This window comes from Euphorbia lathyris, chromosome 7, assembly GCF_963576675.1.
Source record: "Euphorbia lathyris chromosome 7, ddEupLath1.1, whole genome shotgun sequence".
NCBI lineage: Eukaryota > Viridiplantae > Streptophyta > Magnoliopsida > Malpighiales > Euphorbiaceae > Euphorbia > Euphorbia lathyris.
Window position 1 is genome coordinate 35,403,707 of NC_088916.1, and position 72,089 is coordinate 35,475,795.

At 36.7% G+C, this 72,089-nt stretch overlaps 2 protein-coding genes and 1 non-coding gene across 3 annotated transcripts; 1 reads left to right on the forward strand and 2 right to left on the reverse strand.

Annotated features, from left to right (window-relative positions):
• Positions 1 to 22,354: 22,354 nt before the first annotated feature.
• Positions 22,355 to 24,317, reverse strand: LOC136235448 (14-3-3-like protein). The gene is made up of 4 exons (XM_066025120.1): positions 23,632 to 24,317; positions 23,121 to 23,243; positions 22,750 to 22,866; positions 22,355 to 22,652 (listed from the first exon to the last, which is right to left on the reverse strand). The coding sequence occupies exons 1-4, from the start codon at positions 24,106 to 24,108 to the stop codon at positions 22,596 to 22,598; spliced, it is 774 nt and encodes a 257-aa protein (XP_065881192.1). The 5' UTR covers positions 24,109 to 24,317; the 3' UTR covers positions 22,355 to 22,595.
• A 3,333-nt stretch (positions 24,318 to 27,650) lies between these two features.
• On the forward strand, positions 27,651 to 29,354 carry LOC136235892 (serine/threonine-protein kinase SAPK1-like). Its single transcript, XM_066025975.1, has 9 exons — positions 27,651 to 27,833; positions 27,910 to 27,984; positions 28,044 to 28,145; positions 28,219 to 28,272; positions 28,350 to 28,442; positions 28,515 to 28,607; positions 28,673 to 28,777; positions 28,848 to 28,946; positions 29,023 to 29,354. The coding sequence occupies exons 1-9, from the start codon at positions 27,714 to 27,716 to the stop codon at positions 29,263 to 29,265; spliced, it is 984 nt and encodes a 327-aa protein (XP_065882047.1). The 5' UTR covers positions 27,651 to 27,713; the 3' UTR covers positions 29,266 to 29,354.
• A 20,316-nt stretch (positions 29,355 to 49,670) lies between these two features.
• On the reverse strand, positions 49,671 to 49,777 carry LOC136201743 (small nucleolar RNA R71). The gene has a single exon (XR_010674085.1). It is a non-coding gene; the product is annotated as a small nucleolar RNA R71 (small nucleolar RNA).
• Positions 49,778 to 72,089: the final 22,312 nt, after the last annotated feature.

Here is a 72,089-nt window from a genome sequence, read left to right on the forward strand (position 1 = left end):
TCAGCAAAAGCAATCCACACAGCAGAAGCTGAGTAGAATGCAACTCAGCTTTGCGAAAGAAATGTCTTCTTCAGAAAAGCTTGAAGGCGAAGTCGCTAAATCAAGCTGAGTAGTCGCCAGGTCAGCGTCAATGATCCGTCAACTTGGAAGATAAGGTCTGACCAAGATTCAGAAGACTCAGAAATCTGCCGGAAGGACCTTTTCGAGAAGCATGGACCATTTGATAAATTTACTAAAAGACAAACCTGGCACAAGAAGACAAACCTGGCGTTAGAAGACGAACCTAGCTCCTGGCGAAAACAGAAGACAGGATTGGCCTGCAGCACTGACTGCTGACCAAGTGATGACGAAGAAGACCGTTTTCCCACAATGGCTATGTCGGGATTCAAATCATTGAAGCCTCAAGATTACTATAAAAAGGCCAATTCATCACTTGGATTATAGATGCATACAAGAGATATGTACAGACAAGCAAATCTTCACTAAGTCAAAATCCAAAATAAAAGCTGTCTGAAAAGAAAAAGCAAGCTCTTACACCAAACTCCAATCATTGTGTAAAAGTCTAGAGTGATTTTAGTCATCTAAAGTGTTCTTCATTAAGTGAGAACAATTCTTGTATCATTTGTAAAAGGTTAGAGAGAAGCTGAGTACTCGGTTATAGTACTCAGTGGTAGAGAGAAGCTGAGTACTCAGTTATAGTATTTAGTGGTTGATAGGATTGAGCAGACGAATAGAGGATGGTACTCTTGCATACTCAGTTGCTATTGTAAAAGGTTTGTGCTCTACCTTTAAAGAGCTCAGTAGAGGATTGAAAAAGCTCGGAAGGATTCCGGGGACTGGACATAGGCGGAGAGGCCGAACCAGGATAAGTCTGCTGAGTAACTTCTAACCCTTTCTCTTGATATATATGTATATACTGCTTGCTTAAAATTACTCAGTAAATAATCTGTACAAGCTGAAGCTAAGCAATCTGAGTGCTCAGTTGGAAACTGACTTAAGTGTTACTTCCGAACTCACAACTGAAACAGCTCTAGTCATTATCTGATTACAGCTGTCTCACACCACACTCAGCCTTGCTGACCTAAAACTGAGTTAAATTATCAAACATTCAATTAAGTCAGCATTATTAAACGAAAAAGTTATATTAGTTCCTAACCCCCCCCCCCCTTGGAACTAATCCTATTACGTTACACGGGACCAACAAGCTACACTCAGTAGATTATACTCAAGCCCTCTGACTAGGGAGACATTTTCAATAGTTGGGTTTCCACTTATGGTTCCTGACCCCACTATTTTACCTTTCTTGTTGTCTCCAAAACTTACACTTCCTCCACGTTTGTCCATAAGTGTGATGAACTGAGTTTCATCACCCGTCATATGCCTTGAGCATGCGTTGTCAATATACCACATTTTTTACTTCTCAGCACACCTCAGGCCTACATGCAATGGAACTAGTTACTTTTAGGGACCATTTGGGTCCTCTTTTGTTAGCCTTAACAGGTAATACATTATATTTTACTTGGTGGCGACACACTTTATTTGCGTGGCATTTCTTCCCACAAAAGTCACAGTGGACATTTTGCTGAGGATACCATCTTCGCTGACTAGTACCTTGGTACTGAGCTTTCTGATGGAAATTCTTTTTATTCGAAACCTTGAGTTGGTTCTGAATTGATGTCCTTTTTCCGTTTCTTGGAATCTGCTTGGACTTCTAAGACAAACCTATGCATGATTTTAAGATTTTCATCTTGCCTGGTATTATCTTGGAGGAGATGTCAGAGGTCACTGAGTTTGACTTCGTCAATCTTATCACACCTCCTACTAAGTGCTCTTACTTTCTTGTTACATTTTTTAACAAATGAGTAAAGATCACTCAGTGCATTTATCATTTCACTTCTAAGGACAGGGAGCGATATTACCTCAGCAGCGTGCTCATCATTCTCAGATGCATAGGAGGGTTCAGGCTGGTCAGAGGCACAGGGCTCAGCAAACTCATCAGCCATGAAGCAGATATTTGCTGACTCAGTGGCACCGACTTCAGAGGACGATGACTCATCACTGTCACTCCAAGTTGCCACTAGTGCCTTCTTGCCATTCTTCTTCTCTTTCTTCAGAGTAGGGCAGCTTGACTTAATGTGGCTAGGTTGATAACATTCAAAGCAAGTAATGGGCTTTGAGTTCTCCTCTCTGACTTTGTTGTCATTGTACTCAGCTTGTACTTGTCATACTTTCGGTATGGCTTCTTTCCATATTTCTCATTCTTCCGGAACAGCCTCTTCATCTTTCTAGTAAAGATGGCCATTTCCTCATCATTTGAGAAGCTATTGCCAATGGAGTCTGCCTTCATGATAAGAGACTTATGCTTCTTGTCCTCTGACTTCTCCCTGACCTTGAAGTTTTTCATGGAGATCTCATGAGTCAGTAGAGATCTAATAAGCTCATCGTATTTGTACATGGTTAGGTCTTGAGCTTCCTCAACAGCAGTCTTTTTGGCTTGCCAACTCTTTGGAAGGCTCCTCAGTATCTTTTTGACTTGCTCCTCTTCAGAGAAGTTCTTTCCAAGTCTCTTGAGCTCGTTTATGATATTGGTGAATCTTGCATTCATCTCAGAGATGCCTTCACCGTCATTCATCTTAAACAGCTCATATAGCCTCATGTGTTGGTTCACCTTTGATTCTTTCACCTTGCTGGTTCCTTCATGTGTCACCTCAGACTTCTTCCAGATTGCCTGTGCTAACTCACATCCTGAAATCTTATTGTACTCTGTAGCATCTAGCGCACAGTGAAGCATATTGATAGCCGAGGCATGGTTTTGCAATTTCTTGAGGTCATCCTCAGTCCACTTAGCCTCAACTTTGATATCCTTTATGTTATCAACAGTTTCATAGGGAACAAACGGGCCTTGAACTATTGCTAGCCAAGACTCATGTTTGTTGCCTTAATGAAATTTTGCATCCTGTTCTTCCAAAAGGTATAGTTTGACCCGAAGAACAGTGGAGGCCTAGTAATGGACAACCCCTCATGTAAGATCTGAGTTGTTTCATTTCCTGGGAGGAAAGGAGTGCTATTTGCAGCCATAACAGGGATCAGCTCAAGATAGTGTTATCTTGTGAGTTGAGCTACTGGTGCTCTGATACCACTTGTTGGTCCCTTGTAATGTGAGAATTAGTTCCTAAGCGGGGTTAAGGAACTATTAAAAAAATTTCTCTTTAAAGGCTGACTTGTTTCTTTTAACACTTAAGATTTTTCACTTAAGTTCAGAAGCACATTGATATTGAGTGAGGTCAGAGGCAGCTTTAGTTAATCAAAGACTAAGGCTGCTTCTAACGTTGAGTGAGGAGATAGCCTAGACCGTCTATTCCTGAGCTCAACACCAAATCACATAACTCAATATATATTCGATTAAGTGTTTTACTAAGCACAATAAAAAGCAAGCAGATAAGGAGTCAAGGGTTAGAGAATGTTACTCAGCAGTTTTATCCTGGTTCGGCCTTCTGCCTACATCCAGTCCCCGAAATCCTTCCGAGCTTTAATCCACTACTGAGCTCTTTTGGGTAGAGCACAAACCCCTTACAATAGCCAGCGTGTATACAAAGTACCTTCCTCTATATCTTATACTCAACACTATTCTACCACTAAGTGCTAAAGTCGAGAAACTCAGTGTCTCCTAACAATCTTAGAATTGATAAAAGGTTTTTGTTCTAAATACACAGATCACTTTGAATGATCTAAAATCTAATCTTTTACACATAGTAAGAATGGGTGTAAGATTTCTTTTCTTTGCTTTGGCACAGAACGTCAAGTAGGAATTTGGTCAGCGTTTCGACTTGGTGAAGATCTGCATCGAATGATGCAAATGAAAGGCCTATTTATAGTGACACCTTGAGCCTTCGGTCGTTTCGAAATTCAAAATAACCGTTGGAGGGAAACAGCTCTAGTGTCCCTTTCACTCCTCAGTGCTCAGTGTCTTCAGCCAATGAGAACATAGTCTTTTCTGTCTTGATTAGTTCTTCAGAAGATTTTGGTCAGTACTCGTCAGGTTGTCTCTCCATTTATGGTAAAGATTCCTGGACAGCGAGACGACAACAGTTCTAGCTCAACTGAAGCTTTCCTCATTTGGGTAGCCTTTGTTTCCAAGTTTGCTAAGTCAATTTATGCCTTGTCTTTTGTCTGTTCAACTCAGTGGCTCCATTGTCAAGAAATTAGCAAGTCTTTTGGATCCTTCTTCTTGCTGGGCTGAGTTGGTTCACAAGCTTTGGGTCTTGTTTGCTTGGGCCTTGACTTTGCTTAATTGGCTTTGGGCCTTGGCCTTAATGTCTTTCAACACTTGTGAATTAAATACTTAAACACTTGAACAAACATATTAGTAACAATTAAATCAAGGCATTTAAATTTAATGTGTTAGAATATTTTATCTTAGGGATTTAATTCTAATTTAAATAATTTTATCAAATCAAAATCATTGTGGAAATGTGTTTCAACATCAGGGTCATCACATGGTTTGAAGATGAGCATTATACTCGATCTATGCACTTCCGTGGAGAAAACAGATTCCTCCTGGCCAACGCTGATGATCTTATGCTACTTGATGTTGTGTCTATGTATACCTTCAGATATGAGCTGTGATTACAAATTGGTGTCTATTCTTGACTAAATGTCAGGAGGATCTTGCCTAATTGCACTGGCATTGGGTGAGGCCTTGATCTGCTTGGATCTTCAGCGTGTCGAAACTCAAACCTGCTAGCTGCCCTTTGCTCCTCTTTGTAAGCCCATATTTACATTTAAGCACTACATTTTGCCTAAATCACCCTTTGTAGGTTTTCAACTTAACGAGCTATCTTGACTTTTGCTTAAACTTCCCTTTGTGCTTTTCAACTTAACAAACTTTGTGTCTCCTTTTACAGGTATAGCTTGAAGAGAAACCGGGCATTATTGATCCACCACGAATCTTGTGGAGGAAACATAGCCTGCGTAACTTTTTGTCCCAAGGCTTAGCTTTGAAGACATTTATCGAGTTAAGTCATGATGACTTCCATGCTTGGTTTAGTGCCATCACCAATTAGCAGATCCGTTGGACATGTCTTTGGTGGAAAATCACTCACGTGGCAATGAAGATGTATACTAACTATATTCAGTTATGTGGACTGAACCTGACATGCTTCTACTCTCCGACTCGGTTGTGCCGACTGTTTAGGTTACCGCAGGACAATCCGCTGTATGTAACAGGATTCAGTTGTGGGAGAATAACTGATCGATATACTGCTCATCTGACTGTGAGATGGAATGCCATAAAGTCTATTACAGCAAGGACCGAAGAGATCTACTGTGCTCCAACGACTGAGAAATATAAATCTTGGATTATAATGTTGAAAAGTGAAAAAATATTGAAATTCGCCAGAAGAAGACCCGAGATCTGCTTTGTGGGCCATGAGTTTCTGACTTAGCATGCTTTGTATTGGCAAGAAAGAATATAAAAAAACAACTATCTTGTTGATATGCATTTTTTCAAAAATACACACTCTTAAGTAAGTGACATCATATGATAGGGTATAAAGAATGCATTAATCTCTTAGACAAAGCTATTCAACAAACATAACTCTTATGCATTTGAAAATAACCTCAGTACAAAGGGTTGTTAAGATATCAAACCATAGGAAACCTCTGTTATCAGTCAGTCCATTCGGGTTTTTAAACTGAAAATTTTCACTTGATGCCTTACTGTTGCTTACCTTGTCCTTTCAGATTTTTAAACTAACAGGCGACTCAATATTTTCTTGTTTGGACGACCATTTTTTTAGACCTTTTGTAAAGCTTTCCTAGCCGGAAGAGATCAGAAGTAGTAATAATTCAAACGATCTTGATTGACCGGATCGGTAAACTCATCCCCATCCATATTCATGATTTTGACAGCCCCTTTCGGTAAAACCCATTTGACGACATATGGGCCTTCCCATCCAAGCTTGAATTTTCCACGTACATCTATGTGAGTCTGCTTTGAAGGAAAATAGGCAAATGTTTGGCAGCAGAAATATAAAATTTTTACCTATTTTCTTTTCCCAAGATCCGTTAATCGTTATTTCATATAAGGAGGGATTGAACATAAATACCTTTATGACGATCAATCTACCGTTTCAAACGAAGTGTCCACAACTTCAAAAGAGATGGAAACTGTCTACCAATCTGCCCCTACCCAAACAGACCTTTCAGACCTCCAAACAACAATCCCAACGGTGGAAACATGGAAGAATATGTCTAGAAGCTCCTGTCCAAAAATCGTGACGATCTGACGGTTCAATCTCTGGGAATCCGCGAAATCGTGAACTGCCCTGATGTAGGAGAAGCAAAACGAATTTCGCCTTTTGTATGTCTTTTCTACATTCATGAACATAACAAAACATATAAGTAAATGATTAGAACTCAACCAAGTAATAGCAATCAAGATAGATTGCCTCTAATTAATCAACACAAGATCAAGGAGAAAAGAAAGAGATGAAATCAATTGATTCGGAAGCAATCGGTGGAATTCCGTCCTCTATTGTAGGGGTCGAAATTCTCAATCTGCGGGGAGACTAGGGTTAGCCGAAATTTGCAATGGGAGGGGTATATATAACCTCTTGTATCTAAACCCTAGTTAGATAGAATTAGGTTACCTAGTAAGAGTTATATTCGGAATAATACTCTTGTCATTATTATCTATAATTATATCTGAATATATATAAAGATAATATTAACTTATTTAATAGGATAATAATAGAAGCAATTTAATCTCATTAAACCTCATAACTTATCTATCCTATAATTAATTTAATTCACAATCATAATCTGATTATAATTGTTTAAAAATAAATTAATTCCTTTATGTATTTAATACATAAATTCGCCCCCCTCATGTTACTGGGCCTTAGTGGACTCAGTTGGGCTTCCGTCAATTAATTAACATCTGTTTCTCTTTTGGGTTCCAAGTCTTATGTGTGACCCATTAGGTTCTTATTGCTTCTAGCCGTATACAACTATTAAATTAATTTTCTCAGAATTATATTTAATCTTTGTATAACGGAATGAGTACGCGAACTGTGATTGGAAGATCCGAAACATTCCCCCAATGCTATAAGAAGACAGATTGATTCTGTCGTTGACCATTCCGTATTAGTTACAGTATAATTCGATCCTTTGTCAACTACATCCTTGAACTGAATCTTATGACTATGGGCAATGTCAAGTCACATATAGCGAGACGTTCGTTTTACTTGTACAGGCCGAGTTAACTCCAATTAGATAGGTTAAGTGAAATCTGCATTTCAAGTCTTAAGCTATCACCTTGCAAGGATTTAGAGTTAAGTCTTCCACAAGCAATCCTTGGACGTATCTCCCATTTATCAGGAGTGACAAATGCTCAATCCAATGTATAACTATCCTGCAATTACTTCTTGTGATACCCAACGTATGTCGTACACACCCCAGAGTCATCCCTGTTATGGATCGTGTTACAACAGGATCAAAGTATCACATTCCATAATCCAGAATCACTAATTAACATTCCTTTGAGTCTTAGGATTACTTATACCTATTAATACCAATGAGATGAACAAGTGACAAGGATAAATCTACCCATCCTGTTATCTCAAGTCGGGTCCCCAATCCTAATGAACCCCTTTCATTGGATCTATGTAATTGTCCAGATATCTGCATATCTGAAGCTTGTGAGATCAGCTCTCTGTCTCGACAGAAGACATCGTTACATGCAAGTCTCAACAGCGATATGTCAATCCCTTATTCAAAACATATTACTTGACTTGGGGTGGTTTTAAGTTTATTAGTTTATTATAATGTTTCGTCTCACTTCATGCTTATATGAACACTTTATAATCACTTTAAATAAACTTAGGGATTTCCTTTTATTAGACTTATTTAGTTCTTTAAAAGAGGTTGCCTTTATACAGTTATGAAACCATATCTTATTAAAACAAATGTTATAAAGAACAATTCATTTACATTAGGTTTATATCTTAGAACAATTGTCTATAGGACACTAAACCCCAACATACTCCCACTTGGTCTAAAGCCAATTGTTTCTAAAAACATTCCCAAAAGCGTTCGCATGACCATTATGAACCTTTTGGGGTTAAGGCATTCTTTAAATGGATCTATAAATTTGTCCTTTTATGGGCACTCCGTTTTGATTCTCACATCTACTCTTGTTGTTATCTCTCGGTAGAGATAGTAACGACTGAGGTAGTGTTTGGACGTATTATGAGACTGCAGATCCTTGGCAAGAGCAATAGCTCTATTGTTAATCTCATTAACAATGTCAGGTACCACACCTAGTTCATTAATGAACTTCCTTTCCAAACTTCCTATCAGCTGCTTCCAAAGCTGCTACATACTCTGATTTTGACCTTTGGCTCAGCTACGGTTTCCTACTTGGAACTATTCCAGCTAACCGTACCTCTTTCAGAATAAACTTGTATTCTGTGAAATCATCTTCATCTGTTTGATGACTTATATCCGAAAGTCTCCAACTTTCAATTTATCATCTCCATATACTTGGAACATGTCCATAGTTTATCTTAAGTACTTAAGATTGTCCTTGACAACAATCCAGTGATCATCACTTGGATTGACCTATAATCGACTTTGTTATGCTAAAGCAACAATGATGTTAGGTCTAGTGCGAAAACGCTTTGAGCACTTTGTCAATGCATTTAGACTGGGAGGGGTCAAGCAGCCTTTTAATCTTAGATCTTAATCTTTAAGATGTAAGCTGCTTCTCCTAAGTCTATTATGGAGAATTTTATCCGATAACCAAAATTTTCACCAATTGTAGTGTAGCTATGTCGTTCCCATTAGTAGAATATCATCGAAATGTCATACTAAGCAAACGACCAAGCTCCCACTAGTTTACATGTAAAGGCTCATACGAGCTCCCACTAGTTTACATGTATAGGTTTGCAAGAGTCTCCTCATAAGCTATAGGTTCATCGTCTAATACTTGAACCTCTTCGTTGTCTCCTACTAGAAATCCAAATCTCTTTGGGATTTCATCGGCTCCCACTAGAAATCCATAATCTCTTAGGGATTTTTGATGAACTTGACCAGACATATGAGTTAGTAATGTCACCAGTGTCTCATCTTGTGAGACAGATTCGTGTTCCACCATCGCTTCCGCTATTTCAGCCTATCCTTCCTTTTGAACTTCATCAAGTTCAATTACGCTTTCTATTTGTGTTTCTAGAAGAAACTCTTTCTCTAGAAGTATAGCGTCTTTGGATACTATTACTTTCGATCATCTAGATGATAGAAGTAATATCCTACTTTTGTTTCGGATATCCAATGAAGAAGTATTTGTTAGATTTAGAATCTAACTTGACTGATGTTATGTGTTTAACATATGCTGACCACCCCTAAACTCTCATTAAAGAGAAACTGGGTTTCTTTTTCCATGAACAATTCAAATGGAATAGAACTGTCGGATTTTGTGGATACTCGGTTTAAGGTACATAAGGCGGTTTCCAAGGTGTAGCCCTAGAACATCTTTGGAAGAGAGGCTATGCTCATCATAGATTGTACTATATCTAAAAGAGTACAATTTCTCCTTTCAGATACATCGTGGTGTATACGGAGGAGTCCATTGTTAATGAATCCATATTCATTTAGATAATTCAGGAAAACATTTGAAAAATATTCTCTGCCTCGATCTAATCGAAATAGTCTTTCCTGTTTGAATCATTTGAACTTTCTCAAAAGCTCCTGACTTATGCTTCATCAAGAAGATGTATCAATATCTGGTATGATCATCTTATGAAACTAATGAAGTGACTGAACCTTTCTCTTTGCTTGTGTTGACATATGACTAACTACATCTGAATGTACTAGTCCTAGAGTGTCTGGTACACATTCTCCTTTATTGCTAAAGGGTGTCTTTGTCATCTTTGCCTTTAAACAAGACTTACATGTGTCCATTGATTCAAAAATCAACTGAGTTTATAAGCTCATTCTTGATGAAGCTTGAACATGTGTTTTTTCGTTTATATGGCCTAGGTGACATTCCCACAAGTAGGTTGAATTATTTATCTTTTAATTCCAAATGTAAAAGCACCATCCTGACCCGTCTTCTAGAGAGAGTCTAAGTACTTCTTACAATTCTTCTTCCATTTCCTTTCTTTACCATATTGGTGGCATTCCCTACTTGCTTTTATTGACTTGGGTTCTTTAGAATTGGGAAACTTCCCTTTTCACTCGTGAGATCCCTCAATACCAAGTGCTTACATCACTTTCTTAAGATTTGGGCTCAACTGACTTGAGCATGTTCAAGAGCTCTTCTAGAGAGGTCTTTGAGTTTATTCATGATGAGCTTATGAATAAATCTTCAGGAGGGATCACAGAACTAAGTCGACACTTAATTCAAATACTAGAAAGCTTCAGTGATGTAGTCAATCGTCTTGACACAAAGTGACATAGCTGCAAGTGTGATACATCCTGTACGTTCGTCATCTGATTGGTGCTTCCAGTAAACATCAATCTTTTGACAGGAGCAGCATCTACTAGGGCATTGGGCATCGGCATGCCCAATCTTTTCGAACTTCAAAACAATTTTGAGTTTGCCAAAGTAGTCGGTGAATTTTGAACTATTCAATTTGTTATTGGTTAAAATATTATGTAGATCCATTTTAGATATGATGATTCAGAGTATTTACTTTAACGTGAGAGTGAGATAGAGTGACGCATGTTTATTCATTTGCTTTAAAGTATATCAATTTAAAATTATAGGTATTTTAATTCATTTTAAATTGCTCCCACTATTTTGCCAAATTAATAGCCCTCCATATTAATTCGAAGAATTTCACAAATCCTTTAGTGAGCTAGGATCCTAACTCCTGAAATTTCACCTTGAGTTTACTCAACAAGCTAGTCTCATTTGTTAGGTAGATTCATACAATCAATCACATCAGCAATGCGATTCCTAGGTTATTGGGTTACTAAGCACATTAGTAACTAATATGTTACTCATATTAATCCCAACCATATTGCCCATTAGTTTATGACAATATGAGTTTACCCATCCAATTATCATAATCTAATTTAAGTATTACCCCATATTCATGAAAAAGTGATTTTCGATAATTCAGGTGTTACCATAAGACCCCGAGCTTGAGTTTACTCAACAACCCAAAGGCCCCCAGTACTGCCGACTGAATTATAATATTAGGGAGGGGCAACCGATTTTAATAACTTGCTTATTTACTTAACTTTTAATTAGCGAGAGATTTTTATTTTAAGTCTCATAATCTAACCTAGTCTTGATTTGCTTTAGCATACATCAGACAAATACAATTTACATTGGTAGTTATGGACATATCATCTAAATTATTCCGTTGAGCCAGAAACGGAATAAAGGTCACCCTATGGTAAATACTAACTATTACATATTTATCCTCCAGGTCCTCCGTCTTTTCCTTGGCGCCTTGAAATTACATCAACATCAATTTCTATACTACTAAATAATACTTCAACTAATTTGAAGGGACTTAGATGAGAAGAGAAATTATAATAGAGAGTAGATAAGGCAGGACACGTAAGTCTTATTTTCCAAAAATACCAAAAGACTAAATAACTATTATAGAGGGTCCAAATATGTTCATAACTCCAAACATGCAAAGACTCAATTAAATAAATTTAATTGTTTGATTACATAAACCTTTTATGTAATATTTAAGTTAATCAAATTAAACCTTTAGATTAATTACATTTTCAATTTGGTCCTTTAATTAACTTTACTATCTAATTAACCTTTAATTCATTTTGTATCATCTATATTTTATCTTAATTAAAGTATATAAAATATAAACTTAATTAGACACTTCAAAATACAACTATACAAAATATTAATTATTTGTGTTCAATTATTTTACCAAGATTATTTAACGTGTTTAATTCAACCGTATCACATACAAATAATTAAACTTTGTAAAATCAATTCTAGAACACAAAACTTTTAAGACGAGAGATTATACATCATTGTGTTTAATCATTTTACCAAAACCGTTTAAAGTGATTAACTAATATATCAAGTATATTTATTAAGCACAAAACGGTTTGCAAAATCAAATTAAAACACATACCATTACCATATCCTTTTATTAATTATAACGATTAATAAATTTATATGGGCTGATTCGTTGTTTCTAAATTTTTAATTTTGTATCAATGAAATAGTTTATCTAATTAATCGTATCTTAATCAGACAACTGAATTTAATCTATACAATTTAAAATAGACAACGATTAAATCATGTGGATCGATTAATTCTATATATATCAAATATATTTTTTGAAAAATCAGAATATTTTGAGAAAATCAGAAACTCCAAATAAATGCGACGAGACAAAAAATTAGGTTCGTCCCTTCGCGGATCTTATCCGCGACAGCAGCGGCATTGCTGCCAAAGAGGCAGCAATTGCCGCCGCCCCACCTATTCCTTTGAACAAAGGAATAGGTGGTAATTTCGAATACAGCATATGCTGTATTGGAAATATATAAAAAAAAAAGCTTTTTTTTATTATTTTATTTTATTTTATTTTTCTTTACGTTTAAAACAAAACTTTATTTAAACTAAAATTCTGTTTTAAATCAAAACTCTTTTAATTAAAAACTTAAATTTTAATTTCGAATATATATATAAAACTCAGTTTATATTTATATAACCCTTTTCAAATATATATCTAATTAATCGATTCTAACCATTTCGTTTAAATCGTTAATAAAATCAAATTTTTCAAAGATTAATCGAAATAACTCTTTTAACGATTCAAACGGTTAAACCCATAATCCACAAAACACGTATATCTTAATCTCATCTTAACCATTTATCTTTAGATTAATTAACCGAATCAAATTGATTAATTAACCTAACAATAAATCTATTCAATCTGATTGAAAACCCTTTTATTTTCATATATGAAATAACGGATTTAACGCAGGCTCTGATACCACTGAAGGAAAATAGGCAAATGTTTGGCAGCGGAAATATAATTTTTTTACCTATTTCCTTTTCCGAAGATCCGTTAATCGTTATTTCATATAAGGAGGGATTGAACATAAATACCTTTATGACGATCAATCTACCGTTGCAAACGAAGTGCCGACAACTTCAAAAGAGATGGAAACTGTCTACCAATCTGCCCCTACCCGAACAGACCTTCCAGACCTCCGAACGACAATCCCAACGGTGGAAACGTGGAAGAATATGTCTAGAAGCTCATGTCCAAAAATCCGTGAAATCGTAAACTGGCCTGATGTAGGAGAAGCAAAACGAATTTCTCCTTTTGTATGTCTTTTCTACATTCATGAACATAACAAAACATATAAGTAAACGATTAGAACTCAACCAAGTAATAGCAATCAAGATAGATTGCCTCTAATTAATCAACACAAGATCAAGGAGAAAAGAAAGAGATGAAATCAATTGATTCGGAAGCAATCGGTGGAATTCCGTCCTCTACTGTAGGGGTCGAAATTCTCAGTCTGTGGGGAGACTAGGGTTAGCCGAAATTTGCAATGGGAGGGGTATATATAACCTCTTGTATCTAAACCCTAGTTAGATAGAATCAGGTTACCTATTAAGAGTTATATTCGGAATAATACTCTTGTCATTATTATCTATAATTATATCTGAATATATATAAAGATAATATTAACTTATTTAATAGGATAATAATAGAAGCAATTTAATCTCATTAAACCTCCTAACTTATTTATCCTATAATTAATTTAATTCACAATCATAATCTGATTATAATTGTTTAAAAATAAATTAATTCCTTTATGTATTTAATACATAAATTCGGCCCCCTCATGTTATTGGGCCTTAGTGGACTCAGTTGGGCTTCCGTCAATTAATTAACATCTGTTTCTCTTTTGGGTTCCAAGTCTTATGTGTGACCCATTAGGTTCATATTGCTTCTAGCCGTATACAACTATTAAATTAATTTTCTCAGAATTATATTTAATCTTTGTATAACGGAATGAGTACGCGAACTGTGATTGGCAGATCCGAAACATTCCCCCAGAGCTATAAGAAGACAGGTTGATTCTGTCGTTGACCTTTCCGTATTAGTTACAGTATAATTCGATCCTTTGTCAACTACATCCTTGAACTGAATCTTATGACTATGGGCAATGTCAAGTCACATATAGCGAGACGTTCATTTTACTTGTACAGGCCGATTTAACTCCAATTAGATAGGTTAAGTGAAATCTGCATTTCAAGTCTTAAGCTATCACCTTGCAAGGATTTAGAGTTAAGTCTTCCACAAGCAATTCTTGGACGTATCTCCCATTTATCAAGAGTGACAAATGCTCAATCCAATGTATAACTATCCTGCAATTACTTCCTGTGATACCCAACGTCTGCCGTACACACCCCAGAGTCATCCCTGTTATGGATCGTGTTACAACAGGATCAAAGTATCACATTCCATTATCCAGAATCACTAATTAACATTCCTTTGAGTCTTAGGACTTCTTATACCTATTAATACCAATGAGATGAACAGGTGACAAGGATAAATCTACCCATCCTGTTATCTAAAGTCGGGTCCCTAATCCTAATGAACCCCTTTCATTGGATCCATGTAACTGTCCAGATATCTGCATATCTGAAGCTTGTGAGATCAGCTCTCTGTCTCGACAGAAGACATTGTTACATGCAAGTCTCAACAGTGATATGTCAATCCCTTATTCAAAATATATTATTTGACTTGGGGTGGTTTAAGTTTATTAGTTTATTATAATGTTTCGTCTCACTTCATGCTTGTATGAACACTTTATAATCACTTTAAATAAACTTAGGGATTTCCTTTTATTAGACTTATTTAGTTCTTTAAAAGAGGTTGCTTTTATACAGTTATGAAACCATATCTTATTAAAACAAATGTTATAAAGAACAATTCATTTACATTAGGTTTATATCCTAGAACAATTGTCTATATGACACTAAACCCCAACATGCTTTAACTATTTCTGGAAGAAAATAGGCAAACAGGGCACAGCGGAAATAAATAATTTTTTACCTATTTCCTTTAACCAAGGATTCGTTAATCATTATTCGTATCAAAGAGGGATAAAAGCATGTACCTTTATGAAGAACTATCTACCGTTGCTAGAGATGTGCCCACGCATAAATCGACCGTCTTTCCGAGAACACAAAAAAAAACAAGAATAAAACGATTAGTAATCAACCATTGAATAACAACCAAAAAGATTGATTCTAAAGGAATCAACATGATATCAAATAGAGAAGATGAGAATAATTATTAGTCGGGTGGAATCGGAAGAATTTCTTGCCCTCTAATGTGTCTTGGTAGAATTTATAGTACATGGGGTATATATATTTAATTTTGATTCCAAACCCTATTAGGATTATATTAAAACACTTAATTAGAATCACATTCTAATTAGGATTATCAATTACATAAGCATGATAAGTTATAATATTATCTATATCTATATCCCATATAAATTTAAACATTATCTCTAATCAAATTAGATAACTTATCTTTAGGTTAGGATAATATTAATTAGATATTTAATCTCATTAAAACTCTAATTAAACTTTATCATATTATTGATTTAACTATAATTATAATCTAATTACAATTATCTAAATAAATCAATGATTCCTACTTAATATATATACATACAAGTTTCGGCCCATTCAATACTCCATCCAATAATTACCATTTCGCCCTTCCGGTTCTAAGTCTCATATGTGACCCAATAGGTTCTTATTACTGCTAGTCGTATACAGTCATTGAATTAATTTCTCCAAATTATATTCAACCGATTGAATAACGGAATGAGTGCGCGGATTGTGAATAGCAGAACTGTAAACATTCCCCCAGAGTAAGACAAGTTGATTCTGTCATTTAACTTTCTGTATTAGTTCCAGTATAATTTGATCCTTCATCAACTATATCCCTAAATGAATCTGTAACTATGGATTATGTCAAGTTACATATAGTGAGACGTTTGTTTCACTTGTTTAGGTAAAATTAACTCTGAATAGATAGGTTAAGTGAAATCTCCATTTCAACTCTTAACTCTAACACCTTGCAACGATTTCAAGTCAATTCTCCACAAGCGACCCTTAGATATATCTCCTATTTGTCAGGAGTGACGAATGCTCAATCTAATATTAATTATCCCGCAATTACTTTATATGATAGCCAACATCTGACGCACACACCTTATAATCATTCTTGTTTGAAGGGATTAGCAGCAACTAATCCAATTGAGATTAAAGGATCGGGCGTACCTTATTTAGCCGATTAATCTTGTTAGAAGCGTAAGCGGAAGCGAATCTAATCACCACAATCTTTGTACCACCGGAGACAATCAACCACTCGATTTTTAGCCAGGGAAGAATGTGTAATCCATATACTAGAAGACGAATTGATTGAGAGATCGAGAAAGAGAGAGAAAGGCACAGGAGGCAGAGATGAGAGGGAGGCATCGTATCTGATTATGATCAGCTTTATATATGTCTTGATTAGGGTTTAGTGGTGTTCCTTTTATATGGAGCCCAAAACCCTAATTACTCCATCTCATAAGATGGGCCTGGCCCATTCCATTTCAGGCAGGTCGGATTAATCCTAATTAATCCTAACATCTCCTACTTGTACATAATAGAACTAATTCCAATAATGCTCATCTCAAAACTCTTATCTCACCTTTCGCTAATAGTCTGTGCGACCGACATACTATCGAGAGCTCAATTGCTATATACTCGTTGGAGATATACAGCTGCTCGATGTGCATGTTTCAAGCTTGGGACTATATACTCGTTGGAGATATGCAGCCTTTAGACTTAAACATGGATCGTCTTTTGCGTATGCATTATCCTAGATTCCTTATCACATCCACTGTAATTACCTGGATCTCTATAGTTCATCTGATTTCACAAATACGCTCAAAAGCATAAGTGTCTAAACGGTGAAAAACAGAATTCCTCAAGATATGAACTCAATGGATATATTTCCTTCTTGTTGTATTCCGTCCATCATAGTCTGACTCGCTTATCCAGTTAGGCTCCTTTTGGTTGGAATTATCACATCAACCTGAGGGAATCTTTTCCAAGATAGCTACATCAGACTATATTTCTGGAATAAACTTAAAGTCACAAGGATAATATATATCTCTAGAAATCATAATTTCGAGATGTAAGTCTCACACTAGGAAAAGACGAGATCGTCTCTTTTCCATTTTATGGTCACTAAAGCACACATTGTCACATATAAGTGTCATGGCGTTCAATTCTACTTATAGAAGAGCATGTACCTTAAATATAACACCATGCAGGAGCATATGTGTAAATGTGCCAAAACATCTAACTTTAGTCCACTGCCTGCAGCAAACACTCCTGGCTGTAAAGACACAAGGCTTTAAGTTGTCGCAAACTTGCCTATCAGATTCCATAAAATCTGTCACATATACCTGAGGTGTATATAGTTAGCTTGCACCATGATAAAATTCCTTTCATCCCTTTTGCAAGACGGCCTCTTCTATTGAACATGCTCTCGTATGTTCAAAAGCGGCCTCATCCTACTATTTGTCAGATGTGACAAAAATAAGGTAAACACTCGTATGAGTGAGCTACTTCTCTGCATGACATGCATTTGAAAACAGATAATAACAAATATAAACATATAAATATTCCCTCTGAATTTCTTCTTCAAGGTATCCCATAGGTCATTGGCTATCTCAATCTTACAGAATTGTCGAGTGAGGCCATCTTGCATTGCACTGAACAGAATGATGCGGGTGGCAAAATCTCTTTTCCTCTAGGCCACATATGCATCTTTGTCCCTACGATGCTGAGTAGTAGTACCTTCCTCTAGTTCAGCCCTAACTGTTTCTAGGGTGTCAAGAACCTCTTGTTCTTCCAGCACATACTTGATCTTTATTCCCCATACGGCATAGTTATCCCCATTCAACTTAAGGTCCTTATTTAGTTCAGCTACAATCAATTTCCTAGCTAAGGCCATTGTGACTCACTAATCTACAATGTAATTGCACGACTTATTAAGAAGTTCTAAAGGTTTCAATACACGTAATAAATTCTCTTAGCAACCTATATCTACCTAAGAAGTTTAGTAAGCAATTCGAATATGAGACCATATAGTCATGTTGCCGGCTGATCTACAAGTCCGAAGCCACAAAGCAAAATGGTAAACATGTTAGCAGTATGTTGTACATGTATATTCTAAGACTAGTCTCTTACTTTGACGTTCTATGAACTCGGGTTTCAAAAAAAGACAGTTTTATCCATGGTTTCAAAATTATAGGTCTGCTTTGAAATCGGAGACCTATCATGACTGTCAGTATTTGACCAGAAACGGTCAGCAACGTCCAGCATAGTTTCTCTATTCTGCCATATACGTCACCCATCGGACACATAATGGTGCCTGATCGATGATGTTGTCCCTGATCTGAGACCACCATAACAAAAGGCATTTCTGATCGGAGACAAACGCAGAGAGACCGAAAAATAATTCATTCAATACAATATTTACTAAAATGGGTTCTCCTCGAGCATGCAAACATGCATTTTCGTACAAAAAGTATCTCTAAACATCGTTTAGATAAAGGAGGAATCTCTCCATCAGGCATGGCAATGATAATTCATATACATGCGCCATGTTTATTAATAGCTCCGTCAAAGAACATCACCACCATTTGATCTCGATGATGTTCAACTGCTCGTTAAGGAAATCAAGATTCTCGACGTAATCCGACTCGATAGGTTGGTTAGCGAGGAATTCTGCGACCGCACTTCCTTTGACAACTTTCTTTGTAAGATATTCGATGTCAAACTCAGAAAGCAAAAGCAACCATCTTGATAGTTTTCCCACAATAGTTGGGGTAGAGCATAAGTATTTCATCAGATCGACTTTCGCCACTGCTTGGATACGGTAAAACTGGAAACAATGACTCAACTTCTTTGTTGACCATACCATCGTCACACAAGTTTTCTCCACTATCGTTTAGCGAGTCTCATAATCTACAAGCTTCTTATTGAGGTAATAAATGGCATGCTCAGATTTGTCATCTTGTTCTTGAACCAACATAGCCCCAGCGAACATTTCTTCAACAGCCACATACAAGATTAAGGGTTTACCCGGCATTGGCGGCTTCAAAATAAAAGGATTGATGAACTATTTTTTAATTTTCTTGAAGGCCAATTGACACTATTCATTCCAGACTATTGGTTGTTCTTTCTTTAGCAACTTGAGGATGGGTTCACAAACTGTAGTGAGACGCGAGATGAACCTACTGATATATTTTTCCATATTTGGAGCATGCATTTCCGTAATAGCTTTAATCTTATCTGGATCCATCTCAATACCTTTCTGATTGATGATGTGTCCCATCAATTTTCCAGAGGTAAACCCGGAAAGACACTTCTTAGGATTCAGGCGAAGATTGTATTTCTCAATTCGAGTTAAAAAAAACGATACAAAATGATAGGATGTTCTTCTCTGGTCATAGATTTGACAAACATATTATCAATATAGACTTCGACTTCCTTATGGATCATATTGTGGAGAATGGCTGTCACCGCCCGCTGATAAGTGGCTCCATCATTTTTCAACCCAAAAGGCATTACCGATAACAATAAGTTGTTATCGCCATATTATATAAAGTCTAGAATATAGTTTAAGGTAATTGGATATGAAAATTATTAGTAGGGGGATTACGAGTATGGGAAGGGGATGTTAAATGTATTAAAAGGGACGGTTGAATGAGTTATGTGTATAGGAAGGGGATGGTAAATGTATTCAAAGGGTAAGAGGAGAGTGAGTAAATCTATGTATAGAAAAGGGAAGGGTGGGTTAGCACTCTTACTGATCTCATTAAAGAAATCAGTGAGACCGGTAGCACTCCTACCGGTCTCGCAGAAAAAAAAAATCGATGTCAATCCATAGAATGACACAGATTTGAAACTGGTAGCAATGCTACCGGTTTCAAATTTTAAAAAAAAATAAATCTAATTCGGTTAATTAAAAAAAATTAGTAATTTTTCTACCGGTTTCTTTGCAAAATGAAACCGGTAGAAAGTCTACCTATTTCACTCTGGATTAGTTGAGCTCCACAGTGTGCAATATATTAAATTAGGGCCTTTATAAGGATTAATTCCTCGTAAGGGTCCCAAATAAAGGAAAAATCCACAAATAGAGGAGAAAATCCGGTGTGCTTAATTTGGTGTTACAAACTATACCCCTCACATAAAAAGTTATTATTTATTTAGAATAAAATATTATGTGAAGGAGGAGGCCCACACATATTTTTTTTTTTTTTTATGTAAAAGGGAATACAAAATTTTCCTTTTGAAAAAAAGCCACTAGGACGTTTTGTTTTTCTGGCCCTTAAATTTGACAAGTTTTGTCTAATGGCACCCTGAACTTTTAAAATAACATATACATATGGTTGGCTTTAAAAACCTATCACACACCTCTAGTTGCCTTAAAAAAATCTATCACACATCTATAGTTGGTTCATTCGGACCTCCTGCACACGAAATCATTTAGCGATCATCTTTGCTAGATGAGGCGACATACAGAATGAACTCACGTGCTTTTCCTTTTTTCTATAGCACGTATGCCACTTCATCCGTAAAAAATGATAGATCAACGATCTTATGTGTAATAGGTTCGAATGAGCCAACTAGGTGTGTAATAGGTTTTTAAAGCCAACTATTGTGTATGATGAATTTTTAAAGTCAACTATAGGCGTGTGATAGTTTTTAAAACCAACTATAAATATGTAATATGTTATTTTAAAAGTTTAGGGTATCAATAGACAAAACGTGTCAAGTTTAAGGGTGTAAACATTAAACCAAGGCAAAATACTTATCAAATTTGATTCACTACAAATATATATATATATATATATATATATATATATATTTTTTTTTTTTTTTTATTTTATTTTATTTTTTTTATGAAAACTTCAAATATATTAAACAAAATCCTTTGACAGACCTATAATCGTCTAGCTGAGTAGGTCAAGCTTTTATCCCATTGCAATTTAATAGGCCAGTCAATACCAATCAATTTCAAGTTACATGAAAATTTTAGAGGCAGTGAGAGGGAAATTCTACCACACCTATCAATTAGTGTCATTTGTATGCACCCCTCTTTAATTAGTTAGATGTATCAAGTATAGTAGAATATCTCTAAAGTCCAAATTTTACACTAGTAAGGAAAATAGTAAATTTTTATCTTTCACATTTTTAATTTGAAACAACTTTTTGCCCGACAACTAGTAAAATGAGATTTTTAATGGGTTTTTACACAAATATCATAATTACCTATAAAATTATAACTAAATCATATCATCAAACTTAATTCTTAATATATCATTTTTTCTATATATACCAAATATAATATGCTTTTATATCTAATTTAAAAAGTTTAAACTCCAATTCATAAATCCTAAATTCTTGACAATATATTTTAGCCCCCTAATTTATAAACTTTAAGCTTTAAAAATAATAATTTTACTAGTTTGACATAATTCAAAATTATTTAGTTGTAAATAGTTTTTCAAAAGTGAATTTCTATGCAAATTTCTCATTTTTAATTAACCCAATAGCCCTTTATCCACGCCCTCCATCGCTATTATGTGCATCCATATATTTCATATATATAAATAACACAAACGAATAATCTTATAAATCATTTTATCATGTCAAAAATTGACAGCAATAATCTTCATTTAGCCTCCATCTACAAAATGTTAATTCACCCCAACAAAGAGTTATTTATTTTTTTTACTCCACTATAGTGTTTAAACCTAAAATTATTTCATGATAAAAATGTTTAAACCAAAAATTATTTCATTATATCCTTAACACTTTAAATTATTTCATGATATAGAATCACATCACCAATTTTGAATCCCAAGTCAATCCAATGTATTCTAAATCTTAATCAAAGGACCCGTACTTAACCAAACTTAGGCACGAATCAGGAACAGAAAGTGCAGTCAGTGGTCATTCTTAGATCAACCCACGAGGTATAGGATCTATGCCAAGAGCCACTCAGCATTCATCTTCCAGGAAAGGTAACAATGATCCATCATCCATGCACAGGACACAAATCTACTTGGGTAACTGTCATAATAACCAACTCGCTGCCAACATTTTGCAGATCTGATGAAGTAATTCATCATCCAGAGAATAAATATGATCAAGGGCAAGAATGTAGATAGATGTTTGGATGCATCAACTCCTATACTCAACAATAATCTAAGCACCTCGCAAACTTTTACAGTTTTACTAGATGTATTACAGCACTTTAACGCCAAGAGATGTAAAGCTTCAATATCATCAAGAAATAAGACCCATTCAAAACATAATTGATATGACAAACTAGAAAAGAAAAAAAAAAGGGGGGGGCTTGGTTTGTCCACAATTCATAACCAAGACAAGAATACCTAAAACTCGAAAATGGCAAAAAGCAAATTAGCAACAAGCAGCTTCTCCTATTAAAAACATATGACGGAGAAGTTCAACCCTAATTTGCAGTGAAGAAGTCTCACTGCTGTTCTTCACTGGGTTTTGGTGCCTCTTTAATTTCGTCAGCCCCATCATCCTGCATCACAAAATAAAGTTTCAGAAATGCATAAGCGTGTGTGTGCATAAACAAATCAAACAAAGGGTAAAACGTAAAACAGAGCTAAATTCACTACCTGCATGTCGGATGTCCACAAGGTGAGATTGTCACGAAGAAGTTGCATGATCAAAGTGCTATCCTTGTATGATTCCTCACCCAGAGTATCCAACTCAGCAATTGCCTCATCAAAAGCCTGATAAGTTCCAGAAAGGGAATGAATCTTTTCTCAATTTGTAAACTAAATAGTGAATGTGTAAATAAAAACTAAAAATGAAGTCCAAAACTTGGACATATAGGTCTACTTTGGTGACACTACCAACATAATGGCAGTGGAGAAAGTATAGGTTGATTAATTCGTCTCATGTCAACCCTATAGCTCAAACATCATTTTGGTTTAACACATAAACGTAAGATGCATAACGATTACAGAAGTTCAATTATCAGTACCTGTTTAGCCAGATTGCAAGCACGATCAGGAGAGTTCAGAATTTCATAGTAAAATACAGAGAAGTTCAGAGCCAATCCCAGACGAATTGGGTGAGTTGGTGCAAGTTCTGCATTTGCAATATCCTGCAAGAAGAAATCGATTGTAATTGGATCTTATTTGACGAAATATTCAACAGAACACATACCATTAGATGCAATAACTCTTTTCCCTAAGAAAATGCACGTAGAGACAAATCAGAGTTATAGATACATTAACTTGTAAAATATCTAACAGAAATATAAATACATTAATATATCACGGTTGCGAAACTTGATGTCAAGCTTAAAAGCACACAATAAAACTGCAAAACATATGAAAATAATCAAAACATAAGATAAGTAAACACTAACAAAATTCTTGACCAAAGAAATATTGGAAGCAAATAAGGATACTAATTTGCAGGAAAAGTTGAAGAAAACTAGCAAATCTAAATGAAGGCGAGGTAATCAGATAAAGATACCGAGAACAAACCTGAGCAGATTTGTAAGCAGTGAGGGTACTCTCAGCAGCCTCCTTCCGCTCAGCTCCAGTTTTGAACTCAGCGAGATACCTGTGGTAATCTCCCTTCATTTTCAAATAGAACACCTTGGAATCTCCAGAAGAAGCAGAAGGAATCAACCTAGAGTCGAGCAACTTCAAGATCCCGTCACAGATCGAGGAGAGTTCGGACTCGATCTTGGACCTATAATCACGGATCACGGATACATGATCCTCGTTGCCTCGGCTCTCCTCCTTCTGCTCGATGGAGGAAATGATACGCCAGGAAGCACGTCGAGCTCCGATCACGTTTTTGTAAGCAACAGAGAGAAGATTACGCTCCTCAACAGTGAGCTCCTCGTTGTCGGCTGATGCAGATACCTTCTCCATAAACTCGACCATCTCCTCGTAGCGCTCGGCCTGCTCAGCGAGCTTGGCCATGTATACGCTCTCCTCTCGAGCCGAAGCCATTGTTGAAAGAAGGAAAGAAACGGTGTGAAAGAGAGAGTAGATTAGATCTGTTAATCAGAAATGAGGAAGGAGGACGAGGAGTTATTTTTGAGAGAGAATGGATGGCTAATTTTGGGGGCTAGTGGGGGGGAAGGGTGCCGCGATGATTGCGTTGAGGAAGATGAAGGGAGATTTAATTGCAACCGTTGGATTGGAGAAAAGAGAGTCAGAGTGTGTTCTGTTTGGCTGGCAGGTAAAAAAGCAAGCTGGCAACACGGGGACTGATTGAGCCAAAAAGAGAGAAAAAGAAAAAGTGTTTTTTTTTTATTTATTTTTTGAAAAAGAAAAATATACTATACCCTTCTCTTTTTTATATACCCATAGAATAATAGAGAAATGGTTTCATTTGAATTTTGAAATGCAGCGGTGGGGAATCTAGCGCTTTTGATACTATCTTGGGCTTATATTTCAACTAGTGGGCCTAAGTTGAGCTCTTCGTGCTCTTTTCTCCAACTCCTAAGTTAGCCTAAACTAGCTTTTGTCCGTCTTCAAACATATAAATATTAAAATTTTGTTTGTAGTTCATTAATTAAAATTAATGATGCTAACACTCTAATTTGATAAAGTCGCTATCGGGTTTGGACTTAACGCTCATAAAGCTGCTCCCAAGAGTCATCAAATGCAATCTCATAAAGGCACAAACACGTCGTAGTTCAAAAAAGACTCGGTAATAGGTAGTCGAGTTTTTCTTACTCAAAATATAGATGTCCTCACATATTAAGGTTTATCTTGGGAAATCCTAATAACAACTTGACAAGTGTAAATAAAGATGCTAACAAAATATGGTTACAACAACATTATATTGCCAATATAAATAGGGAACATGGTGACCATAAAGATATGACTAAAACTAGTATGTATCTTTTTATTTTACTATCTAGATTTGAGTATGGCACTGACTCCAACGTCGAAGTGCTTACGTCAGCGAGACGATAGCTCCTCTATTTTGCAGATTACTTGAAGATTGAAGATTGGTTGAGGCTATTTTATTCAAACTTATTTTTTAAATTTCTGGTATACATCAATTGGTACGGTAAATGTGGAGCTGATATTAAAAAATGAATATATTGACTTTCGATACGAATATAATGAATGGAAATCCCATAAAAAAAACAAAGGGAAATTGTCGATTCGAGTGAATAGTTAAGGACATCACAGGACAAGAGGAATGTGATGTCTGACTTTGCTTGATAAACCACTTAAATATTTAAATTAAAATGTTAAGTACTTATTTAATTTAAGTGCGTTTGATAACAGTTGCTTCTCCACCACTTAAATTAGTTAATTAAGTTAAAAACCACTTATTTTGATAAGTGAAAATATTTAACTTAACATTTTAAATATTATCAACTAATATTTTTATATAAATTAAATCATTCAATATTTTCAGCACTTATAATATTCAGCACTTAAAATTCAGTATTTATTTTTTGATTACTTAATTTGCAGTTTTATCAAACAGCAGATTGGAGAAAGAATTAGATTCCACGGAGCGGAGCAAAGAATACTGAGGGCATTGGTAGTTTTTAGTTTTTAATAAGGGAAAATTACAAAACTGAGTCAAATGGGAGGCCCATTTATATATTTAACCCATCTACTCATCCTACTACATATCTAGACTGATTTTGTGTGACTTTCCCATAATACCCTCAATATTTACGCGCGGCTGTCTCTCTCCCGTCTAACTTCGCAGATTCGACCATATACGAAGCCTGCGAAGCTAATGTTTGGATTTACTTAATGAATTTAGTTCGCATATGCGAAGCCTGCGAAGCTGAAGTTTGTTTTGCTTGGTGAATTTAGTTCGCATATGCGAAGGCTGGATATGTTTTGAAGCTAATTCGCGAAGTGGTATATAACAAAAAAAATGGCAAACAACAACGGATTCTAACATTAAAATCATAACATTATCAAACTTTACAACAAGATTGCCACAATAACAACATTCAAATCATAACATTATCAAAATTTACAACAAGATTGCCACAATAAACTCCTAACAAATCACTTCAAAGTGAACCTAACTAATCCAGTACCAATTTTGAAGCGGATGAGTAATCTTGGTGTGCATCATGAGACACATCCATCCTAAAAGGTCTGGACTTCCATTTCTCATCCCAAAAGGTTTGGACTTCCAGACCTTTTGGGATGGACGTGTCCCACGGTGCACACCAAGATTACTCATCCGATTTAAAATTGGTACCGAATTAGTTAGGTTCACTTTGAAGATTGGCACCATGGGATGGACGTGTCCCATAGTGCACCCCAAGATTGATACAATCTCTCCTAACCAACCATTTTATGAGTGAATGTGTCAATCTTGAGGGAAGTTAATCCCTATACAGGAAGGAAAATCATCTCCCATGCAGTCCAGTACGTCGCCTTCCAGAAAGGGATGTTACGTATTCAACCACCTTCAGAAAAAATTAATCGTGTTAGACAGGGAAAAAGACGATTTTGGCTTCGCGAAATGAAGATTAGCGAAGCATGCGAATGTAAATGTGCAAGGAAAGAGGTGATTTTACTTCGCTAATCGATTGTTTCGCAAAGTCTGCGAAGTCTGAAACGTGACTATCTACATCGCATATAGATGCTTTCACGAAGTCTGCGAGGTCTGAAACATGTGGATCTATTCGCAGACTTCGCGAAATCATCGATTCACGAGGTAGATCCATACGTTTCAGACTCTTTCTCTTCGCATATCTTCGTGAAATCATTGATTAACGAAGTAGATCGTCACTTTCCAGGCTCTTTCTCTTCGCAAAGCTTCGTGAAACCATCGATTGCGAAGTGAATTCATGAAAAAATGCAGAAAAAACAACATATACTTACATTTTTCGCCCTTTTCACCCCCAAAAGCGACAATAACAATATGATAACATGGGAAGAACGAAGCAAATATCGTAGAAAAACCATTTCTTTGATGGTAACAAGAAGAAAGAAACCAAGCAACGAACATGAAGATGAAAAACCATGGATTCATTTTCTAGGGTTAGGAAGTTGCAGAATCAAAAGATGGAGAGAGGAAAAAGAGAATTTCATTGTGATTTTGACGAAATGGTGCAGATTTCGTGTAATTTAAAGGAAGAAAGGAAGATCAAAAGTCTTCAAATCATTAATGCAGGAGCAACTTTTCGCGTAACCAAGGAGATAAGGGGAGCGGCTGTTCGCGAGTGGTGGGAAGTGGGAAGGTTAGGGGTATTATGGGAAAGTCACACAAAATCAGTCTAGATATATAGTAGGATGAGTAAATGGGTTAAATATGTAAATGAGCCTCCCATTTGACCCAATTTTGTAATTTTCCCTTTTAATAATAGAGAGTTATTAGGATGTAGAGAAGAAGATATCTTTATTAAATGCACCAAAAGAGTGGGCCTCCACTTTGTTTGTTGGTAGTCTATCCTAGTTTCAAATAGATTAACGAATGAGTTTTCCACCTTGAATAAGAATTTCTGCACACACCCAACTCAATCCTCTTTCCTTTGTTTATCTTTTGTCTTTACGCGTATCTATCTTTATCTCTCCTACTTGGTATGTAACTTCTCTCCAACACTCACTGCTTGGCTATGGAGCGCTATGAGATTGTCAAAGATATTGGGTTTGGGAATTTTGGAGTAGCCAAACTGGTTAGAGATAAATGGACAAAAGAGCTTTTTGCTGTGAAGTTTATTGAAAGAGGTCTCAAGGTCTGTAGTGTTCTTTAATTACACTTAGTGAGATTCAATTTTCTGTTTGCTGTTTAATTTTGTTTTGCAATTGCAGATTGGTGAACATGTTCAAAGGGAAATAATGAACCATCGATCACTTAAGCATCCCAATATAGTCAGATTCAAAGAGGTATTTCTAGTCATTGATGTCCAAGGCTAGTTTTGAGTTTAAGACAATTTGAGATGCAGGTCCTGTTAACAGCTACCCATCTAGGCATTGTAATGGAGTATGCTGGAGGCGGAGAACTCTTTGAGAGGATCTGTAATGCTGGAAGATTTAGTGAAGATGAGGTAATTTGTGTTGATTTAATTTGTAAGTATTGTAGATGTACTTTTACATTTACACAGTACTGGTGAGGTGCAGGCAAGGTTCTTCTTCCACCAATTGATATCAGGAGTTAGCTACTGCCATTCAATGGTATAAAATCAATTTTGCTTATTATTTCACTTGTCTTTAATACAGTAGAATCAATCTAATGCTATGCCATGGTACAACAAATCTGCTATAGAGATCTGAAGCTTGAAAATACGCTCCTAGATGGAAGCACAGCACCGCGTGTCAAGATATGTGATTTTGGCTATTCAAATGTATTTTATGTTAGTAATTGCAATTGGTTAAAATCCATAAAAATAAAATAATATAATATATTTGTTCTGTAGTCAGCTGTATTGCATTCTCAACCAAAATCTACAGTAGGATCTCCAGCTTACATAGCACCGGAGGTTTTTCCGAAGAAGGAGTATGATGGGAAGGTGGTATTTTATTTTAATACTTTGAAAAGAAAGGAAAGGGCATGTCTAATATTGAAGATTTATAGATTGCAGATGGTTGGTCGTGTGGGGCTACCCTTTATGTGATGTTAGTTGGAGCATATCCTTTCGAGGATCCTGATGATCCAAAAAACTTCAGAAAATCTATAGGGGTAAGTTGTTGTTGTTGCAGTGTAGGCAGATATTATTGTTTTATAAATGAATGAATGTTAACTGTTGCAGAGGATACTAAGTGTCCACTACTCGATTCCAGATTATGTGCGGGTTTCTGTGGAGTGCAAACATCTGTTATCTCGAATATTTGTAGCAAATCCTGAAAAGGTATGTATGGATGACAAGTTTATTCCAGAAATTAATATATTATGGTTTTAATAGGTAAGTAATTTTGTGGTTGAAGAGAATAAGCATTCCAGAAATAAAAAAGCATCCATGGTTGATGGAAGGAGGAAGCTCAAGCTGGGAAAGTAATGATGTGAACAACCCATCTCAAAGCATTGAAGAAGTTCACTCTATAATAAAAGAGGTAAGAAAACCTCTGGAATTGCCTAAGCTTCCTACCACCTTCGATTTCGATGACCTTGATGCTGATACTGAAGATATGAACTTCACTCTCAGTGGCGATTTCGTCTGCCCTATATGACCAACCGCAACATATATGCTCTATCTTCAAACAACCTATACTTTTCTAAAATCATTCTACTTGAATAACCTCAACAACATTATACTATTACTACTATTATTAATTTCAGAAAACCCTAAATTATTCTTATGCTTATGCTTTATTAAATTGTAATATTTTTAATTTTATCTATTAATTCTTAGAACATCTCCAACGCTCCTCATAAGAAACATTGGAGATGTTGTTACCCTCCCTATATCATTCCCTTCTTTTAGGGAAGGAAAATGGTTCCCCATTTTACGGGAACCGTTATTTTAATGTTTTTGTTAGTTTTTTTTATTAAATGTATGTTTTAGATGTAAAAGATATCATAGTATTAGTAAATGTTGTGTGTGAAATGAAATAAAGAGGAGAATATTATTTTTAGGGAAGAAATTTGATTAGTGGGTTGGAGAAAAAAATACAGAATTAGGATAGAGAATGGAATTAAGGGGAATTGGATTGGATATGCTCTTACAGTGTAAGAGGACCCATGATTTAAATAAGATGGGAATGAGATTCATGAAGTATATTCGTTACGGTAATGAGACAGGTACGGGTGATGAAAAAACAAACGGGTAAGATTTTAAGATTGGCACTACCTCTATCCGTTGTCATCCCTATTTAAGGTCCTTCTGTATCCTCCGTAGAAATAAGAGCCAAATTCCAAGAGGCACATAGCCAAAGCTATACCCTTATTATCAACATTGAAAGGTTCATGCAAGAAAATAACAAACAAATAGTTGTTGAAGTGGGACGAAAAGAGATGAAACAAGGTCTCCTACAGTCAGTGGTGGAACCAGAACCCCAGATGATCCGGGGCTCAAACATATCATTAAAAAAATTCAAAACATAAAAAAAAAATCAAAATTAACTGTGCGGTTGACACTAAATTTTCAAAGTCCAGCCCCTTAGAGCTGTGCAAAATTTTTTTTAGCCTTCAATGCATTAAAACTGTAAAAATATTATCATTTTCTTAGAAACTAGCATTGAACTAATAGAAAATTAAACATGTTTACTTTTTTTAATGGTAAAGATATAATAAAAATGAATATTAAACATGTCTATTTTTTTAATGGTAAAGAAATATTAAAAATGAATTCAAAAGAATTATCAAAATAAAAATAAAGAGTCCATTAATTAATTAATAATAGTAACATGTTTTTATTTATTTTTTTTGGTAGGAAGGGAAAAGAAAAAAAGAACAAAAGAAAAAAAAAACCGCTTAACCCGGTAACATGTTTTTATAATTATTGAAAAATAAAATAAAAACTTTTAAAAAAAATGAGGTTGAAAGGAGTTGAACATAAACCTCTCAAATTGAAGTAAGCATCCTTAATCATCTCATCTACCTTTAAACATTGAAATAATACTACATAGAGTCAATATAATTCTCTCCAAAATATTACGAGACACCATTACTAAAATTACTTTTTTTTCTCAATTCTCCGACCACCTACCGGGGCTCGAGCCCCCCTAACCCCCCCTTGGTTCCGCCCCTACCTATAGTGGGTGTTTTTTTATGCAACTTCAAAATTTTGGCTAGACCATCTTCAATCCTACTCTACAATCCTACTCTAAAGATACAGCGTGTTGGGTTTTGTAACACAAAAGGAGCTGCAAAACCTTGCGGCAAAGATGATGTAAGGCAAATAATGTCATTTTATTTTTTTCAATTTAAAAATATTATATGATTTTTTTTAGTTTATATGTTATTTGTGTTTTTAAGTTTAGTGTTATTTAATTTGCGTATATTATTTTATATTTTGACAAATTTTAATTTTATTTAATTCTTTTAATTGTTATTTGAAGAATTTCTACTCAAATAGTCATACGAGTTCAAACGCAGGGTTATCGGGTTAGCTCTTGAAGCGCATATTAACATTGAATACGCAGTGGAAGAATTCGAATCACGAACTTGCATTACCAGTCACGTTGTTCCCACGCCAAAGTTATTCAAGAGGAAAAACGATCAATCTACGATCTAGCGAGAGAGTGTAAAAAACAGACATCCCAACTATGCTCTGGTATTCTGTTTTAATTATTTTAAAACTAAAATTTTAAAATAAATAAATAATAAGGGCAGCAACCCCTCCCATTATCATGAACTCCTGCCGCAAGGCAGCAGTTCATGTTGTTGTCTTGTGACAGCAGCTATTAGTTGCTGCCGCAAGGCAGCAACTCCTGGCTACTGCTTTGCGGCGGCAGCGAGACCGACTTCTCGGAAGTCGGTCGATAAATGTTAAAAACGTATAATTTTAGAAAATCATTTTATTGAAAATTATTCGTTCAAATCCAGAATAAACCTCGTTGGTAGTTTATTAGATTGAAATTTTATTTAAAGTTTTATTTTAATTATGTTGGAATGTTAAATAAAATTTTATGAATCAATTAAATAAAGATAATCATAATCATGTATAAGTTATATTTTATCTAATTTGTATTCTGATGCATTTAGATTAGATTAAAATATAAAGGGATACAGAGTATATAAAATTAAATGATAAAAGATTAATTTGATTAACTTAAATATTACATAAATAGTTTATGTAATTAGCCAATTAAATTCATTTGATTGAGTCTTTTGCATGTTTGGTGTTATGGACATATTTGGATCATCTATAATAGTTATTTAGTCTTTTGGTATTTTTGGAAAATAGGACATGCATGTCCACCCTTATCTACTATCTATTGTAATTTCTCTTCTCATCTAAATCCCTTCAAATTAGTTAAAGTATTCTTAAATAATATAGAAATTAATATTGATGTAATTTCAAGGTGCCAAGGAAAAGACGAAGGACCTGAAGAGAAGTATGTAATAGTTAGTATTTCCCTAGGGTTGACCATTTATTCAATTTCTGGCTCAACGGAATAATTAGATAATATGTCCATAACTACCAATGTAAATTGTTTGTGTCCGATGTATGCTAAAGCAAATCAAGACTAGAAATATAACGGGATACAGAGTATATAAAATTAAATGATAAAAGATTAATTTGATTAACTTAAATATTACATAAATAGTTTATGTAATCAGCCAATTAAATTTATTTGATTGAGTCTTTTACGTGTTTGGTGTTATGGACATATTTGGATCATCTATAATAGTTATTTAGTCCTTTAGTATTTTTGGAAAATAGGACATGCATGTCCAGCCTTATCTACTATCTATTGTAATTTTTCTTCTCATCTAAATCCCTTCAAATTAGTTAAAGTATTCTTAAATAATATAGAAATTGATATTGATGTAATTTCAAGGTGCCAAGGAAAAGACGGAGGACCTGAAGAGACACTTCATATGACATAAAAGAATATATATATGGAACAAATTAGACTAGGTTTAAAATGAAATAAAATATAATACAACACCAATCAAAAGAAATGTATGAGTGTATAAATAGACAACTTGAATAATTAATCAATTTACACAATCTGGGAAAAATTTAAATTAGTTCATGAAATCCAATTGATTAGCTTACTGGATATTTAAATTAATTTTATGGAATTAGACTAATAAACACTAAAAGCTAATTACCCTCATTGATCTAATTATTTTAGGAAGTAACGTAATGATAATAAAATAAATGAGTTTAAATTAAGAATTGGAAAGTGTTTGATTAAAGCAATTAAAATTGACGGGTTAAAGGTGAGAAAGTAAAGACAAAAGGAGGTAAACCATAATTCGTAGGGACTTAATCGAAACAACTCATAACTAATGGGATCGAATTGAAATAACCGAAATAATAAAGGGGTTAATTTAAAATATATATAAAAAAGGTTATATACAAATCAAATTATGCATTAAATTAGTCTCAAAAACCGAATTAGCCAACTACTTATTTGAAATAGAATTAATCAATACAAGAACTAAACTAGTGAAGAAGAAAAAAAGAATATTGTATATATATACATACCCAAATTGATCAACCATTAACGAAAATAAAATACAAGATGGACCTTAGATAAAAGCTTAAAATGTGGATTGGAGATGGACTTTAAATGTTTACCAAATGGGTTATCAATTACTGCAGCACAAATGGTTAAATCAAGGCCATTAATTAAACTTGACCAACATTAGATCAAGGGCCTTGATCTATCTCGAATCCAACAGGGATTTAAATGCTATATTACAAATTAGGGTATTGACCCTAACCATTCCTATCATCAGCCTCCATCTCTCTTTCCTTCGTCTTCCTACATGCATTTACCTCACTTTCTCTCATTCCGATCTCCTCGGCTCCACCAACTCCGGCCATTTTACTCACCGTTTTCACTCTCGTTCACCCTTCCGTGGGCTCTCTCTACCAAGACCTATGGCTTCCCGTGTCCTTTCGAGCCTTTAAGAGGCCCTATCGAACGGGTTCCGTCGACGGCGGCGACCGCCCCTTTTCTACCTCCGATGAGGACATTTGAGGACCTGAGGAGGTCCGATCTAGTCCTAACTTCGACATGCAAGGTAAGCTTGGTGATTTGTGGTCTTCTCTCTCTACACTCTCTTCTCTGATTTGGCTATTTTTCCCTGGGTTTATCACGAGTTCGGAGAGCTCTCATAACCATATTCGGCGTTTTTGGGCTAAATGCTTGCTGTGTTGGGCTTCTTTGGTTTCTTGAGTTTCTAGAACTCAAACTTGAGAGTGCTATGTGCTGTTCCTAATCTACTCCTATCCTGTGTTATTGGATGAAAATGAATGATTGCTGTGTTGGTATTTTTTTGGTTCTTTGAGTTTCTGGAACTCAAATGTAGGATTAATGTTTGCTATTTTAACCCCATTCATGTTCTATGTTGCTGGATGAAAATGAATGCTTGGTATTTTTTGGTTGTCTTTTTCATACGAAAAGAACCTGCCTTTTTATGCATATGATTTCTCTGCCCCCCAAAGGAACTTGCTTTTGTTCTACCTTTTGGAACGTCAAAAAGGGTTCTTTTTGTTTTTTTTAGAAAAGAAATGAGAGAGGGCCATGATGAAAATGCTTTTGTTTTGAAAGAAAAAGCTTTTTACCAGTAAAAATGTCGATTCTTTTCTTCTTAGGCAAAAACTGCGACCATCTCTTTGTTAGATTTTGGGAAGGCATTTTTGTCTTAAGAAAATATGAACTTGATGTTTTTTTCTTTTGGTGAAACCCAGTTTCAGTTTATCATTCACTTATATCTGAGCTCATATTTTGTTTAACCTCGTGTGAACAAGATACTTTGTGAATATGAGAGCTGAGCAAAAAGAAATAAACAAAATAACAAGCTTTAAAGCAGGTATATACGTTATTGAAAGATAAGATATGTAAAGGTGGTAGTTTTACTACCTTTGATTATGTCTCTGTTCCTATTACAACTTTGAGTTTGAGTTTCTTAAGCTTTCTTCTTCTTCAATCACTAGATACAGTAAACTAAGATTACCCTATACAGTAACAAAAAGAAGAGATCTTTTCCTTCTTTTTTCCCCTTTTCCTCGTGGGACCTTGCCTCTATTTATACTACAACGATCAAGTTTACAGGTTGTTTTTGGATAATTATTATATTACACCCATACCCTTTGAGGAGTGGGATGGATATTTGGCTGCCTTTTTTACCGTGCAGAAGCTTCAGAAGTCTTCCACATCACATCATATCTTTTGGCTGAATTCGAGCTCTTCTTTGTGATACCTCTCTTGTTTGATTTACCAAAATTATTGATTTGGTCCCTCAACTTTTGGAACGCCTATTGAACTCTTGACTCGGATGACCTTTGCCGCTTCGGTTGAATTTTAATTTAACGCGGTTAAATTCAATAGCCCCGATTAAATTTGGTTACCTCGGATGTAATTCGGCCGCCTCGGATGTAATTCGGTTGCTTCGGATGAAATTTCGTTTGCCTCAGATTTAATTTGGTCACCTTGGATGTAATTCGGTTACCTCAGATGTAATTCGGTTTGCCTCAGATTTAATTTGGTCACCTCGGATTTAATTCGGCTGCCTCAGATCGGATTAGGTTGCCTTAGATCGAATGTTTGACCCTACTTTCCGAGGGCCTTTAGTCGCCTCGGAATCTGAAGTGGAGTACAGAAACTCCTGATATTGAAGGGCGGGCCTCCGGGTCCGCTACATTTGTTCTGCTTTATTAGTATTTTTTTTTCTGCAAAAGATGTAATCATAGGTTAGATATCTGTACCAAAAATGTAATTGTACCTATGTATTTATATATTAATAAAGCTTAAGTTTGTTTGCATACTGTTATATTGTTGTCTTTATTTTATTTTTTTTGGTAAGATATTGTTGTCTTTATTAGTATACTCCAATTAGCCAAAAATTAATTAATTGCTAATAAGCATTCTGGGATGCAACTCTAATTATAACAACTTGACTGTTAAAATTTGTAGACAAGATAATTTAAACATGCATACACGACTAATAGTCATAGAAAGAACCCGACCAATAATCATATAAAAAAATGCCGACACGGCATTTAAGGAACCGCTTGACACGGCATTAATTACAGTTCACTGTTTACGAATCACACCGATTTAGCATAGACTGACGAATCGACCCGATTGGTTGGCATTTGAACCTAAATAAATAATTTACAACTCAAATTTAAGCAAATTCGATTTTATTCAAAGTACGAGGAACATATCTCGAATAAAAATTCATAATAGATTAAAATTGTACCTTAATTCTATTAAGTCGCCTTTAGAATATAAACCGATATTTATACCGACTTATACCGCAATGTGACAAATTAGCCTATTCAAAAGATCAGATAGGCGGATGGAAGCAAGAAAACAATTGGATAATACAATTTTTCCTAACGAATTATTTTCGAGATAACACTACATATTTTGAATAATTTACGAATTGTTTAGATTTTAAGTCAAATTTACAAAAAAGACAAGAAAATAGACCCGGACAAAAATGAGTATCTACAGCTGCCCCCCTTTGTATATCTCCATTGAAAATGGAGTATACAAAGTAGATCGAGATACACCTTTTTTATTATACAACAAAATTAAAAAGGGTTAGAAATGAGTGTTTGCAGCCTCCCCGCTCCTGATTGATTTTTTTTATCGTGTGTATCTGAAACGCTTGAAGTGTCTCAGAATGGCTTTGACCGGCCATTCTTCAGGTTCGAATTGGTGTTGTGACTATCTTGTAGCTTTCGTCGGTGTGCCCTGCTGCTTAGACGCTTCGACTGCACCCTGCTACTTAGATGCAGTGACTGTCTTGTTTCGCTGACTGAATTGCTAAGATAACCACATGCTACTTCAAGACGTTTTCGTCGATGCGTCCTGCTGCTTAGACGCTTCGACTGCACCCTGTTGCTTAGATATAGTGACTGTTTGCTAGGACAATCACGTCTTGTTGTAAATATGTTTTTGTCACTGCGCCCTGCTGCTTAGACGCTTTGACTGCACCCTGCTACTTAGATGCTGTGGTTGTCTTGTTTTGTTGTTCAAACTACTTGGACAGTCAGATGTTGATCCGAGACGTTTTTCGTCGATGCGCCCTGCTGCTTAGACGCTTCGACTGCACCTTGCTACTTAGATACAGTAAACTAAGATTACCCTATACAGTAACAAAAAGAAGAGATCTTTTCCTTCTTTTTTCCCCTTTTCCTCGTGGGACCTTGCCTCTATTTATACTACAACGATCAAGTTTACAGGCTGTTTTTGGATAATTATTATATTACACCCCTACCCTTTGAGGAGTGGGATGGATATTTGGCTACCTTTTTTACTGTGCAGAAGCTTCGGAAGTCTTCCACATCACATCATATCTTTTGGCTGAATTCGAGCTCTTCTTTGTGATACCTCTCTTGTTTGATTTACCAAAACTATTGATTTGGTCCCTTAACTTTTGTAACGCCTATTGCACTCTTGACCCGGATGACCCTTGCCGCTTCGGTTGAATTTTAATTTAACGTGGTTAAATTCAATAGCCCCGATTAAATTTGGTTACCTCGGATGTAATTCGGTTGCTTCAGATGTAATTCGGTTTGCCTCAGATTTAATTTGGTCGCCTCAGATGTAATTCGGTCGCCTCAGATGTAATTCGGTTTGCCTCGGATTTAATTTGGTAGCCTCAGATTTAATTCGGTTGCCTCGGATCGGATTAGGTTGCCTTGGATCGAATGTGGGCTTTGACCCTACTTTCCGAGGGCCTTTAGTCGCCTCGGAATCTGAAGTGGAGTACAGGCAAATTCGATTTTATTCAAAGTACGAGGAAAATATCTCGAATAAAAATTCATAATAGATTAAAATTGTACCTTAATTCTATTAAGTCGCCTTTAGAATATAAATCGATATTTATACCGACTTATATCGCAATGTGACAAATTAGCCTTAATAATACAATTTTTCCTAACGAATTATTTTCGAGATAACACTACATATTTTGAATAATTTACGAATTGTTTACATTTTAAGTCAAATTTACAAAAAAGATAAGAAAATAGACCCGGACAAAAATGGGTATCTACACCCAATATGAGGAAAGATAAGGCAATACCTGCTCTTGTTATTAAGGGATCCAAGAAGAGGAAAGGGAATTTTTCCAATCCCAGATATCCCAAGAAGAACAAGGGAGCCAAACCAGCCCAAGCTAAGGGGAAGCAAGTGAAGAAGCTCAAAGGGGAATGCCACTTTTATGGTAAAGACGGGATTGCAGAAGGAACTGCAAGGAGTACTTAGCCTCCCTCAAGAAGGGAAAAGACGGTGCTTCTACCTCGGGTATGTTCTATATTGAAATCAATTCAATTTCACAATCTGGATCTTGGGTATTAGATATCGGATGTGGATCTCATATTTGCATGAATATGCAGAGACTAAGGTAGACTAGGGACTTGAAGAAAGAAGACGTAAACTTGCGAGTAAGAAATGGAGCAAGGGTTGCTGCTCTCACAATCGGAGATTATGTCTTAAATTTACCATCCGGACTTGTAATAGAATTAAGGGATTGTTTATATGTTCCTATGATGTCTCGAAACATTATTTCTGTTAGCCGTCTAGTAGAGGATGGTTTTGTTGTTTCAATTAAGAACTCGAATTGCGATTTTTATAGAAATGGGATTTTCTAATTTTGAGGAATATCATTGAATGGCATTTATGTATTGAATGATAAAGTTTCTGTTTTCACAATTGATACCAAAAGACATCAAATAGATAATTCATCTTACTTGTGGCATTGTCGTCTAGGCCATATAAACAAGAAACACATGCTTAAGTTACATCAAGATGGACTTATAGATTCAATTGATTGTGAATCAATGAAAACGTGTGAATCATGTTTAGAAGGTAAGATGACAAAGACACCATTTAGCAATAAAGGCGAGCGTGTATCAGACACTCTAGGATTAATACATTCAGATGTATGTGGTCCTATGTCAGGACAAGCAAGAGGAGGATTCAGATACTTCATTAGCTTCATAGATGATCACACTAGATATGGCTATATCTACTTGATGAAGCATAAGTCAGAAGCTTTTGAGAAATTCAAATGCTTCAAGAATGAGGTAGAAAATCAAATAGGAAAGACTATTAAGATACTTCGATCAGATCGAGGTGGAGAATATCTTTCAGATGATTTTCTGAATTATCTAGAAGAATGTGGAATACGCTCACAATGGACTCCTCCGTATACACCACAACACAATGGGGTATCCGAAAGGAGAAATCATACTCTATTAGATATGGTAGGATCCATGATGAGCATGGCCAATCTTCCAAAGACATTCTGGGGCTATGCCTTAGAAACTGCTCTATTTACCCTAAACCGAGTACCCACTAAATCCACCTGTTCTACCCCATTCGAACTGTTCATTGGAAAGAAACCAACATTATCTTTTATAAGAATTTTGGGTTGTTCAACATTTGTTAAACGCGTCATATCAGACAAGTTAGATAATAAATCTGATAAATGCTTCTTTATTGGATATCCTAAAGAAATAGTAGGGTATTACTTCTATCATCCAGATGAGCAGAAAGTAATAGTATCCAAACACGCCGTGTTTCTAGAGAAAGAGTTTCTGGAAGGAACACGAACAGGAAGTGTAATTGAACTTGATGAAGTTCAAAAAGAAACGCCAGTTGAAACATCGGAAGCGATAGTGGAACCCGAAGCAGTCCCATTACCTAGTCATAGGTATCAAAGAGTTCGTGAACTCCCAGTTAGATATGGTTTTCTAGTGGGAGACGATGAAGAGGTTCCCGTGCTAGACCATGAACTTGAGAACTACGAAGAGGCTCTCATAAGTCCAGAATCCAAATCTTGGCTTGAAGCCATGAATTCTGAAATGGATTCCATGTATACCAACCAAATGTGGACTTTGGTTGATCCACCCGAATGGATAAAACCCATTGGGTGCAGGTGGATCTTCAAGAAGAAGACAGACATGGATGGAAAGGTTAGCACCTACAAAGCTAGGTTAGTAGCGAAAGGATATCGTAAAAAACAAGGGGTTGACTATGACGAAACTTTCTCTCCAGTAGCCATGTCTAAATCAATCAGAATTATGCTTGCTATTGCCGCTCACTTTGATTATGAGATTTGGCAAATGGATGTGAAAACAACTTTCCCAAATGGAAACCTACTTGAGGATGTATACATGATGCAACCTGAAGGTTTCACATCAAAGGATGAAACCAAGGTTTGCAAACTTCAGAGATCCATTTATGGACTCAAGCAAGCATCTAGGAGCTGGAACAAGCGTTTTGATGAAACCATAAAACAATTTGGTTTCGAGCAAAATTGCAAAGAGGCTTGCATTTACAAGAAGATTAGTGGGAGCTCAGTCGCGGTTGTCATACTATATGTGGATGATATATTACTGATGGGAAATGACGTAGCTATGCTACAGTCAGTGAAAGTTTGGTTATCAGGTAACTTCTCTATGAAAGACTTAGGAGAAACAGCTTATATCTTAGGGATTAAGATCTATAAAGATAGATCAAGAAGACTGCTTGGTCTTTCACAAGCTATATACATTGATAAGGTGTTAAAGCGGTTTAACATGCTTGAATCAAAAAGAGGTAACTTGCCCATGCGACATGTGATGAAGTTAAATAATCATCAGTGTCCTAAAACAGAAGATGATAAGAAACGCATGGCAGTAATTCCTTACGCCAGTGCGATTGGTTCGATTATGTATGATATGCTATGCACTAGGCCCGATGTAACGTTTGCATTGAGCATGACGAGTCGCTATCAGGGAAATCCAGGTGATGATCACTGGAATCCGTTAAGAACATTCTTAAGTACTTGAGAAGGACTAAAGACATGTTCCTAGTGTATGGAGAAGGGGAACTGAAAATAGAAGGATTTTCAGATACCAGTCATCTCACAGATGAGAATGATTTTAGATCCCAATTAGGATACATGTTTATCCTAAATGGGGGTGTGGTCAGTTGGAAGAGTTCCAAACAGGGAAGCATAGCCTTCTCTATGACCGAGTCTGAGTACATCGCAGTTGCGGAGGCAGCAAAGGAAACAATTTGGATTAAGAAGTTCATCTCTGAACTAAGAGTGGTGCCTGACATTGTAAATCACATTACTCTGTACTGTGATAACAATGGAGCCATTGCACAAGCAAAGGAACCACGTGTTGGGGTTTAGTGTCCTATAGTCAATTGTTTTAGGATATAAACCAGTTGTAAATGAATTGTTCTGTTATATCATTTGTTTTACTAAGATATGGTTTTCAACTGTATAAAGGCAATTACTTTTAAGAACTAAATAAGTCTAATAAAAAGAAATCCCTAAGTTTATTTAAAGTGATTATAAAGTGTTCATATAAGCATGAAATGAGACAAAACATTATAATAAACTAATAAACTTAAAACCACCCCAAGTCAAGTAATATGTTTTGAATAGAGATTGACACAATACTGTGGAGACTTGCATGTAACAATATTTTCTGTCGAGACAGAGAGCTGATCTCACAAGCTTCAAATATGTGGATATCTGGACAGTTACATGGATCTAGTGAAGGAGTACATTAGGATTGCAGACCCGGCTTGAGATAACAGGATGGATGGATTTATCCTATGTCACCTGTTCATCGCATTGGTATTAATAGGTATAAGTAATCCTCAGACTCAAAGGAATGTTAATTAGTGATTCTGGATTATGGAATGTGATACTTTGACTCTGTTCAAACACGATACATAACAGAGATAACTCTGGGGTGTGTGCGGGCAGGCGTTGGGTATCACAGGAAGTAATTGCAGAATAGTTAACATTGGATTGAGCATTTGTCACTCTTGATAAATGGGAGATATGTCCAAGGATCACTTATGGAATAGTTGACTCTAAATCCTTGCAAGGTGATAGCTTAAGAATTGAAATAGAGATTTCACTTAACCTATCTATTTAGAGTTAACTCGGCCTGTACAAGTAAAACAAACGTCTCTCTATATATGACTTGACATAATCCATAGTCATAAGATTCGGTTCAAGGATGTAGTTTATAAAGGATCGAATTATATTGTAACTAATACGGAAAGGTCAATGACGGAATCAACCTGTCTTCTTATAGCTCTGGGGGAATGTTTACGGTTCTGCTATTCACAGTCCACACACTCATTCCGTTATACAATTATTAAATGTAATTTTGGAAAATTAATTTAATGGTTGTATAGGGCTAGTAGCAATAAGAACCTAATGAGTCACACATAAGACTTAGAACCAAAAAGAGGAATGGATAGTAATTAATAGATGGAAGCCCAATATAGTTCATTAAGGCCCAATATAAAGGGGGGCGAAAATTACATATAATTATACATGTGGGAATTAATTTATTTTAGACAATTATGATTAGATTATAATTATGGTTAAATTAATTATAGGATAATTAAATTAGAAGGTTTAATGTGATTAAATTGCTTTTAATTATTATTCTATCAAACAACTAAATATTATCTTTATATTTAGATATAATTATAGATAATATTTATAGAGTATTATTTAGAATAAAACTCTAAATAAGTAACCTAATTTTATCTAACTAGGGTTTAGATACAAGGGGCTATTTATACCCCCTTATTGCTAAATTTCGGTCAACCCTAATTGAGGAGGAGAGAGAAATTTCGGCCACCCTTGTTAAGGAAGAAATTTGCTCCGCTTGCTTCCATCCGATTAATTCTATCTCTTCCCTTTTCTCTTTGATCTTGTGTTGATTTATTAGAGGCAATCTTTATCGATTGCTATTCTTTTGGTTGAGATTCTAATCGTCTGATTGTTTGTTTTGTTTGTGTTCGTGGAACCCGAGACTCAGAGTTGCGGGCACTTCGTTTGCAACTGTAGATAGATCGTCAATAGAGGTATTTCGTTCTATCCCTCTTTATATGAAATAACGATTAATGGATCTTGGAAAAAGGGAAATAGATAAAATAGCTAAAAAAATTATATTTCCGCTGCTCCTGTGTAGACCTGGGCCAGCGAGCCCGGCCGGCCGGCCCAGGCCCAAGCCCATTTACCCGGGTTTGGACACATGAAAATGCTATTAGGCCCGGTCCGGCCCAAGCCCGTATAAGCCCGTCAAAAAATGGACGGGCTTGGGCTTTACAAATTTTATATCGGGCAGGCCCGGACCGGCCCGATGTACTATATATATATATATATATATATATATATATATATATATATATATATATAAATTATAAATTATATTATATAAATAAATTATAATATATTTTTTATAAATATAAATATTTTTTTTGATTAACTTTATAACTATAAACACTTAGGAATATGATTTCGTTGGTGAGAGGCTTGAGCTTGAAGTATGAATATGATGTGCACTTTCTCAACTCCTGCAGATTGGCTAGGAGCCTAAGACTTGTTTTCTGTCTGCAATTTTGTGGTTGTTATAAACATCTATATCTGATTGATTTTATTGCCATTACAATTTGATATGAAGTTTTCACACACAATTACACACTGCCTGTCTTTTGTTTGCTTCATTTTTTGCTTCAATTAAGCGTTGGGTGTGTAATATGAGCTCACTTATATTTAATTGTATTTTTTTTTAATATATAGATGGGCTTGGATGGACGGGTTTGGGATTCGTATCTTAAGACTCTCACTTGTATTTAATTGTATATTTTTTAATATACAGATGGGCTTGGACGGGCGGGCTTGGGATTTGTATCTTAGGCCCGAGCCCAGCCCGGCCCGAGCCCGACTAAATTTCTTATGGGCTGGGCTGGGCTGGGCTTGGGCTCGTCAGGTTTTATTAAAAGCCCGACAGGCCCGGCCCGAGCCCAGCCCATGCCGGCCCATGCCCAGGTCTACTCCTGTGTTTGCCTATTTTCCTTCAGTGGTATCAGAGCCCGCGTTAAATCCGTTATTTCATATATGATAATAAAAGTTTTTCAATCAGATTGAATAGATTTATTGTTAGGTTAATTAATAAATTTGATTTAGTTAATTAATCTAAAGATAAATGGTTAAGATGAGATTAAGATGTTTTATGATTAGGTTAATTAACTAAGGGGTTTGTAGAATTAAACGGTTGATTAAAACAATGTTTGTATATGTGATATACGTGTTTTGTGGATTAAGGGTTCAACTGTTTGAATCGTTAGAAGTTAATTAGATTAATCTTTGAAAATTTTGATTTTGTTAAACGATTTAAACGAAACGGTTAGAATCGATTAATTATTAATATATATTGAAAAGTTATATATATAAATATAAAATAGTTTTATAATATATATATATATATATAATAAAAATCGAAATTTTGTTTTGAACAGAAACTGAAATTAAGTTTTAATTGAAGTAGAGTTTTAATTTAATTAAAAAAAATTGAAATAAAAAAAATTAAATAAATTGTTAAGTTGTGCAGCAGCTCAAAAGAGCTGTTGCCAACTTAATTGATTTCCGAAAGTTGAACTTTCAAAAATCTTGAGTGGGCGGCAATTGCTGTCTTTTGATAGTAAAATTAATTTAAGGGTTAATTTGATTAACTAAAATATTACATAAATAGTTTATGTAATCAACCAATTAAATTTATTTAATTGAGTTTTTACATGTTTGGAGTTATGAACATATTTGGACCCTCTATTTACTCTTTTGGTATTTTTGGAAAATAGGACATGCATGTCTTGCTTATCTACTTTCTATTGTAATTTCTCTTCTCATCTAATTCCCTTCAAATTACTTGACGTTTTCTTTAGTAGTATATAAATTAATATTGATGTAATTTCAAGGCGCCAAGGAAAAGATGGAGGACCTGAAGAGAAATATGTAATAGTTAGTATTTCCCTAGGGTTGACCATTTATCCCGTTTCTAGCTCAATGGAATAATTTAGATAATATGTCCATAACTACCAATGTAAATTGTATGTGTCTGATGTATGCTAAAGAAAATCAAGATTAGGTTAGATTATGAGACTTAAAATAAAAATCTCTCACTAATTAAAAGTTAAGTAAATAAGCAAGTTATTAAAATCGGTTGCCCCTCCCTAATATTATAATTCAGCCGGCAGTATCTGGGGACTTTGGGTTGTTGAGCAAACTCAAGCTCGGGTCTTATGGGTAACACCTGAATTATTGAAAATTGTTTTCACGAATATGAGGTAGTACTTAAATTAGATTATATTAATTGGATGAGCAAACTCATGTTATTATAAACTAATGGGCAATATGGTTGAGATTAATATAAATGCATATTAGTTACTAATGTGGTTAGTAGCCCAATAACCTAGGAATCACATGGTTGATGTGATTGATTACATGAATCTACCTAACAAATGAGACTAGCTTGTTGAGCAAAATCAAGGTGAAATTTTAGGAGTTAGGATCCTAGCTCACTAAAGGATTTGTGAAATTCTTCGAATTAATATTGAGGGCTATTAATTTGGCAAAATAGTGGGAGCAATTTAAGATAAAATATAAAGTCATACATTTTAAATTGATATACTTTAAAGCAAATGAATAACATACGCTACTCTATCTCACTCACAAGTTAAAGTAAATACTCTGAATCATCATATCTAAAATGGATCTAAATAATATTTTAACCGATAACAAATTGAATAGTTCAAAATTCACCAACTATCTTGGCAAACTCAAAATTGTTTTGAGGTTTCGAAATTGTTGGGTATGTATTAAGATACACTGATACCCAATGTCCTTATTGATGATGCTCATGTCAAGAAGATTGATGTTTACCGAAAGCACCAATCAAATGACGAACGTACATGATGTATCATACTTGCAGCTATGTCACTAGAGCTATAAAGGCAACATGAGAACATGGATGCGTATTCTATGGTTATGCACTTGGAGGAGGTGTTTTGAGAAACAGACTCAAATGCGAAAGCTATGAGATAGCGATGATTATTTCGCTCCAAGATGCAATAAGGTTCTTCTGTTGTGACACTTTATGGCAAGATGATTGGCTACATCACCAAAACTTTCTAATATTGGATTTGTGATGGATAATGAATTAAGTGTCGACTTAGTTCCACGATCCCTCCTAGAGATTTATTCATAAGTTCATTATGAGCTGATAGATGAATAACTCAGAGACCTCTATAGAAGAGCTCTTGAATATGCTCAAGTCAATTGAGCCCAAATCTTAAGTGATGTCTGCACTTGATATTTAAGGATCTCACGAGAGAAAAGGAAGTTTCCCAATTCTGAAGATTCCAAGAAGAACAAATGCATTAAAACCAATTCCAAGAAGAACAAATGCATTAAAACCAAGTCAATAAAAGCAAGAAAGGAATTCCACCAATATGGTAAAGTAGGGAATTGAAAGAGGAATTGTAAGAAGTACTTAGACTCTCTCTTGAAGAAGGGTCAGGATGGTGCTTTTACATTTGGAATTAAAAGATAGATAATTCAACCTATTTGTGGGAATGTCACCTAGGCCATATAAACGAGAAACACATGTTCAAGCTGCATCAAGATGGGCTTATAAACTCAGTTGATTTTTGAATCAATGGACACATGTAAGTCTTGTTTAAAGGAAAGATGACAAAGACACCCCTTTAGCAATAAAGGAGAATGTGTATCAGACACTCTAGGACTAGTACATTCAGATGTAGTTAGTCATATGTCAACACAAGCAAGAGAAAGGTTCAGTCACTTCATTAGCTCCATAAGATGATCATACTAGATATTGATTCATTTGCTTGATGAAGCATAAATCAGAAGCTTTTGAGAAAGTTCAAATGATTCAAGAATGAAGTAGTAAATCAAACAGGAAAGACTATTAAAGTACTTCGATTAGATCGAGGCAGAGAATATCTTTCAAATGATTTCCTGAATTATCTAAATGAATATGGATTCATTCACTATGGACTCCTCCGTATACACCACGATGTATCTAAAAGGAGAAATTGTACTTTATTAGATATAGTACGCATAACCTCTCTTCCAAAGAGGTTCTAGGGCTATGCCTTGGAAACCGCCTTATGTACATTGAACCGAGTATCCACAAAATCCGCCAGTTCTATTCCATCTGAATTGTTCATTGGAAAAGAAACCCAGTTTCTCCTTCATGAGAATTTAGGGGTGTTCAGCATATGTTAAAACATATAACATCATATAGTCAGATCCTAAATCTGATAAATACTTCTTCATTGGATATCCGAAAGAAAAGTAGGATATTACTTCTATCATCCAGATGATCAAAAGTAACAGTATCCAAAGAAGTTATACTTCTAGAGAAAGAGTTTCTTCTAAAAACACAAGTAGAAAGCATGATTGAACTTGACGAAGTTCAAGAAGAAGGATTGGCTGAGATAGCGGAAGCGATGGTGGAACCCGAATCTGTCTCACAAGATGAGACACTGGTGACACTTATAACTCATAGGTCTGGTCGAGTTCATCAAAATCCCTAAGAGATTTGGATTTCTAGTAGAAGCCGATGAAATACCAAAGAGATTTGGATTTCTAGTGGGAGACAACGAAGAGGTTCACATATTAGATGATGAACCTACAACTTATGAGGAGGCTCTTGTAAACCTATACATATAAGCTAGTGGGAGCTCGTATGAGCCTTTACATGTAAACTAGAGGGAGCTTGGTCATTTACTTAGTATTATATTTCGATGATATTCTATTAATGGGAATGATATAGCTATGTTGCAATCGGTGAAAATTTTGGTTATCGGATAAAATTCTCCATAATAGACTTAGAAGAAGCAGTTTACATCTTAAGGATTAAGATCTATGGAGATAGATTGAGAAGACTGCTTGTCCCCTCCCAGTCTAAATGTGTTGACAAAGTGCTCAAAGCATTTTGCACTAGACTTAACATCATTGTTGCTTTAACCATGACAAAGTCGATTATAGGTCAATCCGAGTGATGGTCACTGGATCGTTGTCAAGAACAATCTTAAGTACTTAAAATAAACTATAGACATGTTCCAAGTATATAGAGATGATAAATTGAAAGTTTGAGACTTTCAGATATAAGTCATCAAACAGATAAAGATGATTGCACAGAATACAAGTTTATTCTGAAAGAGGTACGGTTAGCTGGAATAGTTCCAAACAAGAAACCGTAGCTGAGCCAAAGATCAAATCAGAGTATATAGCAGCTTTGGAAGCAGCTGAAAGGAAGTTTGGAAAGGAAGTTCATTAATGAACTAGGTATGGTACCTTACATTGTTAATGAGATTAACAATAGAGCTCTTGCTCTTACTAAGGACCCACAGTCTTATAATACGTCCAAACACTACCTCAGTCGTTACTATCTCTACCGAGAGATAACAACAAGAGTAGATGTGAGAATTAAAAGTGTGCCCATAAAGGGACAATCTTATAAATCCATTTAAAGAATGCCTTACCCCAAAAGATTCATGATGGTCATGCGAACGCTTATGGGAATGTTTTTAGAAACAATTGGCTTTAGTCTAAGTGGGAGTATGTTCGGGTTTAGTGTCCTATAGTCAATTGTTCTAGGATATAAACCAGCTGTGAATGAATTGTTCTTTTATATCATTTGTTTTAATAAGATATGGTTTTCAACTGTATAAAAGCAATTACTTTTAAGAACTAAATAAGTCTAATAAAAGGAAATCCCTAAGTTTATTTAAAGTGATTATGAAGTGTTCATACAAGCTTGAAGTGAGACAAAACATTATAATAAACTAATAAACTTAAAACCACCCCAAATCAAGTAATATGTTTTGAATAGGGATTGACAGAATACTGTAGAGACTTGCATGTAACAATGTTTTCTATCGAGACAGAGAGATAATCTCACAAGCTTTAGATATGTGGATATCTGGACAGTTACATGGATCCAGTGAAGGGGTTCATTAGGATTGGGGACCCGACTTGAGATAACAGGATGGATGGATTTATCCTATGTCACATGTTCATCACATTGGTATTAATAGGTATAAGTAATCCTCAGACTCAAAGGAATGTTAATTAGTGATTCTGGATTATGGAATGTGATACTTTGACTATGTTCAAACACGGTCCATAACAGAGATGACTCTGGGGTGTGTGCGGGCAAGCGTTGGGTATCACAGGAAGTACTTGCAGGATAGATAACATTGGATTAAGCATTTGTCACTCTTGATAAATGGGAGATATGTCCAAGGATCTCTTGTGGAAGACTTGACTCTAAATCCTTGCAAGGTGATAGCTTAAGAATTGAAATAGAGATTTCACTTAACCTATCTATTCGAAGTTAACTCAGCATGTACAAGTAAAACGAACGTCTCGCTACATGTGAGTTGACATAATCCATAGTCATAAGATTCAGTTCAAGGATGTAGTTGATAAATGATCGAATTATACTGTAACTAATACGGAAAGGTCAACGACGGAATCAACCTGTCTTCTTATAGCTCTGGAGGAATGTTTACGGTTCTGCTATTCACAGTCCACGCACTCATTCCGTTATATAAAGATTAAATGTAATTTTGGGAAATTAATTTAATGGTTGTATACGGCTAGTAGCAATAAGAAACTAATGGGTCACTGATAGCTCCCATTTGTATAGGGTTTTTAGGCCCCTTTTAGCTTCCTTTTGCTTTATTTCCTTTCAGTTTTATTATTGTTTTGTTGTCTTTTAGTTAGAATTAGTAATTTCCGTTATTTATGGCATTTTCTGTATTTTCAGGTGTTTTTAGGACGGTTTGAGCATTTCCGGACAGTTCGGGGACCGCTAGAGCAAATGCCGGAAGCACAAGGACCAAAACAGATAACTTCCGGAGAGAACTGCCTTTTCTCAGCACCTGTCTCGCATCTTGACAAACTCATGGAATACTGCAGCACTTTCAAGTGTGAAGACGTCGCATCTGAACAGATCTTCCAGAAGCTGTTTAGATTTTCTTTGAAAGAAGAAGCTGCAGAATGGCTACAATCCATTGAGCCATGGTCTCTCTCTGACTGGGACACTACAGTATCAGCGTTTCTAGCAAAGTACTTCCCTCCGTCAAAGACTGCACAATTCAGAAGCGACATCACCTCGTTTAGGCAGTCCGACAGTGAGAACTTGCATCTAGCCTGGGAGAGGTTCCAGAAGTTGTTAAGACGATGCCCCCACCATGGTTACCAGCGGTACCAGCTTGTTGACATGTTCTACTCAGGAATATCTCCTGTCAGCCGTGCCTTTCTAGATGCAGCAGCGGGAGGAAATCTATTCAACAAGACTGCAGTTCAAGCATACAATCTGATGAAAGAATTAGCTGAACGGAGCGCATGTTGGCAAGTTGAGAAGCCGGCTCCAAGAAGAGGCACAACAGCCAAAGAGTTCCCTGGAATATTTTCAGAATCAAATCATCAGATAGCAGCGCTTACAGAAAAAGTAGATCTACTGGAAACTCACCTGAAATCATCGGAACCAGTAGCAAGTTGTGAGGTGTGTAGCGGAGGGCACAAGAACGTGGAGTGCCCGATTGTACTTGAACAGATCCATTATTTAAAACAGTATGGGTCAAATGGCACGCATTGGCAGCAGGACAGACATCGAGGATCAGGTTCTGAGACTGAATGGGAGAGAAGTATAGATGTCCTGAGAGAGAGCCTGAGTGCCATAGAAGGAAGATTGGCACACAATGAAGCTTTCTGCCAAAGGCTTCAAACACAGGTCAGTAAATTGGTAGAAGAGGAAGCACGAGCAATCACGCTTAGGAGCGGAACACAGGTAAGCGCACCAGCCTTTGTGCCTCAGCAAGACAAGGCTTCAGACCCCATTCCTGGTAATATCTCTACCCCATCTGCTCCACAGGTAAGTCTTTCTGATCCAACTACAATTACTGAAACTGATGTACCACCAACACAGGTTACCTTGCCTTATCCTACTTCTGGGAGAGCTAAGTTAGACAAGGATTATTCCAAAATGTTGAATGTGTTTAAGAAAATCGAGATTAACCTCCCGTTTCTTGAACTTCTTGAGAATATGCCTGTGTATGGAAATTTTTTAAAAGAGCTGATCTCTAAAAAGAGAAAATTAGGAGATCATGAGACTGTAATGCTAAGCCAGGAATGTTATGCCATGCTAACAAATCCGTTACCAAAAAAATCTAAAGATCCTGGTAGTTTTAGCATTCCCTGTACAATAGGCAAGGTTCATTTTAAACGTGCTTTATGTGATCTTGGTGCAAGCATAAATCTTATGCCGTTGTCTGTTTACAGGAAATTAGGAATGGGAGACCCAAAGCCTACGTCAGTCACAATTCAGTTGGCCGACAGGTCTATAAGGCGTCCGATTGGAGTGGTGGAAGACCTTTTGGTCAAGGTAGATCAGTTCATCTTCCCAGCTGACTTCGTGATCATGGACATTGAAGAAGATGATCAAGTCCCGATCTTGTTAGGGAGGCCTTTTCTCGCCACTAGACGAACACTGATTGATGTTGAGGGAGGCAAACTGATTCTCAGGCTTCAAAACGAGGAAGTTGAATTCAACATTCTAAAATCTATGAAATTTCCTATTGATGATGAATGTTGTAATTTTCTGAGCGTAACTGACTCTTTGGTTGAGAATGTTTTCCAGGAAACTGAAGAACGGAACCTGAGTATTGAACTAGATGAGGAGCCATTGGATTTGGAGACCGAGGGAGAAGGTAAAGAGGGTTGTCATTGGGCCCAGCACGACGAACTCCTGGACAGAGGAACCAAGACAAGGCCTAAGACCTCGATTGAAGAACCACCAACCCTCGATCTCAAACCCTTACCTGCCCATTTAAAATATGTGTTCTTGGCACCTCCTTTACACTTACCTGTGATTATTTCGGCTGAACTTACAGGTCCTGAGGAAGATCGCTTAGTGGAGGTGCTGAGGAAGCACAAGGGAGCGTTTGGATGGCAAATGTCTGACATCAAGGGAATCAGCCCGTCTCTCTGTGAACACCGGCTCTATATGGAGGATAAGGTGAAGCCGACTGCTCAACCATAGAGAAGACTCAACCCAAAAATGAAGGAAGTAGTGAAGGCTGAGGTAATTAAGTTGCTTGATGCAGGGATGATCTATCCAATCTCTGACAGCCAGTGGGTGAGTCCCGTGCATATGGTGCCGAAGAAGGGGGGCACAACAGTGACATTGAATGAGAAGAATGAACTAATCCCGGTGCGGAAAACCACCGGGTGGCGAATGTGCGTGGACTACAGGAAATTGAACGACGCCACCAGGAAGGATCATTTCCCTCTTCCGTTCATTGATCAAATGCTTGAACGCATGGCAGGTAAGTTTTTCTTCTGTTGTGTGGATGGGTATTCGGGCTACATGCAAATATCAGTGGATCCTGACGATCAGGAAAAGACCACTTTCACTTGCCCTTTTGGGACATTTGCATATAGACGGATGCCCTTCGGGTTATGCAATGCACCTGCTACGTTTTAGAGGTGTATGACAGCTATATTTTCTGATATGATAGAAAAATTCATGGAGGTCTTTATGGATGATTTTTCTGTTTTTGGTACCACTTTTGATAGCTGTTTGCATAATTTGGGATTAATGCTGCAAAGATGTGAGGAAACTGACCTAGTCCTAAATTGGGAAAAGTGTCAGTTTATGGTCACTGAGTGTATAGTTTTAGGGCATAAGGTATCACGAAAAGGGATTGAGGTAGACCCGGCTAAAGTTGAGGTCATTGAAAAACTACCTCCCCCTTCCAATGTCAAAGCAGTTAGGAGTTTTTTAGGCCACGCTGGTTTTTATAGGCGCTTTATTAAGGATTTTTCTAAAATTGCCAGGCCTATGACCCAATTGTTGCTGAAGGATGCCAATTTTGTTTTCACACCTGAATGTCTTGAATCTTTTAACACTTTAAAAGACAGATTGATTAAAGCTCCCATAATGGTTAGTCCCAACTGGGATTTACCATTCGAGCTAATGTGTGATGCCAGTGACACAGCTGTAGGTGCATGCTTAGGTCAGAAAGTGGATAAAATTTGCCGACCAATTTCATATGCTAGTAGAACTCTGAATGCCGCTCAATTAAATTATACCACCACAGAAAAAGAGTTATTAGCTGTGATTTTTGCACTTGACAAGTTTCGTCCATATTTGGTGCTTTCAAAGGTTATTGTTTACACTGACCATGCTGCATTGAGGTATTTGTTTTCAAAACAGGATGCCAAACCTAGACTCCTTAGGTGGATTCTATTACTGCAGGAGTTTGATCTGGAGATACGAGATAAGAAGGGAGTTGAAAATGTGGTTGCTGATCATCTTTCTAGATTGGAACAAGAGGAGGTGGATACAGACACCGATGTAGACATCCAGGAGACATTTCCCGACGAGCACTTACTGTCAATTAGACATGTCCCTTGGTTTGCCGATTTTGCTAATTTCCTTGTAGGAAAGCTGATCCCTCCAGACCTCTCTTACCAGCAGAGGAGGAAGTTCCTGCACGACGCAAAGTAGTACCTCTGGGATGATCCCTACCTATTCAAGGTTTGTGGCGACAACATCATCCGTCGGTGCATTCCTGAGGAGGAGGTAGCATCCGTCCTTGCATTCTGTCATTCTAAAGAGGTAGGTGGCCACCATGGCGCGGACAGAACTGCAGCTAAGGTACTCCAGAGTGGGTTCTATTGGCCCACAATCTTCCATGACGCTTTTAATTTTGTTAAAAACTGTGATAAGTGTCAACGAACTGGTAACATTTCACAGAGGCATGCCATGCCTATGAAACCAATTTTAGTCTGTGAAATCTTTGATGTTTGGGGGATAGACTTTATGGGACCTTTCCCGAAGTCGTTCAATAACGAGTACATCCTTGTAGCCGTGGACTACGTTTCTAAATGGGTGGAGGCTGTAGCCCTGCCTAGTAATGATGCGCGGGGTGTCATCCGATTCTTGCAAAAGAATATCTTCACACGGTTTGGCACCCCCGCACCATTATTAGCGATGGCGGGTCTCATTTTTGTAACCAAGCTTTTAAACAGGTCCTGCATAAATACGGGGTCACTCATAAAGTGGCTACCCCGTATCATCCCCAGACCAGTGGTCAGGTTGAAGTGTCAAATAGAGAGATCAAAACCATTCTTGAAAAAACAGTAAATTCCTCTAGGCATAATTGGTCACTCAAATTAGATGACGCCTTGTGGGCATATAGGACGGCGTTCAAAACACCAATTGGCATGTCCCCATTCAGGCTAGTTTACGGTAAGGCATGTCATCTCCCTGTAGAACTCGAACATAAAGCTTATTGGGCTACCCGTTTTCTAAACTTTGATACACGAGTTGCAGGTGAGAAACGGTTATTGCAGCTTGATGCCCTGGAAGAGTTCAGGCTCAGTGCCTATGAGAATTCACGGATCTACAAGGAGAGGACGAAAAGATGGCATGACAAGAGACTAATCAAACGCCACTTTGAGGTAGGGGATAAGGTTTTACTGTACAACTCGAGGCAGCGATTATTCCCTGGTAAGCTGAAGTCGAGGTGGTATGGACCGTTTGAGGTCACCCAGTTATTCTCCTCCGGAGCAGTCGAGATCACAGACGGCCACAATGCCCCTTTCAAGGTCAACGAGCAGCGTTTGAAAATTTATGAAGATAACTTGGGCGTAGTGGAAACACTGCGTTATATAGAGGCCCACTGAGGGAGTTTTTCCTATCCTATCTCTTTTCTTTCACTTACTGTTCAATTTCATAAATATGCATCTTTTGGAATTAAATGCATGATTTAGTGTGGGGGAGGAGGCAATAGGATAGGACATTTTGTACATGTACCAATTGCAAGTTTTATGCCACTATTTGTATTTGTGTTCTGTGGCATGTTTAGCTTTTGCTTTCAATTTTTCGCTTTCAGTAGTTAGAAATAAAAAGAAACTTAGGCAGTTGATTTTTGATGCATCTAGCAATCCTGACATTACAGTTGAAATTGTGCTTTGAAAGTCTGAAAGCTCAGTCGAAATCGATGCATGCAAAAACTTGTGAACAACATTTGAGTCTCCAAAGAGTGTTATTTAACTAAGATTGACATGGAACATTTCGTTAGGTGAGGCTAGGATTGTTGGAAATAACCCCTAAATTGTGAGCTAGAGCCTAAAGGTCGATATTTTAGACTCATTTTTAGGAACAATCGATCTTTAGGTGTGGGATTACAGTTATTGTCATTATGCTCATAGGAATTGCATCCAATACTGGTTGAATATTGTGTTATAATTGAACTTGAAATGATTAGGCAATCTAGGTTTAGCCCTTTGTGAACTTAGCCTATTCTTTGATTAGACAAAATCCCTTGCCAATTCCACTAGATGAACCCCTTTGAGCCTCATTTACCCCTTTTCTTTGATCAACCTTGCTACAAGCCCTTAGCCTTCCTAAATACCCTTTCTCACCCAAGTTAATTGACTCAATTTCGGTTAGAAATTCCTTAGGCACACATCCTTCATATTTCCATTAGCTACCATTGAAAGGTTGTAATTCTAAATAGAAGAAGTAACCAATTCAAATTGACCCTTTGTCCCCTCTATCTCAAAAGAAAAGAAAAGAAATATATATGGTTCAAAATTGAACCGAATAAATTATAGAGGAAATGATAAAAGATATTCTTTAATTACTTCCCAAACTGAAATAAATCAACCTTGAGCTCCTACCTCGCATATAGCGGGAAAAGTGCCAATTTTTACAAAAAAAAAATATTCCAGCCAGTTGAGTCATTAACTTTTTGCCTAAATTCCCTTTTTCCTACCCCCAAACCTTAGCCTATGTTACAACCCTTTGAAGACCTATAATCTTGTTTGATTGTGATGCATAATTTCAACTGGATGGATGATGCAATTCCAACGTGACCATTTTGTGCAATAGACTGTAGAGCGTTTGCCAAATTCATATTTCATCCAAACACTTGAGTGCAAGAGCGACCACCTGTGAGCTAGCAACCGTAGTCCTCGCCTTTTCGTTTTCGCAAAGTGTTGGTTGATAAAACTAATTAATCAGTTTTGGAGATTTATCTGAGGTTCACTTTGTTTTTAATTGTAACTTGAGTAGTCTGAGACCGTACAGATGATAAAAGTGCAGTGGATCTTTGTCTATGTACGGGAGCTATTTGTTGAGTTTTCGTTGCCTTTGATTCTTTCTTGCTTGCGGACAAGCAAGATTCAAGTGTGTGTGGGGGGGGGGGGGGGGGGTTGATAGCTCCTATTTGTATAGGGTTTTTAGGCCCCTTTTAGCTTCCTTTTGCTTTATTTCCTTTCAGTTTTATTATCGTTTTGTTGTCTTTTAGTTAGAATTAGTAATTTCCGTTATTTATGGCATTTTCTGTATTTTCAGGTGTTTTTAGGACGGTTTGTGCATTTCCGGACAGTTCGGGGACCGCTAGAGCAAATGCAGGAAGCACAAGGACCAAAACAGATAACTTCCGGAGAGAACTGCCTTTTCTCAGCACCTGTCTCGCCGAGACAGTGCCTGTCTCACCGAGACAGGCCCTCGTCTCGTCGAGACACATCCTGTCTCGCCGAGACACCCACTCGTCTCGACGAGACACATCCTGTCTCGCCGAGACGAGACGCTGGGAAGTAATTTCCCAGCGTCTTATCACCTCCAGGGCGCGAATTTTGGCCAGAAAAATGTCCAAAATACCCCCTAACACACCTAGCATTATAAATAGAACATTATGCCTCTTTTGTGGGGTTACCTTTTTCTTTCTCTTTTTTTTGTGGCTTCTCTTCCTCTCGATCTTTCGATTGTAATTGCTTTTGAATTTATTTGAAGACTGGGAAGGAAAGCATCTATCCTTTTTGTAATCAGAATCAGACAAAGCCGAGTTTTAGATCTCTAAATTCCTCAATCTGTCTCTTACTTTTTATTTATTTAATTAATGATGATTCCTGTTGATAATATGTGCTTTAATGATTTGATCAGTTTAATTATGAACTAATCCCTATCCAATCTGGGATGGGGATGAATTGATTGCGTAACCATGTATGATTAGGGATTTAGTTTACTGGATTGTTTCCAATTGATTAGATTATGCGAGCTTAATGTCTAGATTTGTCAGAGATAGGATGTTTGCTAGAATGAGATTCGATGATGATCAACTAGCCTGACATAGCAGAACCTAATGCCTTGAGTCTGACAAATTTAGGATTTTAGATAGGTAGATGCCTGACCAAGGAACTACCTAATCCGAATTAGCATAATCTGACCTCGCTAGAGACCACTAGGAGTGCGGGCTAGTGGCTGGGCTACGGCTTTAGCCTTAATCACCACAGACCCTAACGCTTTGCATGCCCTAGGTTATATGCCTAATCAAGCCGTCAACCAAATGCATGTGAATAGACTACAGGAGATTGACAATCTCCACGTGGTTAATTAGGTGGTTACCGTCAATTATCATTATGATATAAAACTAAATCCCAGTAAATCATACATGGGATCCAATTAAGGGAATCCCCATCTTAGATTGTGTCATCAATTAATTCGAATTCTTCCCTGTCAAACGTTTTTATCTTTTATTTTAGAAAATTTGTCTCTTTAATCACTCCACCACATATTTAACCTTTCGAACAATTGTGTTCCTACCTTGGGGCGACTAGTTGTGATAAATAGTCCTTGTGGTTCGATCCTGTGCTTAGCACTGTATTACTTGCTGCGATAGGATACACCTGTCCTATTAACCGCTATATATTTTACGAGCATCAGTCACACATAAGATTTAGAACCAAAAATAGGAATGAATAGTAATTTTTAGATGGAAGCCCAATATAGTTCATTAAGGCCCAATATAGAGGGGGGGGGGCAAAAATTACATGTAATTATACATGTGGGAATTAATTTATTTTAGATAATTATGATTAGATTATAATTATGGTTAAATTAATTATAGGATAATTAAATTAGAAGGTTTAATGTGATTAAATTGCTTCTAATTATTATTCTATCAAACAACTAAATATTATCTTTATATTTAGATATAATTATAGATAATATCTATAGAGTGTTATTTAAAAAAAACTCTAAATAAGTAACCTAATTCTATCTAACTACGGTTTAGATACAATGGGCTATATATACCCTCTTATAGGAGAATTTCGGCAAACAGCCAATCCACCGGAGAGAGAGAATTTCGACCCCTACCGTAGAGGAAGAAATTGCTCCGCTTGCTTCCATCCGATTAATTCTATCTCTTCCTTTTTCTCTTTGATCTTGTGTTGATTTATTAGAGGCAATCTTTATTGATTGCTACCCTTTTGGTTGAGATTCTAATCGTTTGATTGTTTGTTTTGTTTGTGTTCGTGGAACCCGAGACTAAGAGTTGTTGGCACTTCTTTTGCAACTGTAGATAGATTGTCAATAAAGGTATTTCATTCTATCTCTCTTTATATGAAATAACGATTAACGGATCTTGGGAAAAGGGAAATAGATAAAATAGGTAAAATTTTATATTTCCGTTGCGCTTGTGTTTGGCTATTTTCCTTCACATAAAATCCAGTCAGGCGCCACTGCGGACTATTAGAACGGGAGATCAGAGTGTTGATATGGTTACGAGAAAAGCTCAACAGGTTCACAGTATCTCGCTCTCTCCAGAGTAGTGCCAGCCCTCCTCCATAGTTCATAGGCTCAACCACAAACATGCTTGAAAATAAGAGCTTATTTTTCTGTGCTTCTAACTGAGGGTAATAATTGGTTTTAGCAGGCCTGATCCTCAGGTCCCGCTGTTGTCCCATTGCTTGCTTTTTCACCTGTAGCATCACACTCCATGGGTCTAGTAGTATGACCATCTGTCTGAGTTATCTTAATAGTCCCCTATATTGTCCCATGACGTCTTTGTTTGTTTCTACAATAACTACCTCATCCTCTAGTTCCTTTGAGATAGTGGACGTCACCGATGTTACCTGCCCGTCTTTCTAGATTAGGTTCTCTGGGGCAGCTTGCACTGGGCTCGTCAATAGGTGTTGGTCCCGTGTAACGTGAGAGAATTAGTTCCAAGGGGGGGTTAGGAACTATTTAAAAAATTTCTCTTTTAATGCTGACTTCTTTTTCAAATAAGACTTTTACTTAGTCGTTTAACACAGTGATGCTGAGTGATATTGGAGGCAGTTTTAGTCAACTAGTAACTAAGAATGCTTCTATCGTTGAGTCAGAAGATAGCACTGAAGTCTATTCCTGAACTCAGTACTCAAGCCACACAACTCAGTGTATATTTTAACATTTTACTAGGCACAGTTCAAAGCAAGCATATAAGGAGTAAGAGTTAGAAAATGTTACTCAGCAGATTTATCCTGGTTCGGCCTCTCGCCTACGTCCAATCCCCATAATCCTTCCCAGCTTTAATCCACTACTGAGCTCTTTCATGTAGAGCACAAACCTCTTACAATAGTCAGTGAGTATACAGAATACCTTCCTCTATATCATATACCCAATACTATTTCTACCACTGAGTGCTATAACCGAGCAACTCAGTTTCTCCTTCTAATCCCTAGAAATGATAAAGATTTGTTCTAATACGAAGAACACTTTAGATGATTCTATAATCTACACTTTTACACAAAATAAGAGTGAGTGTAAGATTTCTTTGCTTTGCTTTTGGCACAGAACTTCAATTAGAATTTTGGTCAGCGTTTCGACTTGATGAAGATCTCTATAGAATGAGGCAAATGAGAGGCCTATTTATAGTGACAGCTGAGGCACCGGTTATTTCGAATTTCAAAATAACCGTTGGAGAGAAACGACTTGCTGTCGCTTTCACTCGTCAGTACTCAGTGTCTTCGGCCAATAAGAACGTTGCCTTTTCTGCCTGATTCAGGTGACAGGTACTTCTGGTCGGTAAGCGTAAGATTGTCCCTCTACTTATGGTAAAATCTTCTAGACAGCTTTTTGCGACGTCTGAATCTTTCCCAAAGTGGAATAGCTTTGTCTTGAAGTTGCTCAGGTCAAGTGCTGACCTGTCTTCTATCTGTTCGACTCAGCAGCTTCGGCATGAAGTTGTTAGGAATGCCTTCTGGATCCTTTTTTCTTGCTAGGCCGCATTCTTCAACTGGGTTGGATCTGTTGACTTAGACTTTGACCTTCTCTAGTGGGATTTTGGGCCTTGGTCTTTAATGTCTTCTAATTCTTATCAATTTTAAATACTCAACATTAAACAAACACATTAGTAATAAATAAATCAAAGCATTTAAAAATTTAATGTGTTGGAATATTTTATCATAGGGATTTAAATCTAATTTAAATAATTTTGTCAAATCAAAATCATTGTGGAAATGTGTTTCAACAAACTCCTCCATTTTGATGTTGGCAAAAATATTAAATTAGGAACTCAGTGTTGAGCTCCCCCATGATTGTTGACCTTTCCTTAACCTCTGAAATTCTCCCCCATAAGGGTTGGACTACTGACTTAGCAATACTTTAAACATTTTAAGGTTTAATCAAGTAAGGCTGAGTTCAAGGTCAGAAGTGGGTCAGTATTGATAACATATTCACTATACTCAGTTCTGATACTTGTTGAATGGATTCTTTTTAAAAGAGTTCAGTTACCAGAGTTGAAGATGTACTGAGTTAGTTTAAGGTTGCTGAGTGGAGTTACTCAGTGGCTTATACTTGTATAAATTTTATGTTCTTTAATTGTTCAATGATTTTTAAAAGGATAGACATTATGAGAATTGATCAAGATAAGTTCAATATGGCAGTTAGAGACATAAGAAATTTAAACATAGACAGAGTATTGAGTCAACATGTGATATGTGAAAGATAAGTTCTCATATAAATAACACAGCAAGCAAGAGCACAACACAAATATATTCGACACAAACAAAAAGAAGAATCTAAGTCTCTAGACTAAGGGTCTATCTACTTTGTGTTGAAGGTGACTTGATTAGATTTTTTAGGTTGCTGTGAGGTTCCTTGTTGCTGAGTTTTTTGGGGCAGTGGAAGTGGGGCTGAGTTGTTTGATGTTGAGTTCCTTGTTCTTCCATTTGCTTACCCTTTCCCTTTTCTCTCTCCCCTTTTTTGCCAGCATCAGAACTGGGTCTAGGAGCAGGAGCAAGAAATTGACCAGCTGTAACAGCATGGGTGAGTCTAGATGAAAACATTTGTAGGCTACTCGTACTTTCCTTTAGGCCTTTGAAGACCTTCAAACCGGCGTCCATATTTGATGCAGGGACGTGGCCAGTTACACTCATACAGCTGAGCATGAACTCAAGTGCTTTTCCTAGCTAGGTGATGGAGTCAGTAAGCTTGGCAAAGGATTGATGGTGTAGTCTCAGCATAGAGGCATCGTAAATATGGCGCTGCTGGTTTTGATGTTTGACGTGCCCATATATATCTTTGGAAAAGTTGTAGATGGCAGAAGTCTTCTTTTCTTCTGTCTCCATTGCCTCACGATTGATGCTGAGTAGTCGTATGGCTTCGGCAACTTGTTCAATTATGCACTCAGATGAAGACGTGATAGAATTTTGAGCCTTAGAGAGCTCAATGGTCATCTGCTGAAAGTGTTGAGTTACTTCAGCGGATGTGGCAGCAGTTGAGCTTGCAGTTGAGATGGCCGTAAGTTTTCCTTGAAGGGAATCCATGTGATGGACCATCAACAGTTGTAGTTCATCCATTCTATAAGTGAACGCCTTATTGTTCTGCTGAGAGACTAAGGTAGTCAGTGCATGCATGAGTTTTTTGATACTCTTGATTTCACTCAGAAGTTGTGTTGGAAATTAGGCTAAGGTATAGCAGCGGAAATATAAAAATTTTAACCTATTTCCATTAACCCTAGGATTCGTTAATCGTTATTTCATATAAAGAGGGATAAGAAGAATTACCTTTTGATGATCAATCTACCGTTGTTAATGAAGTGCCCACAACTCTTCTCCGAGTTCCCAAGCACGAAATAAAACACGGAAAGATTAATTTAGAATCAATCGTTGAATAGCAACCAAAGTAGATTGCCTCTAATTAATCAACACAAGATCAAGGATAAAAGAAATAGATGAAATTAATTGATCGGAAGGAAGCCGTGGAAAATCTCGTCCTCGAACTGGGGTGTCGAAATTCTCTCTCCCGGTTGCACTGAGTATTTCGAAAATCTCAATAGGGATTTAGCTAGTGGATTTCGAAAATCCCATGGGGGTTTATTTATAATCTCTTGTATCTAATCCCTAGTTAGATAGAATTAGGTTACTGAATAGGAATTCAATTCGGAATAGAATTCCTAATTATTATCTCATTATATATCTAATATATTAAAGATAATAATAATAACCTTTATTGGATAATAATAGGAGTATTATAATCTAATTAAAACTCCTAACTTATTTATCTCTTAATTAATTTAATTCATAATCCTAATCTAATTAGAATTAATAAAATCAAATTAATTATTCATGTATTTTGACTACATGAATTTCGACCCCCTATGGTCCATGGGCCTTATTAGGCTCAATTGGGCTTCCATCAATTAATTAACATCTATCTCTCTTTTAGGTTCCAAGTCTTATGTGTGACCCATTAGGTTCTTATTGCTTCTAGCCGTATGCAACGTTATTAAATAATTTTCAAAGAATTATATTTAATCTTTGCATAACGGAATGATGTACAAAGTATGTGATTAGCAAGTCCGTAATCATTCCCCCAGAGCCATAAGAAGACAGGTTGATTCTGTCGTTAACCTTTCCGTATTAGTTACAGTATAATTCGATCCTTTATCAACTACATCCTTGAACTGAATCTTATGACTATGGATGATGTGAAGTCACATATAGCGAGACGTTCGTTTTACTTGTACAGGCCGAGTCAACTCAAATAGATAGGTTAAGTGAAATCTGTATTTCAAGTCTTAAGCTATCACCTTGCAAGGATTTAGAGTCGAGTCTTCCACAAGCGATCCTTGGATGTATCTCCCATTTATCGGGAGTGATAAATGCTCAATCCAATATATAACGATCCCGCAATCACTTCCTGTGATACCCAACGTCTACTGTTCACACCCTAGAGTCATCTCTGTTAAGGATCGTGTTACACCAGAGTCAAAGCGTCACATTTCGTAATCCAGAATACCAATTAATATTCCTTTGAGTCTGAGGATTAGTTATACCTATTAATACCAATGAGATGAACAGGTGACAAGGATGAATCTACCCATCCTATTATCTCAAATCGGATCCCCAATCCTAATGAACTACTTTTCATCGGATCCATGTAACTGTCTAGATATCTGTATATATGAAGCTTGTGAGATCAGCTTTCTGTCGGACAGAAGACATTGTTACATGCAAGTCTCAACAGTGATATATCAATCCTAAACATATCACTTGACTTGGGGTGGTTTTAAGTTTATCAGTTTATTATAAAGTTTTGTCTCACTTCATGCTTGTATGAACACTTTATAATCACTTTAAATAAACTTACGGATTTCCTTTTATTAGACTTTATTTAGTGCTTAAAAGGGGTTGCCTTTATATAGTTATAAAACATATATCTCATTAAAACAAATGATATAAAGAACAATTCATTTACATTAAGTTTGTATCCTAGAACAATTGTCTATAGGACACTAAACCCCAACAAGTTGCATGACTTCACTCAGTGGAGTAGCCTCAACAGAAGGTGTGGCAGATGCTGAGGCTGAGGCTGAGGCTTGAGACATGTTCATGTCTTTGACTAGGGCAAAGGCAGAGTGAAGTATCTTTTTCCCAGTCTCAGTTTCATTGAGAAAAGACATTGGGTCAGAGCCAGCATCTTCATGGCCCATTGAAGTCTTAGCAGCCAGGTCCTTGTCCATTCCAGGTGATTGGTGTGGAATTGAAGGTTGCTGGATAGGAGGTGGGGAGTCGATGCGTGCTTGTTGTTCAATATTGGAAGTGTTGGCAGAAGCAGCGGAGGACTCAAGTATTGTCTGCTCAGGAATGGAAGTGGATGGAGCAGCACTCAAGTTAATCACTTGCTCAGTATCAACTTGATTCAGAGCAGGTGTCTCTTTATTTACTTGCTCGGTATTGAGTTGAGCGGTGGTAGTATCAATCACTTGCTCAGATGAATGGTCAGTTGGAGCAGTAGTGTCAGAAGGTTGAGGGCCCATATTGGGTTCAGAGATGGCTTGTTCCTGAGCTCCAGAAATAGAGGCTTGTTTTGCCTAAGCTTGTTGCTCAGGAAGAGGTGTGCTGGTGAAGAAGATGAAGTCAATGTTGTTGGGCTCAACAACATCTTGACCAGGAGGTGATTCATCATCAAGAGGATAAACTTCAGGTTTTCTACTTGACTTCTTCTTGAACCTCTTATCTCTACTACTTCGATGATGATGATGTTTGTGGTGTTTGGAAGAGTCAGTAGGAATGGAATCAGCTGATTGGAGGGAAGGAATTTCAGGTTTCTGAGCAGATTGTTGCTTAGGAGCTTGTATTCCTTCACCTTCAAGCCGTTCTCCAGCAGCTAAGGTTTCCTCCTCAGGAGCTCGTATTCCTTCACTTTCAATCCGCTCCTCGGTGTGTATTGGATCAACCATTTGCTTAGTAGAGGAAGGAATAAAGTGTTGGTCCCGTGTAACGTGAGAGAGTTAGTTCCAAGGCGGGGGTTAGGAACTATTTAAAAATTTTCTCTTTAAGGCTGACTTCTTTTTCAAATAAGACTTTTACTTAGTCGTTTAGCACAGTGGTGCTGAGTGAGATCAGAGGCAGGTTTAGTTAACTAGTAACTAAGACTGCTTCTATCGTTGAGTCAAGAGATAGCACTTAAGTCTATTCCTGAACTCAGTGCTCAAGCCACACAACTCAGTATATATATTTTAGCGTTTTACTAGGCACAGTTCAAAGCAAGCATATAAGGAGTAAGAGTTAGAAAATGTTACTCAGCAGATTTATCCTGGTTCGGCCTCCCGCCTACGTCCAGTCCCCGAAATCCTTCCAAGCTTTATTCCACTACTGAGCTCTTTCAGGTAGAGCACAAACCTCTTACAATAGTCAGTGAGTATACAGAGTACCTTCCTCTATATCCTATACCTAATACTATTTCTACCACTGAGTGCTATAACCGAGCAACTCAGTATCTCCTTCTAATCTCTAGAAATGATAAAGGTTTTGTTCTAAGTACAAAGAACACTTTAGATGATTTACAATCTAGGCTTTTACACAAAATAAGAATGAATGTAAGATTTCTTTGCTTTGCTTTGGCACAGAACTTCAAGTAGCAATTTGGTCAGCGTTTCGACTTGGTGAAGATCTGCATCGAATGAAGCAAATGAGAGGCCTATTTATAGTGACATCTGAGGCACTGGTTATTTCCAATTTTGAAATAACCGTTAGAGGGAAACGGCTCGCTGTCGCTTTCACTCGTTAGTACTTAGTGTCTTCGGCCAATGAGAACGTTGCCTTTTCTGTCTGGTTCAAGTGGTAGGTACTTCCGGTCAGATTGTCCCTCTATGATAAAGTCTTCTAGATAGCTTCCTGCGATGTCTGAATCTTTCCCAAAGTAGAATAGCTTTGTCTCGAAGTTGTTCAGGTCAACTGCTGACCTGTCTTCTAGCCGTTCGACTCAGCAGGTTCAGCATGAAGTTGTTCGAAACGCTTTCTGAATCCTTCCATCTGCTGGGCCGCGTTCTTCGGCTGAGTTAGATCTGTTGACTTGGGCTTTGACCTTCTATTGTGGGCTTTTAGGCCTTGGTCTTTTAATTGTTGAAACACTTTTCCACATGATTTTGATTTGACAAAATTATTTAAAGTATATTTAATTCCCATGATAAAATATTCTAACACATTAAATTTAAATGCTTTAATTTATTAATACTAATGTGTTTGTTCAATGTTGAGTTAATTGATTTATAAGAACCAAGACATTAAAAGTTCAAGGCCCAAAAGCCCACAAGAGAAAGTCAAAGCCTATGTCAACAGTTGAAAGCCACACGGCCCAGCAGAGAAAAACCGAGCCCAACAACGAGAAGGATCGAGAAGCCTTCTCAATTGCTTCATGCCGAAGCTGCTGAGTCAATCAGACAAGGAGGTCAGGTCAGCAGCTGGCCTGAACAACTTGAAGACAAAGTATTTCCACTTAAGGAAATATTCAGACGGAGCAGAAAGCTGTCTGGAAGACTTTTCCTAAAAAGTGGAGACACTCTGACGAGCCTGTGCAAAAGTAACTGATCCCTGACGAAGACAGAAGATGCAACGTTCTTATTGGCCGAAGACGCTGAGCACTGACCGAGCGAAAGCGACAGGAAGCTGTTTCCCTCCAACAGTTATTTCGAAATTCAGAATGACTAGTGCCTCAGATGTCACTATAAATAGGCCTCTTAAATGCTTCATTCCATGCAGATCTTCAGCAAGTCGAAACGTTGATCAAATACCAACTCGAAGTTCTGTCTTGAAAAGCAAAGCAATTCTTACACCAATTCTTATTTTCGTGTAAAAGTCTAGAGTGATTCATTCATCTAAAGTGTTCTTTATTTTGTTAGAATAAACACTTTATCATTTCTAGAGATTAGAAAGGAGAAGCTGAGTTGCTCGGTTATAGCACTCAGCAGTAGATATAGTATTGAGTAGAAGAATAGAGGAAGGTACTCTTGTATACTCAGTAGCTATTATAAATGGTTTGTGCTCTACCTTAAAGAGCTCAGTAGTGGATTCAAAAAGCTCGGAAGGATTCCGGGGACTGGACGTAGGCAAGGAGGCCGAACCAGGATAAGTCTGCTGAGTAATATCTTTCTAACCCTTTACTCCTTTATATATTGCTTGTTGTGTACTGCCTAGTAAAACGCTAAAAAGAACATACGCTGAGTTGAGTGATCTGAGAGCTGAGTTCAGGAATAGACTTAAGTTCTATCTACTGACTCACGACAGATGCAGTTTTAGTCAGCAGTTGACTAAGCTTGCCTCTGATCATACTCAGCATCGCTGTGCTAAAAGACTTAGTAAAATTCTTTGTTAAAAATATAAGTCAGCCTCAGGTGAAAATTTTAAATAGTTCCCAACCCCCCCCTTTGGAACTAACTTTGTCATGTTACACGGGACCAACAAGTGGTATCAAACCCTAACAAGCTCAGTTCACAAGATAAAGCTATCTTGAGCTAATCCCTATAATGGCTGAAAACAACACTCATTTCCTCCCTGGAAATTAGACAACTCAGATACTCCCTGAGGAATTATCTATCTCTAGGCCTCCTCTGTTCTTCGGGTCTAATTATACCTTCTGGAAGAACAGGATGAAAAATTTCATCCAGGCAACAAATATGAGTGCATGGCTATCTATAGTCCAATGCCCATTTGTTTCCTATAAAACTGTTGACTGCGTAAAAGTCGTTAAGGAAGAGGCTAAGTGGTCAGAGGATGACCTCAAGAAATTGCAAAATCATGCCTCAACTATAAACATGCTTCATTGTGCTCTAGATGCTGCAGAGTACAATAAGATTTCAGGTTGTGAGTCAGCACAAGAAATCTGGAAGAAGCTAAAGGTCACATGCGAAGGAACCAGCAAGGTCAAGGAATCCAAGGTGAACCAATATATGTGGTTGTACGAGCTGTTCGAGATGAACGGTGGTGAAGGCATCTCTGAGATGAACTTAAGATTCACCAATATAATCAACGAGCTCAAGAGACTCGGCAAGAACTTCACTGAGGAAGAACAAGTGAAGAAAATACTGAGGAGTCTTCCCAAGAACTGGCAGGCGAAGAAAACTGCCATTGAAGAAGCTCAAGACTTTACCACCTACAAGTATGATGAGCTCATTGGATCTCTACTGTCCCACGAGATCTCAATGAAGAACTTTGAGGTGAAGGAAAAGTCTAATGACAAGAAGCAAAAGTCTCTTGTCATAAAAGCTGACTCTACCGATGGAAACTCATCGGATGATGAAGAAATGGCCATGTTCCCCAGAAAGATAAAGAGGATGTTCCGCAAGAATGACAAATACAGTAAGAAGCCGTCCAAAAGAAATGACAAATACAAAGCTGAGTCAAGTGACAGCAGATACAAGAAAGAAAGCTCAAAGCCTATCACCTACTTTGATTGTCATCAAACTGGCCATATCAAATCAAGCTGTCCTACCTTGAAGAAGGATAAGAAGAAAAATAGAAAAGCAATGGTGGCCACCTGGAGCGACAGTGATGAGTCATCATCATCAAAAGCTGGTGCCACTGAGTTAGCAAACATCTGCTTCATGGCTGATGAGTTTGCTGAGCCCTATCCTTCTGAGTAAGCTGACCCCTCATGTGCATCAGACAATGAGGAACACTCTACTGAGGTAACGTCCCTACCTTTGCTCAGAAATGAAATGATAAATGCCTTGAGTGATCTTTACACACTTGTTAAAAAAAGTAACAAGAAAGTAAAAGCACTCAGCAGATAATGTGATGAGATAGAGGAGGTCAAGCTCAGTGACCTTCGATATCTTTTCTAAGACAATACCAGGCAGGATGAAAATCTAAAAATTATGCATAGGTTTGTCACTGAGGTCCAATCCGATTCAAAGAAACTGAAAAAGGGCATCACGTCTATTCAGAACCAACTCGGGGTTCCGAATAAAAGAAATTTCCATCAACATGGTCAATACTCAAGTACTGGTCAGCGAAGATGGAATCCCCAGCAAAATGTCCAATGTGACTTTTATGGGAAGAAAGGACACACAACAAAAGTGTGCCGCCATGCTCAGCACTCAGATGCTGGTCAGCGGAAATGGATTTGCCAATAAAAGATCAACTGTGACTTTTGTGGTAAGAATGGCCACACTACAAAGGTGTGTCTCCACCGAGTAAAATATAATGTATCACCTGCTGAGCCTAACAAACGAGGACCCAAAAAGCTTTGGGTACCTAAAAGTAACTAGTGTATTGCAGGTTGGCTTGAGGTGTGCTGAGAAGTCAAAGTTATGGTACATTAACAGCGCATGCTCGAGGCATATGACTGGTGATGAAACTTAATTCATCACACTCGTGCATAAACATAGAGGAAGTGTAAGTTTTGGAGACAACAAAAAGGGTAAGATAGTAGGTTCAGGAACCGTTGGTGGCAATCCTACTATTGAGTCAGTCTCCCTAGTCAGAGGACTTGAATATAACCTACTGAGCGTAGCTCAGCTGTGTGACAGCAGTAGGAAAGTTATATTTGATGCCTCTGGATGTAAAATACTCGAGGGCAAAACAAATGAATTGATTTTAACAGTCCCTCCTGTTGACAATGTCTTTATGCTGAATTTGGAAAAGAAGTTTTCAAAAAATATATGCTTAGTGTCAAAGGAAGAAAATTCCTGGCTATGGCACATGAGACTTGGTCATGTAAGCATGGACCTCCTGGCCAAATTAGCACGAAAGCATTAGTTGAGGGACTGCCTAAACTTAAGTTTGAAAATGATCAATTATGCAATGCTTGTCAGTATGGAAAACAAACTAGAAAATCTTTTCAAAGTAAAAACATATTCTCAACCAAGCGTCCATTAGAGTTACTACACTTGGATCTCTTCGGACCAGTCCAGCCGCTGAGCTTGGGTGGTAGGAGATTTTCCTTGGTCATTGTAGATGACTTTTCTAGGTACACTTGGGTCATCTTGCTCAGGAGCAAGGATGAAACTTTTGAGATGTTTTCAACACTATGTAGAAAACTTGAAAATGATAAAGACCTAAAAATAGCTCACATCCGAAGTGATAATGGTGGAGAATTCAAGAATCAATTGTTTGATGAATTTTGTGAAGCCAGCGGCATTGACCATAACTTTTCTGCTCCTAAAACTCCTCAACAGAATGGGGTAGTTGAAAGGAAGAACAGAACTCTGGTTGAAATGGCCAGGACAATGTTGAGTGAGAATAGGCTTCCAAAGTACTTTTAGGGAGAAGTTGTTAACACAGCATGCTATATACTCAATAGGGCTCTAGTCAGACCTATACTAAGGAAAACCCCCTATGAACTTTGGAAAGGACGAAAACCTAACATAGGTTACTTTCGTGCCTTTGGTTGTAAATGTTTTATTCTAAATACTAAGGACAATGTTGAGCGATTTCCGCAAGTGCACGGTTTCGCTTGTAGTAATAAAAAGATATCGATCCCACAGGGAACATTTTTCAACAAAAACTTATTTATGTGTAGATTAAATACGACTTAAGGTTTATAAAAATAGATAATCGTTATTTGAAATTGGTTTTGAGATTGATTAAATAAGAATTAGGTTAGAATATGTAGAATGCTAGAAATCAATTCTGTTTTGAATATGAATTACAAAACAGAAATGTTTAGTGTTTAAAATAAGAGAATAATTGTATTTGTTTGCATTAAGCAAAGAAAACAACTTTAAACTTTGTATAAATTATAAAAGTGTAATAACGTAAACTCCTTCAATTAAAAGGCTTTGAACCGCAGACAATCCTCCTACGGTCGGGTTAGATTGCTACCTTAACCAAATTAATTCTCAAATAATGAATTTGCCTAAGTGTTCAACAAAGTTTCCTTGTAAAGATGTTGAATTTAACTACATTTTAATGAAAACACCAGAACTCACTTCAGATCATTTACAGAAGTGCTACATAAAATTATATTGAATTGCATGAACTTTATTAGATGAAGTGTGAATTTGATATAAGTTTACAGAGAATAAAAAAGCATGGAAGCATTCAAAACGACATGAGAGTTCCGGGTCGTCAGTCCTTTCCTCAAACCTCGTTAGAGTTTGTCAGGCTCTAGGGTCGAATCCGCTACTTAATCTTCTCGCTGAATCTTCGGAATAGAGATGGTTCTTCTACTACCAAAATGTAAACTAGTTTGAACAGATCTTAATCTAAATCTAATCGCTACTGTGTTTGTAATTAATGAATAAACAATGTGTGTACATCATATCGTTTTTACAAAATCGAACTTCTAACTCTCAATCGTTTTTTACTCATAATTTCTGCATAAATTCTGTACTAAATCTTAACTCTCAATATATCTTCAACTCTGAATCAAGTCTTTATTTATAGATGTTGAAGAGTCGTGTCTAGGGGACGTGTCTGCTGCGAAGAGACGTTTTTATCCACTCGAACGGACGCGTTTCTTTGAAATCGAACATGTGTATGTTGTGCTGATAGAAAATCTGAAGTTACCGAGATTAGGGAGCAGGTTTTGGTCTTCAGAAACGGAGGAGGGGGATGTCAAGAGGACGTGTGTCGCGACCGAGAATAGGGAATCTCGGTCGCGACACAGATGATTATTCCCCGTCTTGATTTCATTTCCCGTCTTCGTTTCGGTGCGTTTGATTTTCTTCGTCTTTGACTCTTTTCGTAGGGTTTTTCCTTCGTTTCTGACCTTTTTCGCTCCTATTTGGATTTTACCAAATATTTAGGTACCTTGCATGGAAGAAACATATTCAGACGTAAAAGTACTCTAAATAGATATAAACCGCACAAATTCGTAGCAAAACTGATGTAAATAATGATGATATTTTAGGTATATTTTGGGCTTAACAAATCTCCACACTTAATCTTTTGCTAGTCCCGAGCAAAATTTCACTGAACTTATTCTTTAACTAATCTCTTTTATGAAAATAAAATATATATCTTTGTATTCCTTTTTAAATTAGTTAAGCCAAAAAGATATTCTTCGCATGGCAAATTTATACGCAAAATATCAAACTAACTAGTATAAAGGCGATATACCATTCGTCTTGTATTTTCAATTTTAAATTGAAGTATTCGGGACGATATAAGCACGCATGTTATTGAGTCTTTCGTCTCAAGGTATTTCAAAGCACAAAAATCTCCTTTCCCAAACCTAAACTATTATATGAATTACATTAAATGAGTAAGAACTTGGATTAATTTACTTGCTAGTTACGCCCCAAAATAAGGGTGGTCTCGATCGTAACTTTATATGCATTTTATTTGTGTTCGCTTAAGAGGTACCGACCATGCCATGGGTGGACGCAGTCGTTACGTTAAACTTTAAACACGCTTAATTTTAACGTTCCTTTCATACCTCGATTGTGATAAGGGTGGTCGCAATCGTGGCCAAAAGCACCGTTTACTTAATTTTCTTCCTTTTCATACCTCGATTGTGATAAGGTTGGTCTCAATCGTGGCCAAAAGTTAAGAATATGACTAATTGATTAAATTAACATGAATTATAAAAAATCATAAATTGGGAAAAAGAAAAATAGCACATTCATCCTATATTTACTTAAAATTCAACATGTATTATGGCTAAAGTTTCCTTAAAAACTTCAATTAGTGTTAATGTAAGACGAAAATCAAACCGAGCTAAAAATTGTTAGTTCAATTTAATGCCTATAAACCTAATTGAAAATTTAAAATAAGATTTATTGTATCATGAATTGCATGATATAAGATAGAGATTAAGAAATGATGTTTACTTAAATACATTCACTCGAGACAATTTTATTTAAAATCGTTTCGGAGATTTATAAAAATTTTGAAAAATATTGCCCGTATAGAAATGTTATTTTCTATCGATAATGATAACCTAAAAATAATCATAAGTTAATATATATATTTTTTTAAACATATAAAAATGTAAAGTTTATGA

What these genes read in the sequence shown, in the direction of transcription:
- LOC136235448 (XM_066025120.1), bottom strand. Translation starts at nt 24,108, where the DNA reads ATGGCTTCGGCTCGAGAGGAGAGCGTATACATGGCCAAGCTCGCTGAG. An exon ending in CTTGCAATCTGGCTAAACAG is followed by an intron (nt 22,867 to 23,120) that starts GTACTGATAATT and finishes GGAACTTATCAG; the next exon opens with GCTTTTGATGAGGCAATTGC. An exon ending in TGTGGACATCCGACATGCAG is followed by an intron (nt 22,653 to 22,749) that starts GTAGTGAATTTA and finishes TTTGTGATGCAG; the next exon opens with GATGATGGGGCTGACGAAAT.
- LOC136235892 (XM_066025975.1), top strand. Translation starts at nt 27,714, where the DNA reads ATGGAGCGCTATGAGATTGTCAAAGATATTGGGTTTGGGAATTTTGGA. An exon ending in TTAGCTACTGCCATTCAATG is followed by an intron (nt 28,273 to 28,349) that starts GTATAAAATCAA and finishes GCCATGGTACAA; the next exon opens with CAAATCTGCTATAGAGATCT. An exon ending in ACTTCAGAAAATCTATAGGG is followed by an intron (nt 28,778 to 28,847) that starts GTAAGTTGTTGT and finishes TAACTGTTGCAG; the next exon opens with AGGATACTAAGTGTCCACTA.